This window comes from Diabrotica virgifera, chromosome 9 (assembly GCF_917563875.1).
Source record: "Diabrotica virgifera virgifera chromosome 9, PGI_DIABVI_V3a".
NCBI lineage: Eukaryota > Metazoa > Arthropoda > Insecta > Coleoptera > Chrysomelidae > Diabrotica > Diabrotica virgifera.
In genome coordinates, this window is record NC_065451.1 from 93,644,084 (window position 1) to 93,716,172 (window position 72,089).

Here is a 72,089-nt window from a genome sequence, read left to right on the forward strand (position 1 = left end):
AAGAGTAAAAAATGTAGGTTTTGCTTTTTTAAATATTTGGGATTTTTTGATTTTCTGGAAGACAAAACTTGGTTAAGATATGGCTGTTTAAAATTTGCATATACATACTCGTGACTAGTGATTCGTTCGAGCCCTTTCAACAAAACCCCTTTCAAAAATAAGCATTTTTAACCAATGCAACTTACAGATCATATACAGGGTGTCCCCGAAAATAGTGCGTTCCTTAAAGGTATAGATAGAAAGCACAATGTAGAGCAAAAAATTCTTATAATATTTTCAGCCGTTTAAAACTTTTATAGAACAAAATTTGCTTAGAATTAGAATTATTCAGTTTATCCACTCCCGGACTTATTTTGAACGTATGTTTTTTCACCCCCAAGAAGGGGTGAAAGTCACATCCAGGACAAGAGAACATATCGGCATAATCTCATTTTTTTCTTTGGCATTTTAGCTACGTGTGTGCCAAATTTCATGTCAATCCAAGCGGTTCTTTAAAATCTGGAGGTTTTGCGATATTTTACCGTGAGTGAATGGAATGATTGCCGTTGTCACTTTTAGATAAGAAGTCATTATCACAATGACATAGTCAGGTTAACTGAATTATATAATTATTGTTTTTATTATTAAATGTGAAAACCTAGAATTATCCATGTCTGTCCGTCAATAAACACAACTCCTCTGTTAGTAGGACAGAAAGAATGACAAATAAGGTGTCAAATGAAAGCCTATAACCAAAATATGATATTACATGTGAGAAGTTTGACCTCGGACTGGCGGTTCCAGAGTTGCAACCGAAAGTACTGTTTTAAATTCGTCGAAATAGTACATACTATTATTCAACGCGACTAAGAAAAAACAGAACAAATACATACTTCCGGTTTCATGCCTGTCTGTTCGTCCATGTCTGTCGGTGAACAAAATTCATCCGTCATATCAACTGACAAAAAGTTACACGAAGAGTTCAAATATCGACTGCCGGTTCAACTTCCGGTCACTTTGGGTGAAAAATTAGAACTTACGATGTCCAATTGCTTGTTACAATTTTTTTATAAGTGTTCTACTCTATCTATTCTGACTTTTTCTATAACTTACTTAGATCACATATAATTTAATACAGTTTTGATGTCAGGGGCTTCAAAATTTATGTGGTGAGTTCCGGTATGTGATGAATGAAAAACGACTCCATAAGCAGAAGAAAAAAGTGTTCTTTAAAGTGTTCTCAAGACCTAAGACAATACATCGACTCACAAGAGCGTTGTCACAGTAGCAAAAATTCGAGTTGGGGTTCGAATTACTTTCTCATGCGGCTTAGTCTCCTGACTTGGCCCCCTCCGATTATTAAGTGTTCCCAAATCTGAAGAAATGACTCGTAAATAAAAAAATCAGCTGAGATAATTGAAGAAAAAAATAACTATTTTTCAGAGCTTTCAGAATCGTATTATGCGCACGGCATCGACATAAAAAATTTGTAAAACCGTTAAAATCGCTGTATTGAACATATTGAATAAAATTAAAGAATTTTCATGAAAACATGTTTTTTATGAAAATATGTCTACTTTTATAGGACGCACTTCAGCAGTTCATAAAAAAAGCTTACAGACTTTCTAATGCTTTATGCTAAGTAGCAAAAATAACAAAAATTTTATTACTCATGAAGAAGATCAAGCAGCTAAATTTAAAGTAAAATCATTAGATGGCATATAAATAGATATGGAATAATGGAATAGAAGTTGATATCCACTTCTGAACCCACCTCAGAAGAAGTGGACGAAATAGAGTAATTGGGAGTCCTTCAAAGGCCACCTGAGCACTCAGAACCTAGTACCAGTGCATGCAGCTGCGATAATATTAAAGAGAAATCCGACAAAAGAATTGAGAGGGAACTCTGGACCAAATATTAAAAACCAGTGTAACCTAACACTTCCAGCTTCATATTAATAATAGAAAATCACCGAAAGACAAATATGTAATGTAAAGAATTAATATCTCAATATTCCGGTCTACTAAACAATAACGACTGGAAAAACATTAAAGTCTTTATTCAAGTCGTATATTCAAAAAATAAGACAAGTAGAGTAATAAATGGATAATTAAAAATTGCGCGAAACAGTGCAAGAAAATTATTTAATAGACCCGAAGAGAAAACAAAAATTAATGTGCTAAATAAAAGTATTGATTCGTTACTGCAGAACTAGAACTGTTATATGGAGCTATACTAGTCTGGATCGGTGTAAATTAAATGAGAAAGAAAATAATATAATAAACACACTTTAAGAGCAGATAGAGAAAATATATGGATTATCAGAAGGTTCAAACGGCAGAATTATCAACGATAAACAAGAAACAGTCAACGAGATAATGATTCTGGACCAACTGTTTTATTATAATTAGGGGTACGGAATTTTCGTTTTTACGAAATAGATGCGAATTTCGGCGAAATTTTGAACATAAATGCGATAAATGTGAAATATGGAGTTTTTGTTTATTTCTGCGAAATACCTGCAGGTGCCCAACTCGCCCGTAAATAAGTAGGTAGTTACGTAGTAAATAAGGCATGGAAAGATTTTACGGAAAGTTTTCTATTGTACATAATTTTTGAAAGGTTGTTTATTTTTCTAACACGTGTTGAAACAGAAGGAACTTTCATTGTTCATCATTAAATAGATAAAGATAAGATAAGGAATTGATATTTTTCAATGTTGATTCTTTGAGAAATATAAATAATCCGACTGTTGTTATCTGCATTTCGGTCTTTTGTATTGGTAAAAATCTAAGTAGGAATAAAAGTCGGCTAATTCTTATTTTCTAAACATATAAATTAGTCAAACAGGACAATCAGTGCTCATTCCGTCAATTTTTATTAAGAACATGGTCTATCAAAAAAGTTTTCATAGTAACATAAAGTTACTTAAAGTATCCCCTAAAATGGGACGCCCTAAAACAATTTTGAGTGATCGAGTCAAAGAATTTGCAACAGATGACCTATATCTGTGTGACACAAGACACAATTGCTACACAGTGCAGTTTTCCGTCATTTGCTAAAGCAGCATTACAGAGCATTTGGAGTCCAACGAACAGCGTAGACGCAGAACGATTCTTCAGCACATATAATATTGTAGTGACAGATCGAAAAACAGCTCTTAAAGAGTCGAATGTCGAAATTACAACGATGTTAGCTTTTAATTAATGTTTTCTGTTAAACTGTCTTTACCCGTAGTTAAAAATAAATGCGAAATTTTGTAATTATAAAAAAAGTAAATGCGAAATTCATGTTTTTGTTTGCGAAAATTCCGTACCCCTAATTATAATTAGTTATAAAATAGCTTCAATGGGGAAAAGCTGTAAGCTTAGACCAAACACCAGTAGGGGGCATCCAATTAATTGAGGAAACAAATTAAATGTATAACAATATTCACTTCATTTACTGAAAAGGCATTGTCCCGCAAGAATGGTTGAAATCACAATTAATAGCCCTACAAAAAGACAAGCGCTTAAAAGTGATAACACCATTGAACAATAAGCATGTAAGCTACCTTTTAAACACATTCTCAAAAATTATCCATAACACAAGGATTGTTAGGAAATTCTTTTATAGACTTCAGGCAACAAATTCTCCTGATCATGTTTAAAAAACGTACGGAATGTACTAAATAAAAAAATATATTTTTATCATTTAAAAATATATACCCTTATACTATAACATAATTCTAACGTTGAATATATAATGCTTTCCTGTGGAGTATACAAAGGATGGTCCTGTTTTTCCCGCACGCTGCCTTGTTTAGTCTTCTTTGTCGTTTCATTCGTTAAATTCTATCCTCTTATGTCACGGCTTCAGGAAGCAGTGGATATATGCAGTGAACGGGAGGCCTATGTCGAACAGTGACCGAACGGAGCCTTTTCGCGTTTATCATGGAGAGAAGTCACTTGTCAAAAACTGGACATATGTAATCGTATTCAATTTGTTAAATACTGTCACATAATATGTCATACACCTCTGTGCGTTTTGATTTGTCTACAGTCGCATTCTGCCCGTTAAATCCCATCGTTTGAGGCGCTGTACGTCACGATTGGATCAATTGTAGCGAAGCTGCATGACTAAGGCCCTTTTGACATGCTGCTGTATTTGATTTTTCTATGTCATTGTATTCTATTTGACAAATCCAGTTATTTGAGGTGCTGTACTCCACGATTGGACCAATAGGAGCGAAGATACGTAAATAAGGCCCTTTTAGCATGTTGCTGTAATTGATTATTCTGTGTCATTGTATTCTGTTCGTTTAACCCTATCATTTGAGTTGCTGTATGTCACGATTGGACCAATAGGACCGAAGATACATAACAAAGGCCCTTTTGACTTGTTGCTGTATTTGATTTGTTTGTGTCAAATTTGATTCTATTTATGAAGTCCTATTATTTAAGATGCTGTACGTCACGATTGGACTAATAGGACCGAAGATACGCTACTAAGGCCCTTTTGACATGCTGTTGTATTTGATTTTTCTATGTCATTGTATTCTGTTTGTCAAATCCTATCATTTGAGGTGCTATACATCACGATTGGACTAACAGGACCGAAGATGTTATGGCCTTTTTGACATGCTGCTGTGTTTTGATTTTTCTGTCATTGTCTTCTATGATGCCTAAGGCATGTCTATGATATGCCTTATTTTTAAACAAAACAAGTAATTGGACTTCGTAAGTCCTAGGTTTTTACCCAAAGTAATCGAAAGTAGAACTGGAAGACGATATTTGAATTTTACGTGTAACTTTGCGTGGATTGATATACGAATTTACTAATTTTGAGTCATTTTTACTAAACTTTGACATTTGTCACCTCATTTGTAATTCTACCCGGTATAATGGCGGAGGAGTTATATTGGCGGTCGTACGAACCGACAGAAATATTGCCTAGGTCAAATATCTCACCTTTAGTACCATCCTTGGATTATAAGCTTTCATTTGACACCTCATTTATCACTCTAGCTGGTATAATGATGGAGGAGTTATATTCGCGGTCGTACGAACCGACGGAAAGACAGCCTAGGTCAAATATCTCACCTTTAGTACCATCCTTGGATTATAAGCTTTCATTTGACACCTCATTTGTCATTCTACCTGGTATAATGATCGAGGAGTTATACTCGCGGTCGGACAGACCGACGGACAGACCGCCAAGGTCAAATATCTCACCTTTAGTACCATCCTTGGATTATCAGCTTTCATTTGACACCTTATTTGTCATTCTACCTGGTATAATGACGGAGGAGTTATATTCCCGGTCGTACGGACCGACGGAAGGACAGCCTGGGTCAAATATCTCACCTTTAGTACCATCGTTGGATTATAATCTTTTATTTGACACCTCATTTATCATTCAAGCTGGTATAATAATGAAGGAGTTATATTCGCGGTCGGAGGGGCCGACGCACAGACCGCCTAAGTCAAATATGTCACCTTTAGTACCATCCTTGGATTATAAGCTTTCATTTGACACCTCATTTGTAATTCTACCTGGTATAATGATCGAGGAGTTATATTCGCGGTCGGACAGACCGACGGACAGACCGCCAAGGTCAAATATCTCACCTTTAGTACCATCCTTGGATTATCAGCTTTCATTTGACACCTCATTTGTCATTCTACCTGGTATAATGACGGAGAAGTTATATTCGCGGTCGTACGGACCGACGGAAAGACAGCCTAGGTCAAATATCTCACCTTTAGTACCATCCTTGGATTATAATCTTTTATTTGACACCTCATTTATCATTCAAGCTGGTATAATAATGGAGGAGTTATATTCGTGGTCGGAGGGGCCGACGCACAGACCGCCTAAGTAAAATATGTCACCTTTAGTACCATCCTTGAATTATAAGCTTTCATTTGACACCTCATTTGTCATTCTACCTGGTATAATGATCGAGGAATTATATTCGCGGTCGGACAGACCGACGGAAAGACAGCCTAGGTCAAATATCTCACCTTTAGTACCATCCTTGGATTATAGTCTTTTATTTGACACCTCATTTATCATTCAAGCTGGTATAATAATGGAGGAGTTATATTCGGGTCGGAGGGGCCGACGCACAGACCGCCTAAGTAAAATATGCCACCTTTAGTACCATCCTTGAATTATAAGCTTTCATTTGACACCTCATTTGTCATTCTACCTGGTATAATGACGGAGGAGTTATATTCCCGGTCGTACGGACCGACGGACAGACCGCCTAGGTCAAATATCTCACCTTTAGTACCATCCTTGGATCATAAGCTTTCATCTGACACCTCATTTATCATTCAAGCTGGTATAATGATGGAGGAGTTACATTCGCGGTCGGACAGACTGACGGACAGACCGCCAAGGTCAAATATCTCACCTTTAGTACCATCCTTGGATTATCAGCTTTCATTTGACACCTCATTTGTCATTCTACCTGGTATAATGACAAAGAAGTTATATTCGCGGTCGTACGGACCGAAGGAAAGACAGCCTAGGTCAAATATCTCACCTTTAGTACCATCCTTGGATCATAAGCTTTCATCTGACACCTCATTTATCATTCAAGCTGGTATAATGATGGAGGAGTTATATTCGCGGTCGTACGAACCGACGGAAAGACAGCCTAGGTCAAATATCTCACCTTTAGTACCATCCTTGGATTATAAGCTTTCATTTGACACCTCATTTGTCATTCTACCTGGTATAATGATCGAGGAGTTATATTCGCGGTCGGACAGACCGACGGACAGACAGCCAAGGTCAAATATCTCACCTTTAGTACCATCCTTGGATTATCAGCTTTCATTTGACACCTCATTTGTCATTCTACCTGGTATAATGACGGAGGAATTATATTCCCGGTCGTACGGACCAACGGAAGGACAGCCTGGGTCAAATATCTCACCTTTAGTACCATCGTTGGATTATCAGCTTTCATTTGACACCTCATTTGTCATTCTATCTGGTATAATGACGGAGAAGTTATATTCGCGGTCGTACGGACCGACGGAAAGACAGCATAGGTCAAATATCTCACCTTTAGTACCATCCTTGGATTATAATCTTTTATTTGACACCTCATTTATCATTCAAGCTGGTAGTTATATTCGCGGTCGGTGGGGCCGTCGCACAGACCGCGTAAGTCAAATATGTCAACTTTAGTACCATCCTTGGATTATAAGCTTTCATTTGACACCTCATTTGTCATTCTACCTGGTATAATGACGGAGGAGTTATATTCGCGGTCGTACGGACCGACGGAAAGACAGCCTAGGTCAAATATCTCACCTTTAGTACGATCCTTGGATTATAAGCTTTCATTTGACACCTCATTTGTCATTCTACCTGGTATAATGACGGAGAAGTTATATTCGCGGTCGTACGGACCGACGGTAAGACAGCCTAGGTCAAATATCTCACCTTTAGTACCATCCTTGGATTATAAGCTTTTATTTGACACCTCATTTATCATTCAAGCTTGTATAATAATGGAGGAGTTATATTCGCGGTCGGAGGGACCGACGCACAGACCGCCTAAGTCAATTTAGTACCATCCTTGGATTATAAGCTTTCATTTGACACCGTATTTGTCATTCTACCTGGTATAATGACGAAGGAGTTATATTCGCGGTCGTACGGACCGACGGAAAGACAGCCTAGGTCAAATATCTCACCTTTAGTACCATCCTTGGATTATAAGCTTTCATTTGACACCTCATTTGTCATTCTACCTGGTATAATGATGGAGGAATTATATTCGCGGTCGGACAGACCGACAAACAGACCGCCAAGGTCAAATATCTCACCTTTAGTACCATACTTGGATTATCAGCCTTCAGTTGACACCTCATTTGTCATTCTAGCTGGTATGTTGACGGAGGAGTTGTGATTACAGACAGACGGACGGACAGACGGACGTGGATAATACAAAGTTTTCACATTTTTTCAAAATTGGGTGAAAACAACATGATGCCAGAATGATTTGTTGATGAAAATAATATATACATTCTCAAATTGCCTATTTTTCGGTGTGGATAATATTATATTCAACAGTGATGCCAAATTTCTGATGCCAAAATGATTGATAATGAAAGTGGGATATACGTTTTCATGTATATAGCGGCAGCGACAAAACGGTAAAACACTGAACTAAATGTATATAATATTTTCACTGTACCATCATTTTGGACTCAAACATTTTATGGAATAAACTTATATAACTTAGTAAGGGATAAACAAAGAAAGCTGATATATTAAAGTAACATCAAGAAATGAAATCTCTAACTACCGAGTTGATTAGACTTCTGGTAACAAGTGCAGAAAAAAAGTTATTAAGGTAGTGTAAAGTGGCATCGATATACAGATGCCACTTTGCAAGACGATGCCAAATCGATGGTAAATGCATAATGTATCGATGCCAAATTGATAGTAGGATATATATATATATATATATATATATATATATATATATATATATATATATATATATATATATATATATATATATATATATATATTTTGATATACCACACGCTCTTCTTAGATAATCCATTTCTACTACTTCCTTCCTTTTTTCTATCTTTTTTCGTGATTTTCCACACTTCTGTCCCATAAATCATAATAGGCTCTACCATACAGGAGATCTTAGAATATTTACCAACTTTTTTTTTTGCCGTGCTGCGTTCTGTTTTCGATGTCTCTTGTGACAGTGCCTTCTTTAGATATTAGAGATCCGAGATATTTATATTCTTTACATGTTTTTGTGGTTCTAATTTCTTTAGATAATCCATTTCTACTACTTCCTTCCTTTTTTCTATCTTCTTTCGTGATTTGCCACACTTCTGCCCCATAAATCATAATATCTCTACCACGGTACGCTAGATTGTCAATTTCATTTTCTTATATCTTTAGACCATACAGGAGAGCTTAGAATATTTACCGCTTTTTTTTTGTCCTGCTGCGTTCTGTTTTCGATGTCTCTTTTGGTAGTGCCTTCTTTACATATTAGAGATCCGAGATATTTATATTCTTTACATGTTTTTGTTGTTCTAATTTCTACATCTGGAACTTCTTCATCATCCTCTTAATCCCCTATCATAAAGATATTGATGCCGCTTATTTATGTCAAACATTTTTTTTTGTCTTATAATACCTTTAGACCATAGTAGAGAGCTTAGAATATTTACCGCTTTTTCTTTGCCCTGCTGCGTTCTGTTTTCGATGTCTCTTTTGGTAGTGCCTTCTTTACATATTAGAGATCCGAGATATTTATATTCTTTACATGTTTTTGTGGTTCTAATTTCTACATCTGGATCTTCTTAATTATCTCCTATCATAAAGATACTCTGTCTTTGACATATTCATATTGAGGTCTCATTTTTCATATTCTTTATGTATTTTTCTAAACATGTAGTCTGTCTTCTTCATCATTCGCTACGACTACCTGATCATCTGCGAAAAACAAGGTTGCTAGATATTTACCACCGCCTCTGTCTATTCCCATTCCGGATAATTGTTTCCTCCACTGCTCTAGCTATGATTGAATATATTTTGAATAAAGTCGGAGGCAGACAACATCCTTGTTTAAACTACTTTGTTATTGGAAATGATTCACATATACAGTTTCCTTCTTTAACGACATTTCTTGTGCATTTATTTACCTATTTTAATTGTAATGTATGAAAAATATTAGTATTTGTATATACGGGGTGGCTCACGAATTTACTCGTGAAATAGAAGTTATAAAATAAGGAAATTTTAAAAGTCCAGATTAGAAATTTTCGTTGGAATTACTCTAGTGTGTGAAAATATTAGTACTTGTATATACCGTGTTGATCAAAAATTACTTATAGACGAAAGAATGGAAGACTTCTGTATAATAGTGGACATTTGACTAGTTTATTTGAAAGAACAATAATAAGTAGGCTGGTGACGAGCAGTTGATGTTGGGCTTGCGTATTTGACACCTCATACGTCACAATCGAACCGATAATAGGTCACGTTTAATGTTTCACGTCAAATGTCACGTCCTTCGTCAACCGACACGTCCTACGTCAAATGTCACGTCATTCACGTCACGTCATTCACGTTCTGCGTCGAATTTCACGAAGGCACAGACGATCACAGAGCGGTATAAGGGGTCAGCAGAGTGTAGCAGAGCGAAGCAGAAGGTAATAGAGATTAGCAGACGGTAGCAGAAGATAGCAAGTCGAATGTCACGTCATTCACGTTCAAATGTCACGTCCTACGTCAAATGTCACGTCATTCACGTCACGTCATTCACGTTCTGCGTCGAATTTCACGTCATTCAGGTCACGTCATTCACGACACGTCATTCACGTCACGTCATTCACGTCACTCATTCACGTTCAAATGTCACGTTCTGCGTCGAATTTCACGTCATTCACGTCACGTCATTTACGTCCTACGTCACATGTCACGTCATTCACGTTCAAATGTCACGTTCTGCTTCGAATTTCACGTCATTCACATGTCACGTCATTCACGTCACGTCATTCACGTTCTGCGTCGAATTTCACGTCATTCACGTCCTACGTCGAATGTCACATATCTACGTCAAATGTCACGTTCTGCGTCGAATTTCACGTCATTCACGTCATATTTCACGCCAAATGCCACGTTCTGCGTCAAATGACGGACGGAAAACTGAACAATGTCATATAAATGTCACGTCATACGTCAAATGTCACGTGCTGTTAGGCACTATACGGAAAAGAAGAAGAATTAACAAACGAAAAGAAGAAGAATTGACAGTTGGCTTCTGTGTCGTTACCGCTTTCATTTGACACCCCATACGTCAAAATCGGACAAGTCGAATGTCACGTTCTGTTAGGCACTACACGGAAAAGAAGAAGAATTGACAAACGAAAAGAAGAAGAAGAATTGACAGTTGGCTTCTGTGTCACCACCGCTTTTATTTGACACCCCATACGTCAAAATCGGACCAATAGCAACAAAGATATGCTGTAATGCCGTTTTGGTACTGCCGCCATCTTTGTTTTTTGTCTCAACTTATTCGTTACCCCCTCCCCGTTCCGACGAGCCCTCTTACGTCAAAATCGGACCAATAGAAAAGAAGATATGACGTAATGCCCTTTTGGCACTGGCGCCATCTTTGTTTTTTGTCTCAACTTATTCGTTATCCCCTCCCCGTTCCGACGAGCCCTCTTACGCCACGATCGGACCAATAGAAACGAAGATATGACGTAATGCCCTTTTGGCATATTCCGATGCGCACGCCACATACTGCATTCAACCCCCTTTTTCATCCCCTTTCCAACGATACGTCACACGTCATCCTACGTTAAGCCGTTTGGCATTTATTAATATTTAAGGGTTGCGATTTAGGGGATGTGCCAGAACATACATAGCCCCTCTACTTGCATTTTAAGGTTAGCGTAGTCTAGTATGCATTGAAAGTTTGAAATAAAGTCTCTCCCAATGATTCCGTCGGTTGGAATAGGAAAGCTAGGTTCAACTAATTGAAAGATTTGCTCAAATCGAGATCCTTTTACTTCTAGTGTTGTTTTAACTTCTCCCATTGTTTGTAATTCTCCTTTAGTTACTCCTTTTATTTTCGCCTTTGTGTTTGGTTTCACATGTTCCTTCATAAAATCTTGTGAACATTTCAATACTGAAATATCAGCTCCTGTGTCTATGATAAATGTATTTGTATTTTCTAGGATTCATGTTTTCATTCGTACAAAATTCGTTAGGTTTAAGTCGAAGTTGTAAATATTTTATTCCACTTCTGACTGTGTACTTTCCTTGTTTCGTTCATTCAAAACCCCAACTGCTGGTTTTCTGGTTCCTCTTGGTTGTCCTCTAACTCCAGTAGCCTTATGTTTCTGTTACGTCCTCCTCTCTGGTTCCCTCTGTACGTTTGGTTGTTAAATTGTCTATATCCTCTGTTCGAATAATTCCGTTGGTTTTCTGTTGCTTCTCCTTCGTTCCGTTGTCCGAAGTTATTTCTTCTTCCTCTATCGTATTTGTTATGGTATCCTCTTCGGTATTGCTGCTGTCCTCTCCTATTTTCATAATTCGTCCTATAATTGAATACTCTTCCCTGTGTGTTCTCCTCTGTCCTATCAATCGATAAAAATTTAGATACTACTTCCTGCGGTGTTGTTAAATTACCTGCCTCCAGTATTAACTTAGCTCTATCCGTATTAACATTTCGTTTCATTGTTGCTACAACTGTTTCCGTTGTGTATTTTTTCGCTAATTCCAATGGCATTCCTTCCGCTATGTATGCTACCTTTAACTGTTCCGCTAGTTCCTCTACTTCAGATGCGTACACTGCTGCATCTTTGTTTCCTTGACTTTTCTTTGCTAACTTGTCTATTATCGTTTTCGGATTGTCGCTTCTTAATTCTTTCTTCAGTGCCGCGGCTATAAGTGGGATCGTATCCTCTGTAGTTATCAGGTTTCTAGCCTTATTGGTCAATCTTGTCTTTATTAATGTTATCGCTGGTTCTTCATGTCCTTCTGCTATTTTTCCCAGTAGTTCTAGTGCATCTAAAAATGGTTGTAGTTTCCCTGCGCTTCCATCAAACTCGTTGGGCAATACCTTGCTTGCAATATTCAAAAATTCGTTGATTGTCAGAGCCATGTTTAATATTTTTATATCTTGTTTTATGTCGCTTTTTCCCTCTTCAATTTCCTCGTCAATTTTTTCCTCTTCTATCTCCTCGTCACTTTTTTCGTCTTCTACTTCCTCGTCGCTTTGTTCTTCTATTTCCTTGTCGATAGGCTGGTGTATTGAACTTGGAACTACTGTTCCTAAGTTTACAGCTTGAAATGAGCGTATAACTTTGTCTTCCAAAAGAATCAGAGACTCGAAAGCATAAATTCGACAGTCTTTACGAGGTATAGTAAATATGTATATAAAATATTATGTCAAAAATAGTAAAAATATAGTAAATTGCAATAAAAATCATTATATCAATCAATATAAATCACCATAAAAATCAGTAGTCAAATCAAAATGTCATAAAAATCAGTAGGACAAACAATAATTGGATAAAAAGTCGGTAAAGATAAAAATATATGCTAATAAATATATAAAAATCATATAAAAATGTATCATTGCGTCCTATAAATAACCATGATATTTGTAAAAAAAAAAATAAAAATTCCCTATAATACCAATAAGGTAATTAAAATAGAATTGGTGGATAAAAATAGGTAAAACTTAGATTATGTGTATCTTAAATTACGATTATATTATTATTATATTGTGAATTACGACTATATCATGGAAATACCATAAGAACAGATAATATGGACTCACCACTTTAAACGTCAATGTTCGCTGTTGATCTCGCCAGTCCACGATGAATGTTCCTTTTGAGGTTCCTTCTGTGGGCCTTCCATAGTGACCATGCCAATCTAAGAATCAGAACAGCCGTAATTATGTAAAGCAGCACCTTCAGCTCCGTATCGGGTTTGACGTCCTTACTCTTGACGATAAAGTTGCTGTTCACTACTCCATTCTCCTGGAGTTCATCCTTGAACGACTTTCCTCCCATACTCGTTCCAAACTGCTAGTTCCCGTGTTCGTCCCTGGTCCTGTCACGGTCGCCTTATGCGGGTATGCATCCTCGGGTAACATCTTAGGGTAGTTGGGGGTAGTTACCCCCTACCAATAGGGGTTGCTGAATTAAACAATATGTATAACTGCTTATTTATTACCAACTATAAAGACCACAGTAAATAGTTGATGTGCTCGCGGTAAAACCATCTGCTAGAGCATCTGGATTAAGAATGTTCTTTTTTAATAATACGAATGAATTAGAATGAATCACCATACCTTCGTGTTTATACAGGGTGTTTCATTGGGAAACGGAAATACTTTAATGGTGAATAGAGGTCACCTAGCCGGTTCTAGATATAGTACATTTTTTGCCCTACCGACTTTTATAACTGAGTTACAGGGTGTTTTATCGATTTTGCCCATTTCTTTTCTAAGCCATAACTTTAGAACCACCCTGTATATTTTTTGATATTTGGTACACATATGTCTCATTCAAAACCCAAACGGCCGACATACTAACCATAAGAAAAATCCAGGTCCGGATTAACAAAAAATTATAAAGTAATTGTGACCTTAAAACAACACCTTGTATATTGAAATTTTGAAAATCTGTTTGCATATTTGAAAAGAGCACAAAAAAGTAAGTTTAATGGTTCGCTTCAATTTTTCGGCCAGACAATTTTATGACTTTAATTTTGAAATTACATTGAATTTTTTAAGAACTTTGACATTAAAAAGCAGATATTATTAACTTTTAGTTATAAATTATTAAAGTTAATGAATAAATACTCATTTTAAAAATAATCAATGCTTATTTACCACATTAGAACGACCCAATTACTAATGACAAGAAAAATCCAGGTCCGGATTAAGAAAAAAATACAAAGTAATTGTGACCTTTAACCAACACTCTGTATATTGAAATTTTAAAAATTTGTCTGCGCATTTTAAAAGAGCATGAAAAACTGTGATTAAAGGCTTATTTTAATTTTTTCGCCGTTGATTTAATTACATCAATTTGAAATTATATTGAAATTTTATAGAACTCTGAGATTAAATACCAGCTATTGTTAACTTTTAATAATATTAATGTTAATGAATCAACACTTATTTTAAAAATACTTAATACTTATTTACTACGCTGGCTTCATATATTCTCTGGATTTGTAGCTATTTGCACATCATTAAAAATTAGAATTGCGAGAATTGGGATATTTTAATGATTTGGTAAAGAATTAAAAAAACTGCTCTATCTAATAAAACAAAAATTCGTTACAATTTAACAATTTAACATAAATTAAAAATATTTGAACTATAACAGTTGCTCAAAATGTCCGCCATTTTGTTCGATGCATTTCCTTGCTCGTTTTAAAATATTTTGAATCGATTTTCTAAGTACATTGGGACTGTTCTTCATTTTTCTGGTAGCTTCTTATGACCTTGACAGAATTAATCAATATGATTTCAAAATTGCCGTAATTAAATTATCTGCGCAAAAAGTTGACATGCACCTTTTAACGCAGTTTTTTATGCTCTTTTAAAGACACAAACAAATTTTCAAAATTTCAATATGCAGGGTGTTGTTTCAAAGTCACAATTACTTTATATTTTTTTCTTAATCCGGACCTGGAATTTTTTGTCATTAGTAATTCGGTCGTTCCAATGTGGTAAATAAGTATTGAATATTTTTAAAATGAGTATTTATTCATTAACTTTAATAATTTATAACTAAAACTTAATAATATCTGCTTTTTAATCTCAAAGTTCTTAAAAAATTCAATATAATCTCAAAATGAAAGTCATAAAATTGTCTGGCCGAAAAATTGAAGCGAACCATTAAACTTACTTTTTTGTGCTCTTTTCAAATATGCAAACAGATTTTCAAAATTTCAATACACAGGGTGTTGTTTTAAGGTCACAATTGCTTTACAATTTTTTGTTAATTCGGACCTGGATTTTTCTTATGGTTAGTATGTCGGTCGTTTGGGTTTTGAATGAGACATATGTGTACGAAATATCAAAAAAATATACAAGGTGGTTCTAAAGTTATGGCTTGGGAAAGAAATGGGCAAAATCGATAAAACACCCTGTAACTCGGTTATAAAAGTCGGTAGGGCAAAAAATGTACTATATCTAGAACCGGCTCGGTGATCTCTACTCACCATTAAAGTATTTCCGTTTCCCAATAAAACACCCTGTATAAACAAACTTATAACATCTAGTTTGTTTATATTGTCGACTCAGCGTGGCCATGACATACGAAAATATGAATTAGTTGACTATGCAATATCGTCGACTGGTGCTTCTAACAAAACTAGGTGACCCAGTAAAAATGTAAACAAATGTGTATGTTTTGGTTTTCGTTTCTAGTACATTTAAGAATTAAATGAATATGTGTTGATCTCAATTTTGGATGTTGATAAACCCTTACACCTTGTATATTTAAATTTATATTTATAAAGCGCCCATTTAGATTTAAAAATTGACTTATCCCAGTATTTTTTATAATTTTATAAAATAAGGACACAAACGACTTTATTCCATAAAGTGGTTTCCATACTTTCAAAAGTAATATCAAAATTTTACTCTGTATTATTCATAATACACTACATATAGGGTGCTATATCGAACTATTATAGATCGTTGAAATCAGGTTGTTCCAGCTTTTAAAAATATAAAAATATACAGGATGCTCAATTAAAAATAAAGCTTATAGACTTTGCTAGACTAGCATGAATCATTTATACAGTACATTTAAATTTATGTTTAAAAAGTGCTCATTTATATATAAAAATCGACACAAGTCTCAGAGTTTTTTTATAATTTTTTGAAACAAGGACATAAATAATTTTATTTCATAAGTACCTTGCACACTGTATAATGTTTAATGCTACACCTTTTTACAGTAATATTTCCATTTTATTTTGACGTAAAAAATGTGACTTATTATATTCACACAGCTTATCAGATATTTATAATTTTAGAATTCCAAAGGTGGCGTGAAAATGAGGAAAAAATAATGTTAAATTCTACTTACCAGAGGAGTAAATAGAAATGGCAATTATGAAAATTTTGTCTTGAATTGCTCTAACTGGTAAAACTATTAATTTTTGTTTTTCTTTCATATTATAATACAAATAGTGATACATAAATGGTTAATATATAGAAATGTGATAGAAGCCCCCTGACTATCCAGAGTCAGCAATTCCCAATAGCCGAGCCTATAAAGAAGGAAGGAGGAAACCGGCAGCATTCATTCATTTTTTATTCTTAATAATTATAGTTGTAATTAGTATATTTTGTAATTGTATTTTAAATTTTGAAAATAAAATATTTTTTTGAGAAGTTCAAGTGCTTGTGACATATTTGGCGATGCGAACAGGATCAACTTCGTACAGAAACATAGAGTTTCCTGGCCAACTTTAGTTGCTTAACGAGACCGATCGAACCTTGGAGGAGAAAGAAAATTATACTGTGGAAATCAACGGTGATCATCCTCATGTAAGTTTTTCCTTTCTTTCCTAAAATTGTATGAGCAGTTTTAACAATATTTCTCAAAAGAGTGTTGAAAATTTGAATTTATTATTTGATAGTTTGAATTTAATTGATAATTTAAATATTAGTAATAACTCAGTAACTCAGAATCCGAGAACTCCCAGTTCTAAAAATAAAAAATCCGTATCGTCTAAGAAAATTTCCAAAATGCCTGTTACAAATAGTGATATTGCGAGCCTTTGCTGGACTTTGCCAGAATTCTCATCCAAAGAAGACATCTCCACATTCATAAAATCTGTAGACAACTTGTTAACATTCTTAGGTACACAAGAGCTTACAGAACCTCAGTTATTTATACTTAATACTCACATCGTATCTCGTATTAAGGGAGATCCGAGAAATTTTTTGAATTATTCTAATAAAACAGTCTGGACAGAGATTCGTCCAGCTTTATTATCTAAATATGGAGATAGAAGGTCAGAAGATATTTTGGTAACCCAGTTATCGACAACAGTTCAAAAACATAATGAGTCATATGATCAGTATCATCAAAGAATTTCTACTAATTTGAATGATTTACTTCAACATGTTACTTTAAATGATAATGCCGCTACAGTAAATTTTAAGACGCCTTATTTTAAAAACATTGCATTGAAAACTTTCTGTTCTGGTATAAATGAACCATATAACGAATATTTATCCCATTTTGAAATAAAATCAATTGAAGAAGCACTTCAAAAGTGTATTGCCTATGATAATCATAAGAACCAGCAACAATATATGAGCTTTTTAAAATCCCAACAAAATAGAACACCCTTGGCCAAGCAAAGACCACCTAATCAAAACCAATTGTCACACAACAATAATAGATACACAAGCTTACAACCTACACAACCAAATTTCGTGAGGTCCCCTCACAATGCACCTTTCCGCAACCCTGAACCAAACTTTAACTTCGCTTCACAGCCAAATTTTAATAATTTCCATCCTCAACAAAATTTCAATTCTCGAGAGGATAATTATCAAAGAAATTTCCCAAGAAATGCCCCTCAAGAAAATAATTACCCAAGAAATGTCCAGCATAGGCTAAACAAATATCGCAATCCTCGAAATCAACAAAATTATGCCCCTCCTATGAGTGGTGTCCAAACTATTTCCACCAAAAATCATCAACCCATGACAGTTACCACTAATGGCCATCATTTTAATATTGCTTCTAATCAAATCGATACTTCCGAAATTAACATCGAAAACTATGATTCCGAAAACTATGATACCGAACAAGCTACGGAAGAATATGTCGACACAAATTATCAGGATTTTCCCCTAGTACCTCCCAAAGAACAACCACCTCCTGTATAAATTTAAATAATTTACAAAAATCTCCCCGTCTACCTTATTTTGTTACGCCCATGACTCGTCTTAAAGTTCTTATAGATTCTGGAGGATCAGATACTGTGATCTCACCGAAAGCTTCCAAATTTTTCAATCCATCCCACATATACGAAAAACCTTTCACATTAACTTCTTTGAATCGTACAACAAAATTTTCCCAAAATATAAAAACCCCTTTATTATCTGAATATGGCATAAATGATCCTATTGACGCAAGAATCGCAGATTGGAGCAAAGATTTTGATATTTTGTTAGGGAATTACGATTTAGAACGCTTTAACTCTATACTAAATTATAAAACTAAAACCTTGACCTTAACCAGTCATAAAATTTTCATTCACTTTGAGACATTATATTACAAGATTCCTGTTAACGTCCTAGAAGGCGAAATATTAGTACCCAGCGTAGAATTGCAAAATTTTTCATTGCCAGAATCCATACACACAGCAAAAAACGGTTTCATTCATAATTTAACACTTCCTTTTTTTGGAAAAACTCACACTCCTTTTTTTAACTTCTGTATGGTTTTTCACACTCTTTTGTTACGTAAAATTTGTAGTTTTCGATATGGAACTGGAATTGAAAATCACTATATACACTGAGGCTGAAAGCATTTGAGTCGATCGCATTCACGGGAAAACTTTTAGAGAACTAATCGGTAGCAAATAGTTCTTAAGGATTTTCTGTCCGGAATATTTTGTGGGGATATTTTGTCTAAATAATTTGTGGAGATTACTTGCCCGGGATTTTTGTGGGGACTTTTTGTCCGAAGATTATTTGTCCGGGGATTTTTTGTCCGGGATTATTTGTCTGGAGATTTTTTGTCCAGGGATAATTTGTGGGGTTTTTTGTCCGAGATTATTTGTCCTAACGTTATGACGTCATAAAATCGACTTTCCGGCCATTAAATAGAAGCTAACCATCATAATAAAATTCCTCTGGTCTAGTGTGCCTCACCACCTGTTACTACCACGAGCCGCCCCTGCAATGAACGATTCTAAGTATAGATAATACCAGATTGTACAAGCCAGATAATTGTGACCAAAGAAATTTCGTAAAATAAATGCAAAATTTTATATTGTTCAACCCATTATGGCCATGGTGAGGAAATAAAACACATACGCATTTCCCAGCAGTGCAGGAATGAAATTGCACAAAAGCTTTTATAGGCGTTTCTGCAACTCGGTAAGTTCTCAAAGCAATATATCTCTAAAAACTTATAACTGGTATTTATATTTATTTATTTTACCAATTAATTAACACAGTTTGGATTTTCATGTGTTAATTGGAGTTACACCAAGTTATATTCAGCATAGGTAAGCAAATAAACTGTGGTGGTGGTCTTGTTTATTATAGGATTGTAAATTATATTTATTTATTTTTCCAATTGATTAACACACTGTTTTGATTTTATTGTGTTAATTGGAGTTACACCAAGTTATATTCAGCATAGGTAAGCAAATAAACTGTGGTGGTGGTCTTGTTTATTATAGGGGTAGTTGATTTATCTTAAAGAATATCTTATAACTTTGGCTTTGCTTATTTATCGTCTTGGTTTTTCAAAAATTAATATATTTTTACTTCAGAAGTAAAAAACGTTTATTTTTTTATTAAACGTTTATTAGTCCGAAAACGTTTGTGTGATGTACTTTGTGGTGTACCACCCAAACTTTTGTGTACGTTCCAATTAATTCATTATTGTGATACCATTAGTTAAATACAACGTTTTTAAAACTTTTTTGCCTCTTAGTATTTTTTCTATAAGCCAGTTTTTATCAAGATGCGGCTTCTATTTTAATATGTTTACATAAAATTTTTACAGGTTTTGTTCCTTTAAACCCCCCAAATGTTTGTGTACGTTCCAATTAAACTATCATTGTGGTACTATTAGTTAAACACAGTGTTTTTAAAACTTTTTTGCCTCTTAGTCTTTTTTTGATGTCACCTTTTATCGAGATGTGGCTTATTTTTCAAAATATACCTAATAATGTAAGTTATAAATAAATTTTCAGATTATTAACAGGTCTCTATAATCGTACTTAACCATACACAAATATGTGGTGTATTCGACAAATATTCAAAATATCTCGATAAACACTGGCTTATCGAAAAAGTACTAAGATGCAAAACAGTTTTAAAAATATTGTGTTTAACTAATGGTGCCACAATAATAATTTAGTTGGAACGCACACAAAAGATTGGGGGTTTAAGGGAACAAAACCCCCATAAATTTTTAATTTTTTATGGGGTGCACAAATTTCACTTTTTTTTAACATATTGCTGCCATAAGAATGCCACATGTCCATTTGCAATGTAAAATCTCGTGAGCGTTTTCGATATATGAAAAAAAATCGATTTTCATTTTGTAACTTCAAAGGGCTGTAACTTTTTTTGTGTGCACTATTGTATATAGGTAAGTGAGGTTCAATCAACCTATTTTTGACCCCAGAATATGTGGTATAATTTATGACCAATCTTTTCGGGACACCCTGTATATTACATATATGTAATACAGAGGAATATTTTTTACTTAAGTTATTTTTATTATGGTATACAGCCAATTAGAGGGATTCATTCCTTTTTAGGTTAATATATTTTTCTTTGCAGAGTGTTAGATTCTACCAGAAACACTATAAAATAAGGTTTAACCCGAAATGACATTCTCACTAGGAATGATATTAATAATATCAAAACATATTTTAATATTAACATTAATGAAGGTTGTAGACATTAAGATGATGCCACCAGTGTCTATCTTTGGGTCAAAGAGTGCATAAACAGTACTTATAACCCTATACTTTTTTTTTCAAAAAACAGGGAGAACTAACATCTGAGCGGAATTTAACTGCAAATGATTTTTGTTTAGTGTTAATGAATTCAACTCAAATTGAGGTATTCAAGAAATTTGGTACCAATATAATTTGTGTTCATGGTACCCATGGCATGAATGCGTACGATTTTGAATTAAGCACTGTATTGGTTTTGGATGAATTTGGGGCAGGATTTCCTGTCGCATTTCTTTTTTCCAATATAAAGGACACCTATATATATGAAATCTTTTATTCATATATAAAAAAGCAACTTCATCCGAGACCATGTACACATGCAACACATTTATGTCAGATGTGACAAATGTTTATTTTAATGCTTGGACAGCCATTATGGGACCAGCTAAAAAACAATTTTATTGCTCTTGGCATATAGATAGAGTTTGGCAACAAAATTTGTCAAGTGGCAAATCCAGAAAAAAGAAAAGGGGTGTATAAAACACTGAAATACATTCAAACTTGTTCAGAAGACGATATATTTGAGAAAGAATATAAAGCATTTTTGTCTAATTGATGCAATGAAATAGATACCAAAAATATGTATGATTATTTATTAAAACATTATTATAATAATAGATTTCAGTGGGCTTATTGTTACCGTAAACATTGTGGAATAAACACCAACATGCACCTAGAAAGTATGCATAGAATTATAAAATATGTCTATCTAGAGGAAAAGGAAATTAAATGTTTAGATAAATCCATTCATGCATTACAAAAATATTCTAGAGATAAAATTATAGATCTAATTATTATAATGAAGGTTGTAGACATTAAGATGATGCCACCAGTGTCTATCTTTGGGTCAGAGAGAGCATAAACAGTACTTATAACCCTATACTTTATTTCAAAAAACAGGGAGAACTAACATCTGAGAGGAATTTAACTGCAAATGATTTTTGTTTAGTGTTAATGAATTCAACTCAAATTGAGGTATTCAAGAAATTTGGTACCAATATAATTTGTATTGATGGTACCCATGGTAAGAATGCGTACGATTTTGAATTAAGCACTGTATTGGTTTTGGATGAATTTGGGGCAGAATTTCCTGTCGCATTACTTTTTTCCAATAGAAAGGACAAGTATATATATATATATATATATATATATATATATATATATATATATATATATATATATATATATATATATATATATATATATATATATATATATATATATATATAAAATCAAACAGATGAAACAGAGAATGTGGAAAAATCCCCTTACGAACAATTCACACATCCACCATTTCGGGTTGGGAAAAATTTTTTGAATAGAATCAAAGATCCAAACACCAGTTCTTTGAAATGTGTTTCGCCCTCTTCAACCTCTCTGGGCTTATCAATAAAGATGAGAGGTTGAATATCTTTAGACACATTCCAATCAAAAAACAACATTCGAGACCTAGACATAGAAGGTGCGTAAATCTACGGCAAGTCCGACAATGACATATATATATATATATATATATATATATATATATATATATATATATAAATAGGTATGAAAAAAGAAATCCGACAATGAATATATATATATATATATATAAATAGATATGAAAAAAGAAATCTTTGCTGGCAATAATAAAGTAAAAATTTAGTAATAATCATAAAGTCATTTATAGATTAGAAAGAGCCCTACAAGGACCCAAGGATGATATATTTTCAATTACAGGTGAACTAACTTTTACCAATTTTGAGTCCAAACAATTAAGACAATATAATAAACTTTTTCATAAAGTCAAATTAATTAACATAAATAAATTGAATGCATTAAAACATAACGATATTAAGAGTAAGATTGTTACCCAACCACAATGGGTTAAAAATATTACTGATATTGACATTCCTTGTGACATTTTTAGATATTCTAGCTTTAGGTCAAAAATTTAGTTTGGAACCAAAGTTGGTGAAGGATTTACCCATTAGAAATCTTCTTGCTGATATTGAAAATATAACTTCACTAATTTCCAATCCAGAAACTAAAAATAATACTATAGCGAGAGTTACTAATATAATAACTAACCATTATAATAATACAAAAATTGAAATCCTTTTTGGTAAGACAAAGTCTTTTCTTAAACAACATCCTGAAATTTTCATAACCACTGCTGACAAAGGCAATTTCACAGTTGTTATGAATAAAGAACAATATTTTGAACTATCTAATAAAATCATAATTGAAAGTGGATCATATTCACAAATTAATAAAGATCCTACTGAAACAATCCAAAGTAAAAGTAATGATTTAGTAAAATTACTTAAAACAAAAGGCTATGTCAATGAGACAAAAAAGAAATCTCTTACTCGCTATAATGGTGTAATTCCAAAGTTTTACACGTTACCAAAAGTACACAAACCCATTTTATCAGTAAGACCGATTGTTTCATGTATAGGTTCACCAACAGAATTCTTAGCAAACTATGTAACAGACATATTAACAAAAGCATATGATTATAACAACGATTATTTTATCAAAGACTCTTTTGAATTCTCAAACTCATTCAATAATAAACAACTACCAACAGGTTATATAATTGCAAGTCTTGATGTAGTATCTCTCTTTAGTAATGTTTATCTTGATGCAGCTCTAAGGGCCATTTCAATTAATTGGCAGAGAATTGGATCTTTTTGTGATATTGACATTGATACTTTCATTTTAATAATAACCTTTTTATTTAACAGTACATATTTTACTTTTAATAATAAGTTGTATAAACAGACTTTTGGAACTCCAATGGGAGCTAGTATATCTCCAATTATTGCAGCATATGTGATGGACAATATCCTTGATACAGTGATACCAGTACTACCTTCTAACTTATTTTTCCTTAAAAAATATGTCGATGACATATTTATTTCATTTTCAGCAGAAGGATTAGATGATATATTGTTTTATTTTAATAGTTGTGACACCTATATACAATTTACCATCGAAAAAGAGGACGGAGCTTACTCAGTCCCTTTCCTAGATACAAGAGTCATCAGAGAACCAATTAGTAATAAGTTGAAAATAGATTGGTACAGAAAATCATGTACCTCTGGTAGATATATAAATTTCCACTCGTACCATAAGTTTAGTATAAAAACAAATCTAATCAAACAAATGAAAACTAGGGTTTTAAAAATATCAGATCCTATTTTCCACCAAAAAAACCTCAACATCCTTAAAGAACTTTTCATACAAAATGGGTACCCAAAACAATTAGTTTCCAAAATCCTTTTTAACACTTTGGATACTATCACAGATGCAGCAATAAATGGGAATATTAATAATTATTTTAATAATAATAATAATAATATCTTAGAAATTATTAATTAGAGAGTAGAGATATCACAAAATATTCCAAATCAAACAAATTCCAACACCTCACAAGAAGAGTCATCTATTAACATTAAATATTTTTCATTACCTTATATAAGAGATATTACACCTAGTCTAACAAGGTTGCTAAGAATTAATAATAACATTAAAATCGCACATAAAAATGTTCTAACGTTGGGAAACTTATATAACAAACAAAAAGACTTAACACCTAAATTATTAAAATCAAATGTGATCTACATGATCTCTTGTGCAGATTGTGAGTTACACTACATTGGTGAAACCAGTAGAAAATTAAAGGATCGAATCACATCTCACAAGAGTGATTGTAGATTACAACCAGAGAGATGTGCACTTGCTACTCATGTAAACAACAAACAACATAATATGGATTGGGAATCAACCATCATTTTATCTAATGAACCTAATTTAACAAAAAGAAAGTTCTTAGAAATGACATATATTGCTCAAACTCCATCATGTATAAACAAAAAAACCGATATACAGCATCTTAGTGTTATTTATTCTAATTTATTATCTAAAGACAAACCACCTAGAAACTAACAAATTTTAACATCCTTGTCTCCCTTGAATTTAAATTGACCATCTACTATTAATATTTTATTAATATATTTAATTATTTACTATACTCAATAAATAACATCAATGGGTAAAGAAAACAATTGTATTATTAGCATCATTAAATCAATATTTAAATTAAATTATAAAAGACTTAAAAACTAATCTAAATGACTTGATTCCAATATCATAATACTTATTCAAACCTCACTACAATTTACTCAATACTTATTAAGAACAAGACCATGGCCTCTGTCTTATAGGACATATGTCATCAAAAATTAATTTAATATTTCTAACCTGTTATTCGTGTTATGATCCGATCTATCATAATATCTATTCTGTGATATTTTTGTTTTTTAAAATATTTATAATTTAAAAAACAATTGTAAGATCTATCCATCAATGTAAAAAAATTTTTTGAAAACATCATAATTTAGAACTTTATAAGATTTTTGACAAAAAAATTAACTTTTTTAACACCTTTTGTGAACAACCACAACTTACTGTAAGTAATATAAATTTTGTAAGGTCCTGTAACATAAAATTACCATCATATATTTTATATTGCAGTTTACCCTGACGATGAGAACAATTTATTAAAGTTTCCGAAAGCTTGGACAAGTAAAAAGTGTTTTCTTTCACCTAGAACTTGCTGAATTCCCCAATAATAAACCTTGTTATCATCATCATAGTCATTAACATCTTAGTAGATGTGTTGTGGTTCATAATTGGGCTTCAGCAGCTCGGACAGTTTGATTGATAATATTTCTCCACTGGTCGCGGTCATCAGTTACATGTATTGCCTCAGTATACTGTTTGTTGAGAAGCTTTTTAGTAATGTCCGCCCATCGCTGTGGAGATCTTCCGCGTTTTCGTATATATATATATATATATATATATATATATATATATATATATATATATATATATATAGAGAACTGGATTCGAAATCCGATGTATTTATCGACCGTGCAAGTATATTCTATAACACTATAAAACAGTGTTGAAATTATCGGGAATTGCGGTCTGTGGCTTAGATTGAAACTACATTTAATTCTGTTGAATTCGATATTTCGATGAGTATTTATTAATTTTTCATCTTCATCAGGAACAAACTACAAAATTAACTAACAGTTAGGTACAAACATAATATTACAATGATATAACTTACGAATTGTTGTAGGTATGTTATATAAAGCAATTTAACTTAAAGCTATGCATGTCGTTTCACGAGAACGTCGAGGGCGGCACTGAGTCAGGTATCTTTTCTCACATGTGTTAAGGGTCAAAAGTTCCAATATCGAGCCATCTGTTTAATATTCTGCTATTTTTCGAATTTTAAAATATATATATATATATATATATATATATATATATATATATATATATAAAACAGATGAAATAGAGAATGTGGAAAATCCCCTTACGAACAATTCACACATCCACCATTTCGGGCTGGGAAAAATTTTTTGAATAGAATCAAAGATCCAAACACCAGTTCTTAGAAATGTGTTTCGCCCTCTTCAACCCCTCTGGGCTCATCGGTAAAGATGGAGGTTGAATATCTTTAGACACATTCCAATCAAAAAACAACAATTCGAAATATTATATATATATTGTGTGTTTTGATCACTGAGTGTGTTTCAAAGATCTACATCTACATCTATATATATATATATATATATATATATATATATATATATATATATATATATATATATATATATATATATATATATATATATATATATATATATATCATAAAGGAGTACGACCGTCAATTCCAATATAACAAAGGAGCACTCGTAAGTGTAGGGTTTTATCGGTCAAGTGGGTGAAAAAAAGAGACAAAGAATTCAGCTACTTCATCTATTTATTGAAGACGTTTCGTCTACTGCTCAGTAGACATCATCAGTTCATCTACAAAAAGAGTGGTATAAGAAACAACATCCAAAAGAGAGGTAAAAAAGCACTAGCGTTACCTTAAAAAGACATGTAGCAAAAGATAAGATGTACATAGTAAAAAAAACCTTATCCATGAACCAACGTAATGTAAAAGTATATAACATTTAAGTGTATAGTTAATATTTAAAAAACTTTAGTACAGCCAAAGACAAGACCATGTGGTAACAGTCACATATAAAAAACAAGTGTAAAAAAGCCGGCTTGCTTTTTTAAAGTCAAGAATGAACCAAGAAAAAACCAGATTCACACTTCCAAAAACTTAGTAGTATTTAAGCATACTTCATTTGGACCGCGTTATGCATAACTCGACTAAGCGCCAAATTCAAGTTTTTTGGAATAATGCTGCCATCTATCAAGTAATGACGTTACCTATTTGGGAAAAAATCACCAAAGCCTAGAAATCTGTATTTTGGAAAATATTTTACTTTTAGCTAAACGCCAAATCGACTAAATGTCTGTAAACATTTGACAATACCCGACTAAGTGACTTAGATTTAGCATAATAAGACTATGCGACATAATATTGGCGCTTGGTCGCCTTATGCAAAAACGGAAATCGGCGGGATTTTGGCAGCATTGTTTCCGTCTTGTTAATGTGTTAATTCAGTTCAGTCTGTTGAGCAATATAAAAAGTGTCGCGTTATATTTTTTATAAAAGTTGTGTTTAAAAGTGTAAAAAAGCGTGTAAATATGTTGCAGAGGACTGCTCTAATTTTAAACCGTGCTCGAGAAATAACAAACGAGGAGAAGGTAAGTTATTTTGTATTGTAAAAATTACCAGACATTATTTTTGAGGTGTAAATTAAAAACTTAAATTTTTACAGTAGTTTTGTTTATCTTTATTTACTTTATTTATAGGAAGAAGGTATTCGGCAAGCAACAAGTTCTTATACCAGCAACAGATATTAGTGAGGTATGTTATTATAAGTTTTAATGTTTAACTAAGTTTTGTTAATTTTTGCTTATTGTTATTTATAGAAAGAAAGTACTCATACAGCAGCTGTTTCCCCAAAGACTTACAGCGATTTACAAACGGTTCGGGAAGTGGAATTTAATCTAAAATTACCAGACATAATTTATGAGGTATAAAAAACCAAATAAATAGCAGATTTCTAAATTTTTATTTACTTTATTTGTAGGAAGGAAGTAATTCGGATGGATATTCAAACAAGGAAAATGAAATAGGTGACGTAAGAGTAATGGATGATAATCAAAATCAAGAAGAAGACCGACAGTCGGGTCGGAAAGAATATCGTCAAGATTTAAATTTTGTCAACAGAGATATTAATGAAGATAACAATATAGTAGAGATGGAGCAATCCGATAAAGGAGAAAATGATGGGGAAAAGAATGGCGTAAAATCTAAAGAAAAAAAATATCAGGGCCGTCCAAAAAAAGGGAGAAAGAGAAAGTTCCCTAGTCAGAATAGAGAAATCCGCAAAAAACACTGCATTCAAAATAAATCATACTTTACACAAAAAGGAGAAATGAAACTAAAAAAAGAGTTTCGTCAGTATTTGTGCAAATGCGACTGTCTATCGAAAGTTGGCATTGAAAATGCTAAACAAGAATACGACAAATTTTATGAAGTAAGTTCGCATGATGCTCAACGTGCCTTAATTTGCGCCATGGTTCAAGAAGGTCCAATAAAAAGAAAAAGAAAACAAAATTCTACTAAAAAAATGCACTCCAGGGTGTACAATATTAATGGCCACGTAGTTTGCAAAACATTTCTGTTGCAAACCCTAAGAATTTCGAGTGCAAAAGTGGATAATGCCTTAAAATCAAAAAAAAAAGGATAGGAGTTAAAGACTTAAGAGGAAGAGCAGGCGGAAAAAATAAAATATCAGAAGAACGATTGCAAGAAATATTAGAACATATTGAACAATTTCCAAAATATAAGTCTCATTATGCAAGGGAAAAAACAAGTTCAATGTACTTACGAGCAGACACTACATTGCCCATTATGTACGATTTGTACAAGCAGCAAGTTAATAATTCACCTGTGTCGTTTTCGAAGTACAAAAACGTTTTTTTAACTCATTTTAATTTCAGAAGAAAACCACTGAAAAAAGACACTTGTAACCTTTGTGACAAATTAGAAATTCTAATAAACAACAGCGCCACAGAAGAACAAGTTAAATATAAAACTGAGAGAGATAACCACATCGATTCCGCTGAAGAAGCAAGACAAGCTTTAAATGCAGACAGAAAGCGTGCAAAATTTGACGAACAACTTGAAGTATTGTGTTTTGATATGGAAAAAACACTGCCTCTTCCCCGTATACCTACAAATGTAGTTTTTTACAAACGCCAACTTTGGCTTTATAATCTAGGTATACATACAGCTAAACATAATAAAGGCCATTGTTATGTGTGGTTAGAAGGCGAAGCCGGCAGAGGGGCCCAAGAAGTTGGCTCTTGTTTATTTAGACATGTGTTGAAAGCTAGAGATATGGAGGCATGTAAACATTTAATTTTGTGGTCGGACAGCTGTGGAGGGCAGAACCGAAACATTAAAATAGTTTTGATGTTAAATGCCATTTTTGATGTGCATCCTTTACTGGAAAGAATCACTTTACGTTTCCTTACATCTGGCCATAGTTTTTTGCCAAATGATACAGATTTTGGTGACATTGAATGCGCCTTAAAATTCCAACAAAGAATGTATTCACCGGTAGACTACATGAATGTAATGAGTTCGTGCCGAAAAAAAATCCTCTAATCGTTCACAAAATGAAGAAGGGACACTTTTTCGGTACTTGTAATTTGGAAAAAAGAGTCGTCAATAGAAAAGTGGATATCTTTAATAATAAAATTAATTGGCTTAAATTCAAAGAGATTGAACTCAGAAAAGAATGCCGCGAAAAACTTTTTGTTAAATATTCTTTCCACGAAGAAGCTCATGAGATAAGTCTACAAAAGAAACGAGGAAGACCATCATCAGAACTTTATCAAAATTTTAAAGAATCACTTGTGCTGCTATGGCCAGATGGGAAGCCAATACCAGATAAAAAACTTGAGGATCTAAAATTTTTGCTTAGCCTTATTCCAAAAGATGCCAAAGAGTTTTACAAAAAATTGACTGGTGATCCAAATATGGAAGATGATATAGATGGGTTAAATGGACCTCTTGATTTTGATCTTGAAGATGATGAACTTTAGTAAGGTCTTATACCAATTTTGTTTTTATATCAGACTACAGTTTTATAAGATAGTAACTATCTTATGATACAACACTGTTGTTATGTTTAGTTTTACAATGTAGTTTTGTCATAAAACAATTAAAATATTCTATAAACCACATGTTTTAATTCGCATAAACCTCCCAAGCGACAGTTTTGTTTAGTAAACGACTTATGCAAATTATTAAAATGTTAATAACGAAAAAAGCAATACGCGACCAAACGCCATTTTTGTCAATATCAGCTAAAATATAATTTTAAAACTTTAAATAATAATACAACAAAATTCATTTTACCGTTTTTAAAAATATATCTAAAAATCAAATTTTTAAAATGTTAAATAGATTTTTCAAAACGCCATAAACTTAAATTCATTTTTCTCAAAAAGGTAAAAGTGGCGCTTGGTCGAGTTATGCATAACGCGGTCCATTTTAACTTTAGGTAACATCATTAAATAAGTAGAATGCTAATATGCAACTTTGAAAATTTAAAGTTAAATAGTTACCAGCAGGTCATCCGAGCCCAACGGACACACAAAAGAAAATGGAGTTTGAATTATCAGGTGTAAACTGACATCTCGCCAAGAGGCAGGCAACCTTTAAAAGATTTATAACAAAGAGTGACTGACAACTGCAGTGCAGCGCGGTAAAATTTAAATTGATGTAATTAAAACAGTTATAAAAGTGTTTAAAAAGTGAAAGTAATATCAAGAAGTAATCAAGGGATGTACCTTATACCTCGTAGACAAGAATCACAGTTTATTTTAAACAAGTGAGGGCACTTCACACAATTATATGGAAAGGTGCCTACGTTAGTACTGGTAATCCAGTTAACTAACTAATATATTAGATAGTACAACAGTATAACTCCCATATATCGCAGCTCAAAAAGCTAGAAAAAATATGCAATAATTTAAGAAAATTTATAAATCAGTTTAGCAAATTGTAATTTATAATTAATATCAATAATGCAAAATGTTATCCTATGGAAAATTTTAAATTGTTCGATCTATTAAGTAAACTGTTATTATCAAAAAAAGTGGGAAAAGCTTGAAAAAACCACCAAAAACTTTTTTACAATAAAATAATTTAAGTGTAATAACATCGACTGATTCCGCAAGATCAATATTAAAGAAGTGGGAAAAGCCTGAAAACCACAAAACTTTTTTACAATATAATAATTTGATTGTAATAATACCAACTAATTCTGCAAAATCAATGCATGGTATATTTGACTCAAGTTACTGATGTCAGTTCTCTTGTTAAGTACATTAGAGGTTTTTAATATGAAACACATCTCTAAGAACTGTCTTTTCGACAGGTTGCGTTCATTGCAAAGGATCTTGGCTTCATCAAAGTCCACCTTATGTTTTGTATCTATTGCATGTTGGGCTAAGGCACAAGTTGGTTTTTTCAAATTGATATCACTACGGTGTGAAATTAAACGTGATTTTAAAGCTCGCTTTGTCTGCCCTACATAACATGCGTCACATTCAGCACAAGGTATGTGGTAGACCACATTAACTTGTTCCAAAGGGGACAAGGGTGTTTTAGTCTTAGAGAACAAATTTCTGACTGTTCTTGCGTTCTTAATTGCAATCTTAACAGGAATATTATTATTTTTATATAGTTTAATAAGTTTATCAGTAACATGAGGAAAATAAGGAAGTGAAGTAAACAGGGAAACAGGAGTCCCAAGATTAGTAGTAGGCAGAATTGTGATGTTAACAGTATTATTCGATATTGATCTAAGTTGGTCACCATTGGGTATGTCGTTCAGAGAAGAACCGTAGCTTTGGGAAAAAAGAAATTTATTGATAAGGGAGGAAGGGTAGGAATTATCTACCAATATACTTCTGAGTAGCAGAAGGGATTCCCTTCGATTAACCGGATGTGTCAACCTATGTAGCCTACAGCTTAAAGCTTTAATAAGATTTATTTTATATTTAAAAGGATGACAAGAATGGTAGTTGAGAAACCTATTAGAGGCCATTGGTTTCCTATACCAACTTGTACAAAGTGTGTTATCTCCACTTCTAGTGACACGCATGTCCAAGAAGGGGATACTATGGTTGTTGGGGTCCTCAAGTTCACATGTGAACTGCAACTGAGGATCAAACCCATTAAAGATGGACAAGGTGGCCTGAGTCTTGTCTGGTGGTAAGGCTAGTAATAGGTCGTCCACATAACGTTTAACAAAAGGAACTTGAAAATCTAAATAACCCAGACGGTCAGAAACTAAATCATCCAAAACATAATTCACTAGGATGGGTGAAATCGAGGAACCCATTGGTGTCCCAAAAATTTGTAAATAAAATTTGTCGTTGAAGACCAAAAATATCGTTTCCATATAATTGTGTGAAGTGCCCTCACTTGTTTAAAATAAACTGTGATTCTTGTCTACGAGGTATAAGGTACATCCCTTGATTACTTCTTGATATTACTTTCACTTTTTAAACACTTTTATAACTGTTTTAATTACATCAATTTAAATTTTACCGCGCTGCACTGCAGTTGTCAGTCACTCTTTGTTATAAATCTCTTAAAGGTTGCCTGCCTCTTGGCGAGATGTCAGTTTACACCTGATAATTCAAACTCCATTTTCTTTTGTGTGTCCGTTGGGCTCGGATGACCTGCTGGTAACTATTTAACTTTAAATTTTCAAAGTTGCATATTAGCATTCTACTTATTTAATGATGTTACCTAAAGTTAAAATGAAGTATGCTTAAATACTACTAAGTTTTTGGAAGTGTGAATCTGGTTTTTTCTTGGTTCATTCTTGACTTTAAAAAAGCAAGCCGGCTTTTTTACACTTGTTTTTTATATGTGACTGTTACCACATGGTCTTGTCTTTGGCTGTACTAAAGTTTTTTAAATATTAACTATACACTTAAATGTTATATACTTTTACATTACGTTGGTTCATGGATAAGGTTTTTTTTACTATGTACATCTTATCTTTTGCTACATGTCTTTTTAAGGTAACGCTAGTGCTTTTTTACCTCTCTTTTGGATGTTGTTTCTTATACCACTCTTTTTGTAGATGAACTGATGATGTCTACTGAGCAGTAGACGAAACGTCTTCAATAAATAGATGAAGTAGCTGAATTCTTTGTCTCTTTTTTTCACCCACTTGACCGATAAAACCCTACACTTACGAGTGCTCCTTTGTTATATTGGAATTGACGGTCGTACTCCTTTATGATGTCTTCTGTTACAGAGGGTTTTTACGCTAATACCAGGCGCATCCATGGGGAACTACCAGTGAAAAAGCTTAAGAGATGGACCAATCTGACCGAAAAACTAGCTACAGCTGATGAAAAATATTAAGATCATAGATCAAACTTTAGCTAAGTCATTACATAATTATGATGGTTATGCTCCAAGATTTTATTGTCTGCCCAAAATTCACAAGCCCACATTGAGCATGAGGCCTATTGTTTCCTCAATTAATTCACCTAACATACATATTGCAAAATTTTTGACTGATATCTTGTCAAAATCTTATAATTACAATAATGATTACAACATTGTTGACTCTTTTCAATTTAGTGAATTTATTAATGACTTTAAGCTACCACATGGTTATATTTTGGTGAGTTTTGATGTAGTTTCACTTTTTACTAACCTTCCCTTGGCTAGTGTCCTTACTTCACTAAGAAATCATTGGAATATTATCCAACCTAATTCTCCAGTTTCCTGGGAAGTGTTTGCAGATTTGCTCCAATTAGTGTTTGACACTAATTTTTTGGTCTTCAACGACAAATTTTATTTACAAATTTTTGGGACACCAATGGGTTCCTCGATTTCACCCATCCTAGTGAATTATGTTTTGGATGATTTAGTTTCTGACCGTCTGGGTTATTTAGATTTTCAAGTTCCTTTTGTTAAACGTTATGTGGACGACCTATTACTAGCCTTACCACCAGACAAGACTCAGGCCACCTTGTCCATCTTTAATGGGTTTGATCCTCATTTGCAGTTCACATGTGAACTCGAGGACCCCAACAACCACAGTATCCCCTTCTTGGACATGCGTGTCACTAGAAGTGGAGATAACACACTTTGTACAAGTTGGTATAGGAAACCAATGGCCTCTAATAGGTTTCTCAACTACCATTCTTGTCATCCTTTTAAATATAAAATAAATCTTATTAAAGCTTTAAGCTGTAGGCTACATAGGTTGACACATCCGGTTAATCGAAGGGAATCCCTTCTGCTACTCAGAAGTATATTGGTAGATAATTCCTACCCTTCCTCCCTTATCAATAAATTTCTTTTTTCCCAAAGCTACGGTTCTTCTCTGAACGACATACCCAATGGTGACCAACTTAGATTAATATCGAATAATACTGTTAACATCACAATTCTGCCTACTACTAATCTTGGGACTCCTGTTTCCTAGTTTTCTTCACTTCCTTATTTTCCTCATGTTACTGATAAACTTATTAAACTATATAAAAATAATAATATTCCTGTTAAGATTGCAATTAAGAACGCAAGAACAGTCAGAAATTTGTTCTCTAAGACTAAAACACCCTTGTCCCCTTTGGAACAAGTTAATGTGGTCTACCACATACCTTGTGCTGAATGTGACGCATGTTATGTAGGGCAGACAAAGCGAGCTTTAAAATCACGTTTAATTTCACACCGTAGTGATATCAATTTGAAAAAACCAACTTGTGCCTTAGCCCAACATGCAATAGATACAAAACATAAGGTGGACTTTGATGAAGCCAAGATCCTTTGCAATGAACGCAACCTGTCGAAAAGACAGTTCTTAGAGATGTGTTTCATATTAAAAACCTCTAATGTACTTAACAAGAGAACTGACATCAGTAACTTGAGTCAAATATACCATGCATTGATTTTGCAGAATTAGTTGGTATTATTACACTCAAATTATTATATTGTAAAAAAGTTTTGTGGTTTTCAGGCTTTTCCCACTTCTTTAATATTGATCTTGCGGAATCAGTCGATGTTATTACACTTAAATTATTTTATTGTAAAAAAGTTTTTGGTGGTTTTTTCAAGCTTTTCCCACTTTTTTTGATAATAACAGTTTACTTAATAGATTGAACAATTTAAAATTTTCCATAGGATAAAATTTTGCATTATTGATATTAATTATAAATTACAATTTGCTAAACTGATTTATAAATTTTCTTAAATTATTGCATATTTTTTCTAGCTTTTTGAGCTGCGATATATGGGAGTTATACTGTTGTACTATCTAATATATTAGTTAGTTAACTGGATTACCAGTACTAACGTAGGCACCTTTCCATATAATTGTGTGAAGTGCCCTCACTTGTTTAAAATAAACTGTGATTCTTGTCTACGAGGTATAAGGTACATCCCTTGATTACTTCTTGATATTACTTTCACTTTTTAAACACTTTTATAACTGTTTTAATTACATCAATTTAAATTTTACCGCGCTGCACTGCAGTTGTCAGTCACTCTGTGTTATAAATCTTTTAAAGGTTGCCTGCCTCTTGGCGAGATGTCAGTTTACACCTGATAATTCAAACTCCATTTTCTTTTGTGTGTCCGTTGGGCTCGGATGACCTGCTGGTAACTATTTAACTTTAAATTTTCAAAGTTGCATATTAGCATTCTACTTATTTAATGATGTTACCTAAAGTTAAAATGAAGTATGCTTAAATACTACTAAGTTTTTGGAAGTGTGAATCTGGTTTTTTCTTGGTTCATTCTTGACTTTAAAAAAGCAAGCCGGCTTTTTTACACTTGTTTTTTATATGTGACTGTTACCACATGGTATTGTCTTTGGCTGTACTAAAGTTTTTTAAATATTAACTATACACTTAAATGTTATATACTTTTACATTACGTTGGTTCATGGATAAGGTTTTTTTTACTATGTACATCTTATCTTTTGCTACATGTCTTTTTAAGGTAACGCTAGTGCTTTTTTACCTCTCTTTTGGATGTTGTTTCTTATACCACTCTTTTTGTAGATGAACTGATGATGTCTACTGAGCAGTAGACGAAACGTCTTCAATAAATAGATGAAGTAGCTGAATTCTTTGTCTCTTTTTTTCACCCACTTGACCGATAAAACCCTACACTTACGAGTGATCCTTTGTTATATATATATATATATATATATATATATATATATATATATACAGATTCGGCACTTTTTTAACTACCCTATGGGTTATTCAGTGTGTGGAACAAAGATAATACTTAATTGTTTGAATGCGAGTGAGACACAATCCACTCATGTTGTGGATCGTCTCCCCACTCCAGTCAAGTAACGAGTCTGACAATTCGACAGTGTTGCTATATTTCTGTTATATCATTCCTTCTAAAATATTAGTCGGATATTGAATGTAAAATAATATTTAAATCCGTTGCAGTTTACTGTCGAATGAAAATTAATATTGTCCCAACAAAACTTAAATGAAGTAGTCATGTAATTGTTATTTTTTAAACGATTCCATCAATTACTTGATTAATTAACACAGAACACTCACTTTACAAATTGATGAGTGACAACAGCGCAACTTTACTAGACAGACAGCAATATTCCCCTCATTTCCCTAAAAGGCTAGGCGGGGCTTATGATTTGCTTCTATTTTTCGTATTTTCGCGTTCAACAGGTCGAATTTCAGATTTCAGGTTCTATTGTTTACATTTACAAGCTGTTGTCACATAAGGTTGAAAATTAAAAAATAATTAACATGCCAAACTTTTATAAACGAGAAAAAAAGATCAAAATGATAAAATGGTATTATGTGGGACATTCTAATCTGACAATAATACATTTATTTATTGGTGATTTTGAAAATCGCCCAATTCCAACAAAAAAAAAACAGTTCGGTCAATAATTAAAAATTTCGAAAATTTTGGTTGCATAAATAACTGTAGAAAATGTCGTCCTGCGAATCAACCACGACCGAAAAGAATTTCTGTCGAACGCGAAGCTCGCGAAATGCAAGTCTGCTTAGCTGCTGAAGAAAAGCCTTGTTCGAGCAGACAAATTGCGGACGAAGTTGACCTAAAGGAGAGCACTGTGAGGAACATTTTAAAGCAAAATGGATACAAGTGCTATAAAGTGCAAACCACACAAGAACTTTTCCCAGACGATCATTTTAAACGTAGGTATGCAATTTTGTCAAGCTATGATTGAGAAGTCGAATGTCGACAATAACTTTTTAAAAAATATTGTGTTTGCCGATGAATCTTCATTCACCATCCACAGACGTCATAATCCATCTCTCGTCCGCTATTGGTCTAGGAAAAATAAACGATTGAGTATTGCTGTGCGAACACAATACCCAAAAAAATTAAATGTGTGGACTGGACTTTATAGCGATCATATAATTGGTCCATTTTTTATTATGGGAAATCTGAATGGACGTAAGTACCTAGAATTATTGCAAAATCAGATTATTCCCGCAATTCTAAACGTCGCGCCCAACTTCGACGATGTCTGGTTTCAACAGGATGGTTGCCCAGCACACAATTCAGCCGCAGTCAGAAATTATTTGGAACAAACATTCCCGGGACGATTAATTTCTACTCGAGGGACAATAGAATGGCCCCCTAGATCACCAGACTTAGCACCTTTAGATTTTTATTTCTGGGGTATGCTAAAATCCAAAATATATCAGCATGAATTTGAACGAGCGACCACTTTAGCAGAATTACAACAAAAAATTGTTCAGCTCTGCAGTGAGGTAGAGCCAGATCAGCTGAATGCAATGAGATCGTCATTGTATGATCGATTCGGTTTTTGTTCACTGCAAGAGAGTGGTTTGTTCGAACATTTACTTGTTTAGAATTGTTTTTGCCTTTAATTTTAATTTAATTATTTAGAATAAATTTTTCAGTTGGTTTTCTTATAAAAAAATATTTTTTTAAAATGACTTTAATTTTAATTTCATTATTTAGAATAAATTTTTCAGTTGGTTTTCTTATAAAAAATATTTTTTAAAATGACTTTAATTTTAATTTAATTATTTAGAATTGTTATTGTTATGTTGGTTATATTTTTATAAAAAAAGTACTTATTTTGTTATTTAGGTTAAAAATTTTTTTTTGGGGATAAAGGGGTAGAATGCGAAAACATGGAGTTGATTCCAGTTTACTCCAATTAGCCTTTTCTACTCAAATCCGACTCTCACCTTCACGTTGGTGTCCCCTCTTAACCGAACAACCCAACCTAGAGATCCGGTATCCAAGCCCGGGTGGAAAGTTGGGTCGGGAACTGACGAGAGCGGGTGAAATGGCCCTCCGAAAAGGGAGTTTGGCGTTGGGTTAACTACCCAACCCCGTAAAAATCCATAGTTACGAAATCTAAAGTTGAAAATGCTAGACGGAAATCTCGACGATGACCTATATGCAACGAAATAAGGACAAATATTAAATTATATGAAGCCATGGATGAATTCCACATCCCTGATAAACTGATAATATTGGTTAAGGCTACAATGCGTAAAGTTGTAAAGTCGAAATACAGGGCGAACAATGGCGTTTGGAACGCATGTTGGGCTGCGACCGGAAGATGCGCTGGTGTGTCTCATTTTCAACATAGCTCTGGAAAAGTCGTATGAAATGCCCGAATAGACAACAGAGGAAATATTTTTAATAAATCATCTCAAATTTTGGCATATGTAGATGACGTGGACCTAGTTTCCCGACAACACGCAAGCTAGAAGAAATGTCACCTTCTCAAATGCTTCAAAAAATATAGGGCTGCAAGTAAACGAGGAGAAAACTAAGACGATGGCATCAACACCCAACAATAGAGCCAGAAACATCGGTCACCAATTCACTGTTGATAACTCTACCTTTAAAGCGGTGGACAATTCACATACTTAGGCACCCTGATCGCCAAAGAAAACGTCATGACGGAAGCAATCAAGCGAAGGATACCTACAACATTTTTGTTCAATTTATTAGATAATATTTTGTATTTTGACAACGACATTCGAAGTAGGAGTTTTTTAAGTTAAATTGTGGCTTATTTCCCATTTAGAATAATAAATTACATAAGTAAATGCCACAAAAAATAGAAGCTTTTTATTAGATAGAACAATAGAAGAAATAGAACAATGTTTTAGGCGAAATATGTTTTAAATACGTATCCATAAACTTATAAAAATAAGAATCCATTCGTAAATACCGCGTAGATATGCATAGAAAGCTGCAATCGTGCAAGTAGTTAGTTTCATTCGGTTCCCTTGGCGCGATGCAGACCCTTAAGTCACATATCTCACCGGCAGAGGATATCGGACTGAACTGAAGTTTAATTTTGGCAGGCGGGCGTGGCTTATTTTGCTACGAATTGAGGGGAATAACGCGTAGTTGCCACGCATCAATTCCCTTAAGTCAATGTTCTTTGTTAACTAATTAAGTAATTAATAGAATCGCTTAGAAAATAACTATTACATTGCTACTTTATTTAAGTTTTTTTTGTGACAATATTAATTTTAATTTTACAATGAACTCTAGTGAAATTAAATATTATTTTACTCTTATGTATCTCACTAATATTTTAGAAGGAAAGATGTAACAGAAATGTAGCAACACTGTTTCAAGATCAAACCCACTCATTCGAGATCGTGACTGCATCTCACTTGTATTCACACAATTAAATATTATCTTTATTCCACACACTGAATAACCCATAGGGTAGTTAAAAAAGTGCCGAATCTATATATATATATATATATATATATATATATATATATATATATATATATATATATATATATATATGAAATATTTTTTTCATATATAAAAAAGCAACTTCATCCGAGACCATGTACACATGCAACACATTTATGTCAGATGTGACAAATGTTTATTTTAATGCTTGGACAGCCATTATGGGACCACCTAAAAAACAATTGTATTGCTCTTTGCATATAGATAGAGCTTGGCAACAAAATTTGTCAAGTGGCAAATCCAGAAAAAAGAAAATGGGTGTATAAAACACTAAAATCCCTTCAAACTTGTTCAGAAGAAGATATATTTGAGAAAGAGTATAAAGCATTTTTGTCTAATTGATGCAGTGAAATAGATACCAAAAATATGTATGATTATTTATTAAAACACTATTATAATAATAGATTTCAGGGGGCTTATTGTTACCGTAAACATTGTGGAATAAACACCAACATGCACCTAGAAAGTATGCATAGAATTATAAAATATGTCTACGTAGAGGAAAAGAAAATTAAACGTTTAGATAAATCCATTCATGTATTACAAAAATATTCTAGAGATAAAATTATAGATCGAATTATTAAATTAACTAAGGGAAAATGTAACGAGCATCTAAATAAAATAAAAAATCGACATAGAGTAGCAGTTTTCAGGCTTTTAATTTTTCTATACTTGAAGATAATATTTTTGAAATAAATGATGATAATGATTTAACCAAGTATGTTGTAAGGAAAGTGTCAGCCAATATTTGTTGTGCATTAATTTGCAATTATTGTAATATATGTGTACATACCTTCGAAAGTACTTGTTTAGATTATATAATCAAAGCAACAATTTGTCAACATATTCGTTTTATAGATTTAAACGTTAACATAAGTGATAATATAAACAATCAACAAATTTCAGGTAACAATAGTATCGAAGTAACCGAGTTAGTAAATAGTTTAGCTACAGAGTCTATTCCCAAAAATTCCCCAAAAGAATGGGAAAATAAAATACAAACGGAACTTTCGCGGTTAGAAAAAAATTTAGTTTCTTGAAATTATGCACCTGAAGAATACGAACATGCATATAAAACTTTAAGACGTTTAAATAATGTTGATTCTGAATCGACACCTATTAAAGACGCATCAAGTGTAAAATTCTTGTCCAACAGCATGTTATCAGTACCTGCTAATAAAAAAATTGAGAAACAAAAAATTTCGTCCAGGCAGAAAAAGAGATAAGTAAAAAAAATTTACAAAACCAAATTCTACAGAGAAACAAATTATCAAAGGAACTTTGGCTCAATCAGTTTTTATTTCAGATACCTCAAAACATGACCATTTATACATAAAAAAATAGATAGCTGATTTTTTTTATTTTTAACTTCTTTCTGTACCTAGCTAGATCTAATAATCTATTTTACGCCGATATTTCTATCGAAACTGATTAGCTTACTAGTGGGCATGTATACCGTATCTTCGACCAAAAATAAGTAAGGTGACAGTCAACTGTAGAAAAAATATATATTTTTGTTTACAAAAATACTTCTTTTTCTTCTATAATTAATTAAGCGTGCCTTCTGATGTATTAGCTATTACAATTCCACGCAGTGTGTCAGCTGTAAAAAGGAGGTATATTCCAAAGTTCACTTTATATACAGAGTGAGTCTGTAATTTGGAATAAATTAAATAGTTCAAATAATTGTATTTCTGAAAAATGCTCAGACTTGTCGATTAATATTTCATTTCTAATTTTTTTGCATACAATAATAATGTATACAGGGTGTCCCAATTTAGAGATATGACGTCATCGTTCATTTTCTTAAATGGCAACACTGTTATTTTTATAGCTATTTTGATAGGGTGTGTAAAGTTATATATAACTGCAAAATACCAAATTTTTATTCCCTACTATTTACAAGATAATAAAAAATAACAAAGTCATGTCTATAATTTAGAATAAATTCATTAGTTCAAATACATCATAACATCTCAGATCACTCTATTGTTTATTGTAAGGTAAATGTAGGTGGTACATCGCAACAATCTAAAATGTGTACATATAGAAGCTTTAAAAATTTTAATCATGAATCCTTTCAGGCTGATTTGTTTAATACTTCATTTTTCAGAATATATGACCAGGAAAATATTGATGCAAAAATATCGTACTTAGTTAATTGCTTAAATAATTTATTTGATAGACATATTCCCATAGTTACCTCTAGAGTCACTAAAGCCAGAGCACCATGGATGACATATGTCATCAAAATTATGATGAACGGGAGGGACAAAGCTTTAAGCAAATTTAAAAGGACTAGATTACAGAGACATTTAGATTTTTATAGACAAATGCGTAACTTTACTAATCGGGCTATTGAGAGAGAAAAAAAGGCATACTTTATACATCAATTCAATAATAATTCATCAAAAGAAATGTGGAAGACACTAAAGTTGAATAAATTTCTTCCCGATAAAAATAAAAATATTCCAGAGGATTTAAAAAAGCCTAACGATCTAAATAATTTTTTTATAAAATCTGTTCCTAATAAAAAACCACCCCAACATATTTTAAATTTTTATAATAATAATAGATTACTCAATGAAAACTTTAAATTTAAGGAAATTAATGACTTGTTTGTTTTTAAGACCATATCAGATATAAAAACGAATGCGAGAGGGTGTGATGGTATAAATATTAAATTAATTAAACTTTGTTGTCCTCATATCGTACCTTACATTACACATATTATAAATTATTGTTTAACAGAGAATGTCTGTCCGGCGATGTGGAAGAGGGCAGTTGTGAGGGTATTGCCGAAGAAACAAAATCCAAAAGAAATGAAAGACTTGCGAGGTATCAGTATTTTACCTACTTTATCCAAAGTATTGGAAAGAGCTATGGAAATTCAAATAAAGGAATATATACAAAAATTTTCTCTTTTACCTGATGTTCAATCTGGATTTCGCAAAGGCTTTAGTTGCACAACTGCACTTTTGCATATTGTCGATGACATACTTACGGCTATAGATGACAGAAAATGTACTATATTGATTTTATTAGATTTTAGCAGAGCTTTTGACACTATTAACCATGAATTAATGATAAGCATTTTAAAGTATTTAGGATTTTCCTATGATGCGTTGTTACTTATAATAAGCTATTTGGAAGGGCGACAACAGCATGTTAATATAGAAGGTCAAAATTCAAACTCTTTGAATATTAATTCAGGAGTTCCACAAGGCTCAATATTGGGTCCTTTATTATTTTCTCTATATACTTCTAATCTTCTCTCTAAGCTTCAGTCATGCCAAGCTCATTTATATGCTGATGACACTCAGCTCTACTACAGTTTCCCAATCGAAAATTTAAAAAACGCTAATGATCTGATTAATGCCGATTTAAAAAGATTTGTAGAAGCTGCTTTAAACCATTGCCTATGCATCAATTCCAGTAAATCAAACATATTAATATTTGGGCCAAAAAATCAAAGGGAATTAGTTTTACCATCAATCCAAATCCAAATTCAGGATTCAATTCTTGATGTTGTTGATGTGGCAAAGAATTTGGGTGTATTAATGGATTCAGAGTTAAGATTCGAAAAACATATAAATAAATTGATACAGCGTGCCTACGCTTCAATTAAGATTATATACGGTAATCGACATTTTCTACCATTTAATGTTAAGAAAATTTTGTGTGAATCTCTTGTACTTTCAAATTTTAATTATGCTGACGCTCTTTACGGTCCTAATTTAGCCACTCACTACAAGAATAAAATTCAAAAAGTTCAAAATTCCTGTCTAAGACTCATATTTGGCATTCGCAGAAGACAAAGAGTTTCACATAAAATTAAGGAAATTGAGTGGCTGAATATGGAAAATAGAAGGGTACATCATACAGTCTGTCTTTATCATAAAATAATTCTAACAAAAAAACCGTCTTATCTTCATCGTAAAATCAGGTATCGAACGGACATACACAACTTAAATATTAGATATAAAGGTTTGCTTGCAATACCGAAATTTAAAACAGAGATATTTAGAAGGTCTTTTAGGTATCAGGTATGTCATTTGTATAATTCATTACCATCAACAATAAAAGTATTAAACATTGTGCAGTTTAAATCCAAATCTAGAGACTATTTGTTTATTTCTCAATCATAATTTTGGTTCTGGACGAACATAATGCTCGAGCTCGAATAAATTGGTAAATGAAACGAAATTATTGTTGTTTTTATAATGGCACTATATAGATAAGTTTTTTTTTCTTTTTCGGGTTAAGTGGAAGAAAATTTTCTGTAAATGGCGACATTTCAGAAAATGAACTTCGCCCTTTATTTCTGAAAATAATATATTATGTTTTATATAAAAATGTACATTTCTATATTGAAGAAATAATAAAGACGATATTATTATTATTATTATTATTAAATACTTATTGTTTTTTTGAAAAATACTTACACTTGTCGATTACTATTTCAAATCGAAATTTTTCACAAACAATAATAATCTATACAGGGTGTCCCAATTTAGAGATATGACGTCGTCGTTGATTTTATTAAATGGCAACACTGTCATTTTGATAGCTATTTTGATAGGGTGTGTGAAGTTATACATAACTGCAAAATATCAAATTTTTATTGTGTTACATTTAAGAAAGTTTACGATTACGTCATATCTGTAAATTGGGACACCTTGTATACAATATTATTGTATGTAAAATATTTAGATTTGAGAAACTAATCGACAGGTATGAGCATTTTTCAAAAAACAATTAGTATTTGAACTATCGAATTTATTCCAAATTATAGACATAACTTTGGTTATTTTTTATTATCTTGTAAAAGGTAGGGAATAAAAATTTGATATTTTGCAGTTATGTATAACTTTATTCGATTGACTGTCGAAAGAGAAGCACGTGAATGTGACTCTGTTCTGTAGTGAAACGAAATCAGCATAAAAGCGGTAAGCCGTTCTTTTATTTGAATATAATTTATTAGTATCTGCAATTAGTATACAATAGAAAAACAATAACAACAAAAGTTGAGAGCAGGTCTTGTCTCCGCAGAGTGGGACTGGACAGGCCTGCTATCGCTATGTATGTTTTTATCGTTTTTATCGCATGTGTTATAAATAAAAATAAAATAGGCCAGTCCTTCAAACAATAATTACTAAATTAGTCAAATTGTTTATTTATATGAATTATTGTAAATATGGCTTACAACCAGCAGCCTGTGCTTGACACACAGGAACCAATGGCAGCAGCCAACCAAAATATGATTATGCAAGTGAACCAGGCGCTTTTTGAAGAAAATTATAAAAGGTCGCAAAACGAACAGACTCTATTTAATGCTTGGAAAGCTGCCGAGAGCCACAAAACCAAATTGTGTGATACAGTAAGCATACTTGAAAGAGAACTAGCACAGTTAAAATCTCAATATACAGAGTTGGCAGCAAAAGTTAATTTAACTGAAAAAGAAAATGAAATAGAATATTTAACAGATGAAGAAGAGCTCGCTAAGGAGACAGAGTGGATTAGGGTTCAATCAAGAGCCAGTAAGAAACGTAAGATGGATACTTCACCATACATCTCACCACAAAAACATAGCTCCAAAGAAACTGCAGTTAGGAAAGCCAAAATGCCTCCACCTGTGGTAGTGGAAGGCTTCAAAGAATATGAAGTCCTATATAACTTCCTTAAATCGAAGATAACAAACTTTACTACTAAACTGGTGAATAGTGAAGTGATAAAAGTTAATGTACAAGACGGTGAAGAGTACAGAAAATTAATAAAAGCTTTAAGAGAGGAAAATATCCAATATCACTCATACGAAAACAAACAAGAAAGACCGATAAAAGTTATAGTAAAGAGATTACATCACACTTGCTCGTCCCAAAAAATTGTTGAAGATCTGCAAAAAAGAGGCTATAAAGCCATAGACGCAGTTAAAAAGCTAAAGTGGCAAACCAAAAAGCCATTAGACATGTTTATGTTAACCTTCAGACCAGACGAAGATATCAACAAAATATATGGGATAACGGACATCCTAGGAACAAAAGTTGAAATTCAGCCTTTTAAAAATTCCAAACTAATACCGCAATGCAAACGATGTCAAGCATATGGTCACACATGGAAGTTCTGTGCTAGATGGCCAAGGTGTGTTAAATGCACAAAGAAACATCTTACTAAAGATTGCGACAAACCTGAAAATGTTAAACCAAAATGTGTCCATTGTGGCGAAAACCATCCTGCCAACTACCGAGGATGTATCGTCGCAAAGGAAATGCAGAAAATAAAAAACAGAGGTCTGAAAAAGACGAATTTGCCACACCCTCCAGACAGAAGGTCAACTGAAACCAAGTCAAATGCTGGTGAAAGAAAACAAGCACAGAAAGTTACTAGTAATAAGACGTATAGTGCGGTAACAAAAGGTCACAATGAAAATTATCAGAATGATAAATACCAAAAAACAACAGAGATTGAAAAAGAAACAGAACAAACCCTACAAATGATATTACAGGAGTTGAAAAAATTAAATGAAAGGGTCACTTCCTTGGAATATAGAGCTCAAGGTGCTATTCCAAAGGTAAGAAATGGCTAGTGATCTTAGAATTGTCGCATGGAATGCCAACGGGTTGCTTAATCATCAACAAGAACTACAAGCAATCCTTGACATCGAAAAAATTGATTTGTTTCTTGTCTCTGAAACGCATTTCACAAATCAATCCTACATCAAATTTAAAGGATATAAGGTATATCATACAATACACCCTGACAATGCGGCCAAAGGAGGCAGTGCAATCATCATAAAGGATAATATATGTCATCATGAAGAGTTGGAATATAAAACTGAACATATTCAAGCCACTACAGTACACATAAAAACTAAAACTTTTAAAATAAATATAAGTTCAATATACTGCCCACCTAAACATTCCATTAAAAAAGAGCAGTATAATGAATTCTTGAAAAGATTAGGGGAAAGGTTCATTATTGGAGGTGACTTCAATGCAAAGAACACACACTGGGGCTCTAGAATCACTACTACTAAGGGAAAGGAGCTTTTGTTAGCCATTAAAGAACAGAGGTGTGAAGCACTATCAACTGGTAGACCAACCTACTGGCCTACGGATAGAAACAAGACCCCTGATTTAATAGACTTCTTTATTATTAAGAATATTTCAACTAATTTCATAGACATTGATGACTGTTGGGACTTAAATTCTGATCATTCCCCTATAGTACTAACCATGAGTGACAGGATTATTAAAAAACAAAGTAACCCCACATTAACAAATAAATGGACGGATTGGGATAGTTTTAAGCTAAGCCTTGAAGAGAGAATAAATCTAAGTGTACCAATACAAAACGCAGAGCAATTAGATAAAGAAGCAGAATTGTTGGTGAACAATATCCAGCAAGCAGCATGGGAAAACACTCCTACGCTGAAACCTAGGGTAAAAGGAAATAATTATCCAAAGGAAATAAGGAACATGATAATTGAAAAAAGAAAACTGAGAAGAATCTGGCAACAAACAAGGTCTCCTCAAGATAAGACTAAACTAAATCGTGCAAGTCAACAACTCAAAAGAACTATCCTACAATTAAAGAATGACTCGATTAATTCTTACTTACAGGAGCTAACAGATGACGGTAGTACAGATTATTCCTTATGGAAAGCTACTAAAAGACTGAAAAGACCTATTATGCACTCTCCTCCTATTAAACTAGAAAATGGTAACTGGGCCAGAAGTGGTGCACAAAAAGCAGAGCTATTTGCCATACATCTTGAAAATACATTCAAACCAAATGAACCTCAAGGGGATGAAGAAAGATGGGAGGAACCTGTTCAATTAGAGGAAGAAATTCGGCTAACTACACCAAAAGAAGTACTTGAAGAAATAAGGGAAAATATTAATCCGAAGAAAGCTCCGGGCTATGATCTAATTACGGGTGAGCTGTTGAAAAATCTTCCCCGAAGAGCTATCGTAAAATTAACAAACCTCTTTAACGGTGCATTCAGATTAAAATATGTACCAATGATATGGAAGATGGCGGAAGTCATTATGATTCCTAAACCGGGAAAACCAGCACATGAGGTTTCGTCATACAGACCGATATCTCTGCTTCCTGTAATATCGAAGCTGTTTGAGAAACTGCTCCTTAAGCGAATAAAACCAATTATTGAAGCAAGGAATTTGATACCGACACATCAATTCGGATTTAGAAATAAGCATTCAACAATTGACCAGGTGCACAGAATCACAAATATTATCGAAAGATCCCTAGAAGAAAAGAAAGTCTGTTCAACTGTATTTCTTGATGCTGCACAGGCTTTTGATAAAGTCTGGCATGAAGGTTTAACATACAAACTAAAATGTTTTTTACCTATACAGTACTCAAAACTTTTACAGTCATACATAAAAGGACGACATTTTAGAATTAAGCAAGAAGACTGTTTTTCAGACTTAAAAGAAATTAGAGCAGGTGTACCACAAGGCAGTGTGTTGGGTCCGGTCCTATACCTACTATACACGTGTGATATACCTGTACTGGAAAACAACACAGTTGCCACCTTTGCTGATGATACAGCTATTCAAGCAGTAGGGACGACAAGTGAAGAGGCGACCAACAAGGTCCAAATAGCAGTTAACCAAATATATAAGTGGACACAAAAATGGAGAATCAGGCTAAATGAAGCTAAATCTGTCCATGTTAATTTCACCAACAAAAAAATACAATATATACCAGTTATAATCAGCAATATCCAAGTACCATATGCAGATACTGCTAAGTATTTGGGTATAACATTAGATGCAAAACTACGCTGGAAGGTGCACGTTAAGAAAAAAAGGGAAGAACTAAATATAAAATATAAAAAAATGTATTGGCTAATTGGAAGAAACTCCACACTGTCGATGCATAATAAGTTACTAATTTACAAACAAATATTGAGACCTGTATGGACTTATGGATGCCCACTATGGGGGTGTACTAGACCAAGTAATATAACAGTAATACAAAGATTCCAGAACAAAATACTAAGAAATATTGTAGATGCTCCTTGGTATGTTACAAACAGTGATCTCCATAAGGACCTAGGAATGGAAACTGTGGAAATAATCATCAAGAAGATGGCAGGAAGTCACGAGCAACGACTTCACATGCACGAGAATATTGAGGCAATCCAGCTCCTCGATACTACTGGGCAAGTTAGAAGACTGAAGAGGACAAAACCTTATGAACTAGTTTAAGTGATAGGTGATAGTGAAAAGCAGAGCATAGTGCTTGTGCGCGTTATTGTGTATGCTAGAATAGTGCACTATCTTGTTAGGTTAGATAAGAGACGCTATAGGGCAAGCTCTTAATTTTAAGGAACAGTAATAATTTAGGTTAGATTAAAATTGCTCATTGGTCAAGTATGACCAGATTGTAATTGTAACAATCATCATCGTAGTGATGATTATGGGAAAAAAAAATGTATAACTTTACACACCCTATCAAAATAGCTATCAAAATTACAGTGTTGCCATTTAAGAAAATCAACGATGACGTCATATCTCTAAATTGGGAGAACCTGTATACATTATTATTATATGTAAAAAATTTCGATTTGAAATACTTATCGACAGGTCTGAGCATTTTTCGAAAAAACCGTTAGTATTTGAACTATTGAATTCATTCCAAATTACAGGCTCACTCTGTATAAATAGGAGTACTGATATGAGTAGAAAAAAATGTTAACATATCCGTAAATGGAAACGATTTTTGAATCGATCTAAACATTTATAGCGACAAAGTATATCGTTAACGTAATTCCTTCCTGAAGTAACTTAGTGTAGGAAGTAGTAACAACGTGCGTTAAATTTCTATGTGTTAGGGAAGACCTCGTAAGAATAAATATACCTGTAAAATGAGGATTATTCTAATCTGTATAAACATCGAATTCATAATTGTCATAAAAATAATAAATCTTTATTTCACATTATTTAGACTTATTTACATTAGCCAATTAGCCTGAAATTTCATTGCATTTACAGTGACCGTAGTCAAAAACCTACCCTAGTCAACGGCGGTATACTGTCTTTTGCAGATGTAATATCTGGTTTGATAAAATATTGCTAAATAAATTGTGAAAAGTAACTTTTCACAAAATAGACAGACTTTCTAACTATTTTGTTTGAATAATAGTTATTGCTCATAGTATAAGAGCTGTGAGACATTTTTGAGTAGGTATTTTAGGCAACCTGAAAATTTTTTAGGTGACTCTTCCATGATAGCCTAATACAAAAATGCCGGTCTGGCTGGAGGGTAGCGGTTATTTTCCCCAAAAATCCCCCCCAAAGTTAAAAAAAGGGTAAAAATTGTTATTACAAAAAATATCATTGACGTGACTTTAAAGTAAATTTAAATATTCAAATATAAAGAAAATAAACAGGCCAGGCGATTTGAGGGCGATTTTTAACTCTGCAAGATACTTGCATGGGCGCCCCAGGATTATTTTCAGGGGATGCATCTGAACTTCAGAAGATTTCATCTGAATCTGTACATACTATTAACGAGTATAAAATATACAACTATACATGAAAAGCTATGTACATTCCTTCCGGACAGGGAAGTACAATTATTATTTTGACAGGGTATTTTTTAATATTAAAAATAATTATTCTAAAAAGACAGGTTTTTTTTGGTGAAATTTTCCAACTGCCATGTGATCGAACAAATTACGCGTGCATATAAATGAAAAGCGCTATAGGTAAGCAGGAGTGTGAGAAAGAGCGTATACCGATAGCTGTTTGCGTCCTCTGTTGTACCTGAGCGAGTCCGTTCACTCGAGAAAAATCACGTGACCTGGCGATCCCATGTTGTTGTGCCTCGAAACGTCAGAGTAACTATTATATATTATAGTTTTTTAAGTAACTTTTTCTTAATTAAAGGAAAATAATAGGTACTATACAATAGATTTTGCAAATATGATAGAAAAAGACAGATATATTATTATAAAGATATAGGTAGAAAAGTATAAAAGTATAAAGTAAATTAATTCTGTGTGCGAATCTTGTACTTCTTCTTCAAACTCCTCATCTGAGCTTAAATATTCACTGTCTTCTTCTTCGTCAAACTCCCCTCGAAACTCAGATTCCTCTTCTACATGATCTGTAAATAGTTGTAATATGTATTTATAATTAATTAAAAATTAATTACTGATTAATTAATTGAGTTGCTACGTATTCTCTGTCCTTTTATACGAAGTCGAAGCCTGGACAATCACGGGCGCATCTGAAGATAGACTTGCCATTGTTGAGATGTGGTGTTATCGAATAATGTAAAAAAATATCATGGACGCAACACGCAACAAACACGGAAACATTAAGAAAGATAAAAAAAGGCAAAACAAACACTCAACACCATGAAAGAAAGAAAAATGAGCTACTTTATAATATAAGGAAAAGTATTAAGTATTAGTTATATAAGTAAGAATACGTAGCAACTCAATTAATTAATCACTAATTAATTTTTAATTAATTCTAAATACATATTTACAACTATTTACAGATCAGGTAGAAGAGGAATCTGAGTCTCGAGGGGAGACGAACGAAGAAGAAGAGAATGAATATTTATTTTGGCTCATTTTTCTTTCCTTTATAGTGTTGAGTATTTCTTTTGCCTTTTTCATCTTTCTTAATGTTTCCGTGTTTGTTACGTGTTGTGTTCATGATATTTTTTACATTATTCAATAACAGCACATCTTAACAATGGCAAGTCTTTCTTCAGATGCGCCCGTGATTGTCCAGGCTTCGACTCCGTATAAAAGGACAGAGAATACGTAGTAATTTAATTAAATTGTCGTTAATTAATTTTTAATTAATTATAAATACATATTACAACTATTTACAGATCATGTAGAAGAGGAATCTGAGTCTCGAGGGGAGTCTGACGAAGAAGAAGACAGTGAATATTTAAGCTCAGATGAGGAGTTTGAAGATGAAGTACAAGATTCGGACACAGAATTAATTTAGTTTATACTTTTATACTTTTCTACCTATATATTTATAATAATAAATCTGTCTTTTTCTATCATATTTGCAAAATCTATTGTATAGTACGTATTATTTTCCTTTGATTAAGAAAAAGTTACTTAAAAAACTATAATATATAATAATTACTCTAAAGTTTCGAGGCACAACAACATGGGATCGCCAGGTCACGTGATTTTTCTCGAGCGAACGGACTCGCTCAGGTACAACAGAGAACGCAAACAGCTATCGGTATAAGCTCTTTCTCACACTGCTGCTTATCTATAGCGCTTTTCATATATATGTACGCGTAATTTGTTCGATCACATGGCAGTTGGAAAATTTCACCAAAAAAAAACCTGTCTTTTTTAGAATATTTATTTTTAATATTAAAAAATACCCTGTCAAAATAATAATTGTACTTCCCTGTCCGGAAGGAATGTACATAGATTTGCATGTAAAGTTGCATATTTTATACTCGTTAATAGTATGTGCAGATTCAGATGAAATCTTCTGAAGTTCAGATGCATCCCCTGAAAATAATCCTGGGGCGCCCATGCAAGTATCTTGCAGAGTTAAAATCGCCCTCAAATCGCCTGGCCTGTTTATTTTCTTTATATTTGAATATTTAAATTTACTTTAAAGTCACGTCAATGATATTTTTTGTAATAACAATTTTTACCCCTTTTTTTAACTTTTGGGGGGATTTTTGGGGAAAATAACCGCTACCCTCCAGCCAGACCGGCATTTTTGTATTAGGCTATCATGGAAGAGTCACCTGGAAAATTTTCAGGTTGCCTAAAATACCTACTCAAAAATGTCTCACAGCTCTTGGACCATCACATATGTAGGCATTGAACTTTCTTCGCAATAGTAAATCATTGGTGACATTCTTCCTAAACTATACACACATATTAACTTTTCCCAGTGGGTTGTGAACGTTACTAATTAACTAATTAACATTTTGAGTATACCTATATATAAATATTTTTTACGTACACTGGTAATAACGTACTATATTTTGTTTTAGTATTTAAAATTTCTTTGCATAATTTAAACTGACAATGACTAAGTACCTACTATTGATTTTGAATGTTTATGGAAATATATAATATGGAAATAAAATATACAATACAATTATTGGTTTATTTTCATTTTAAATGTTATACTGCCAATGAGTATTAAAACCTATTTGCTGTTAAGAATATAAAAATATCTTATTTTTATAATGAACAACATTAAATTCACTACTTGCGGGAGTAGAAAAAAGTTATAGTACCTAGTAAATTTAATATTTTTAACTCGTTTAGATTTTGACGAAATATTTGCCATATATTTTAGAAGGCACGATTAAAGAATAAATACTTTATAGTTGATAAAGTATAAAATTTTGAAACTAATTTATTAAAAACAATATTTACCTTCACTCTTTTATTGTGTCAATATTTTAAATCCCACATTTAGACTCTCCACCAATTTATCCATTAAAAAATAATGTTAAATTTTTGCTCAGGTGGATCGAAACCACAAAAGAAAATGGATGAATTTTACATTAGTTTTACATACAAGCAGTAATAATTTGTAAATTAAATTACCATTAAAGGGCCCCCAAAGGTATTTACATATATTCATCTTAATTGGATGAATTTTAGTTTTGAATTTTTTATTTTTTTGTTTTACATTATTTTTATTTTAGTTTTGTAATACTTTTCAAAACAATAAAAATTATAATTATCTGCACTGTTTTTCTTTATCCAACTTCTTTTGTTTTTGAAAAAAATGTCTATGAATCCATATATTTAAATTATAATATAAATTTTATCGGTAGAATTTAAACAAAACATGAATTTTAGATCAGTTTATCCTGATGTTCCAGAATGTTCAATGATGATAGGCGGTAACCTCTTATTGAATTTGCCTGATAGAATATACTGGATCATAGTGGCCACTGTACTGTATGCCAACTCATGTGTGGCAAATGTAGTAGTAGTTGTAGTAGCAGAACTATTTTTTGTCACTACAGACATGAGGAGGTTTCTATTTTCTATTTTATTCAACTCTTGTAAGAAATAAAATTTGCAAGTATAGTACTGTGTTTTATTTCGTTTCGAAATTTGGCAATGTAGTTATCAATACACAGATGTTTTTGTTCCATAAACTAGCAGAGCGGACTCAGATATACCTAAATGTCAATATAAAAGTTACGTTTTAATTTTTTTTATAAAATTTATATATTTTTAAAAATTGTAGCTTACATACAGACCAAATAAATTGCAAAATATTTTTTTTACTAACCTAACTTAGTTTTACCAAGCTTAGGGTTAAAGTGTATTCATATCCGTAGTCAGATACTATAATTATTGTAAAGAAACTTACAATTATTCTTTAAAAATTTCAAAAATAATGTAACAGTTTACAAACTGTTACCAATAATTAATTAGAATTCACTTAAAAATACCGTTAAGAAATTCCTTTCTGAAACGCCTATGAACCGGTAAATTGGACGAATCGAGTAAAACCGCTGTCTACGCAGCAAAGGAGCGTAGCAATGACAATGGTTTCAGTTTACGGCTAGAACTGAAAGAGTGTGTATTAAATTTCTTTCTTCGTGGTGGACCTGAGTTAAATTTAACCGAAAATACTTTAAATGTACTAGAAACATCAAAGAACATCGTCTACCATAATATCATAAGATTTAAAATTTAAATCAACAGGAACATCAAATAACAGCATTTAAATATTAAACCACGCAAAATAACTACCACATGGCTCTGGTGGGGTACACACACTCTGAACTCAGGTATGTTAAGAGACAAACAATTATTTATTTTTGATAAAATCCAGTGTTTTATATCCGTATTACTTATATCGATATTTTATTTATTGTAAAGAAACATAGTAAAATCATAGTTTTATGTCTTACTATCATTATCTTCCATATTTTTTATGACAGCCGGTAAGTTTTTGTCCCCTTTTATTACGTACCGTAAAAAGTCCGAGCTTTATGCAAAAGTTTATTTACGCGCAGATTATAGAGCGAGAGAGAGGGCAGGGAACTTGGATTGACAGCGGTGCATCATAAATTTTAACATAACCTAATATTATTTGTTTTTGATAAAAGTAAAATAAACAAACTGAATAACTTTTAAACTAATTGATCAATCAATCTGAAATTTTAATTGCACGTTTATCTCTATACGAACAAACTTTTCGTGCAACATCGTCATAATTTTATTTTTAATTTTGTTCTTCTTCTTCAAGTGCCGTCTCCTAATCGGAGGTTGGATATCATCATCACTATCTTTACTCTATCCACCGCTGCTCTAAAGAGTTCTATAGAACTGCATCTAAACCAGTCCCTTAAATTCTTTAACCATGACACTCTCCTTCTTCCTATACTCCTTCCGCCTCTTATCTTTCCCTGTATTATCAGTCTTAGCATTTCATATCGCGGTCCCCTCATTACGTGTCCCAGATATTGTAACTTTCTTATTTTTATTGTGTTTATTATTTCGCATTCTTTACCCATTTCTCGCAGTACTTCCGTGTTCGTTTTCCTCTGTGTCCATGCTATTCTAAGCATTCTTCTGTAACACCACATTTCAAATGACTGTAGCTTATTTATGTGTTCTTGCTTTAATGTCCAGCTTTCAAGTCCATATTGTAGTATCGAGAACACGTAGCATCTCAAAGCTCTTGCTCTCAGTTCTAAGCTAAGGTCTTTGTTGCAGAGAACTGTTTTCATTTTTACAAACGCATTTCTTGCTATTTCTATCCTGGTCCTTATTTCTGTTGTTTGATCATTTTTCTCTGAAATCCAGGTTCCTAGGTATTTGTATTTATCAACCCTTTCTATGGGTACATTTCCCAAATGTATGCTTGTTTGTATGTTTGTTTTCTTAGTTATTATCATGTATTTGGTCTTTTTTATATTCATTTTTAGTCCATATTCTTTACAGAAATTGTTTGTTTTGTTCAGTAGTAGTTGGAGTTGTTCAGCAGAGCTTGCTATAATCACGGTGTCATCTGCATATCTTATGTTGTTAATAGATCTTCCGTTAATTATTATTCCTTCACTTTGTGATAGCAATGCTTCTTCAAAAATGGCTTCACTATATGCATTAAAGAGTAATGGAGACATAATACATCCCTGCCGAACTCCTCTCCTGATTTCAATTTCTGGACTGGGTTCGTTATCTATTACAATTTGTGCTCTTTGATTCCAGTAAAGGTTTGTTATTATTCGTAAGTCCCTTTTGTCTATGTTTTTTGTCTTTAGAATTTGGACTAATTTTTCATGTCTTACTTTGTCAAAAGCCTTCTCAAAATCAACGTAACAAACATGCACATCAACATTCATGTCCATGCATCTTTGAGCTAACACATTAAAAGCAAATAACGCCTCTCTGGTTCCTAGTCCGTTTCTGAACCCAAACTGACTATCATCTATTCCTTCTTCTAGTTTTTTGTTTATACGACCATGTATTATTTTCAAGAATAATTTGAGAATGTGACTTATTAATGATATTGTTCTGTATTTACTGCAATCTTTAGCGTTTGTATTTTTAGGGATAGCACAAAAGGTTGAGAGTAATAATTTTGTTAAACTAATCTAATTCTATCTACTTTTGTTAAACTTCGAAGGCCGTTCGTCCATCTTACCTGTGGTCTTCCTGTTTTTCTTTTCTGTTCCCATGGTCGCCAGTGTAGAATTCGCTTATTCCATATTTCATCTTTTTGCCGCAGAGTGTGGCCGGCGAAATTCCAGTTAAGTTTTACAACCTGTCTTGAAACATTGTTCACCTTTGTTTTTCTCTGATACATGAGTTTCTTTCCCTGTTTTTAAGACCGATACCCAGCATCTGTCTTTCCATTGCTCTTTGTGTTTTGGATATCCTGTCGATGTTTTCCTTTGTGAAAGTCCATGTTTGTGAGCCATGTGATAACTGGTAATATGCACTGGTTGAATACTTCCGTTCGCATATATTGAGAGTACTTTTTATTATTTTAGATATATCATAGTTTTATATTTTGAATATAATTTAATGCATTTTAAATACAGAACTTAAATTGTCTTTCTTTCTTTATTGTGCAGACAGTTGCTTTTTTTTCAGTTGTGCAAATATTAATATTGTTGTAGAGAATGCCGCATTGGGAATTCTTGAGCTAGTGGATTTAAAACAAAATATATGCAGTAAGCATTTCGATGAAATTTATCTAAACGCGAAATATTTGTCCGCTACTGCCGTACAAAAAAAATACAGTGAGGAAGAAAGGGAATTTGTTCTGACACCACGCGTTTTGCATACGTAGTCGACAACAAAATAACCATCAACCAGTGCCGATACAGTTTCCCACAGTGATAATTCTGAACTTGTTAATGAGCTTATAGATATGCCGCTATCACCTTTGGTCTAGAAAAAAAATTGATATTTATCATACATTTGAAAGGAAATTAACTTCATCTCGAAAACGGATTAATCTTCTGAAAACTCGTATAACATCACTAAAAAAGAGTCTGGTTAAGATTAGGACACAATCTGTACAAACTGCACCAAATACACAAACTCAGTTTTCTGCTGTGTTGCTGAAAATTCAGTTGCATAAGAATAACCAAAAGTGGTCGCCAATAGAAAAAAAAACTGCTATTAAAATATTTTATAAAGGAACTAGCACGTATAAATTTCTTCGTCGGAAACGAGTTGCTTTACCAGCGGTTTCAACACTAAAAACATGGATTGTAAACTTTACCTATAACCCCTCTTGCTATAAAAAATATTTTATAAAATAAAAACTAGAGCAGAAAGCATGTCTCCTATAGAGAGAAAATGAATTTTAAACAAAAATGAAAATAATTGGTTTCTTTGTCGACATTTACTTCACTCAAAATGAATTTTATTATTCGATGAGATGACCATTGCGAGGACGATAGAGTATAATAGAAAACTTAATATTATTGAAGGCTTTAAGGTCATTGGTAACAACAGAAAAAAAATCACAATTTGGTGCTAATGATTCGAGGTATTTTTAGCAATTGGAAAGTACCTATAGCTTATTTCTTAACAAAAAATGACATAGGAGCTACAACACTACAAGAAATAATTATTGATTGCCTCAAAAGATATTCCTATTCCGATTTAGAACCTTTGGGAATAGTTTGTGATTTATCGGAGATAAATCAAAAATTATATAAATCATTAAATATAACAATTGAAAAGCCTTACTTCGTTGCAGACACGCACAAGTGTTTTGCATTTTATGATGTAATAAAATGTATAAGAAATAATTTTATTAGAAATGATTTTATTTTTGATGACAAATTTATAACATTTGATAATATTAAAAAAGTGTATGATGACAGAAAAGTGTATGAACAGACAAACATTTAAATCCAAACTAATTTTTAAAAAATGAATGTTAAACTTGCTACTCAATTACGAAGTAAGTCATTCTGCAGCTGCAGCTATTAAAACTGCAGTACAAACACAAGAATTGGCTTCACCAACTGCTCAAAAGACGGCTTATTTTGTTGAAACTATGAACAATTTGTTTGATGCCATGAATAGTAAAAGTAAGTACAGTCCTAAACCTTGTAATCGTCCCTATTGCAATCAAAACAAAGATGTAATTAGTGCTGTTATTGAAAAATATGTGGAAAGAGACAAGTAAAGGCTTAAAAAGACCCACTTCTTTCGACTGCTTTCTTCTCACCATAAACGCAATAAGACAATTTTACAATGATTTGACAACATTAAACTCTTGTTATATATTAACCGGAAGATTAATTCAAGACTGCTTAGAAAATCAATTTTTTTACAGACAGAAAGGTGGTTACAGTAGAAACCCCACTGTAAGAAACTTTAAAGCTGCTTTTAAAATAAATATTGTATAAACCCAGGCCTGGCGACAAGGGGGGACCGGGGTGTTTCCTCCCGGGCCCGGAGTTTTCAAAGGGGCACGGTTTTTTTAATCCATTAAGTTTGATATCTTAAGTGCTAGCAATAATGCCATTCAGATACTATGAGCGGGCGAGCGGACAGGCGAGAGCGATAGAGAGAAAGAGACACCTAATGCCTGCCTTGCCTGCCGGTCGCTTGCTTCTTTCTTTCTTCGATCAGACTCTCGCACGAATAGACGTACCTGTAAGTGTTCCTTTCCACTGTTGCACGCAGGAGCGGCTTAATAATTTTCTTCTTGGCGTAGAGCTCATTAATTCGGTAAAATAATAATATGTATTATTATTTTTGTGTGTATGTGGTTAGCCCAATATTTCGTATATATGTTAATGAGTGCAAGCAATAAATAAAAGAATCCGAAAGCTCGTTTCTATATATTGCGATGCATGTCTACTAGTACTAGTCGAAATAAAAATAGGTATACGGGGAAAATTAAGATTACCCCAGGCTGTGGGTGAAAAAACGTGATATAATTCAGGAATTTTTGAAACCTATCAGGTGTTGTAAAGGACGATGCCAGGAATAACTTCTACTAAAATGTAACCAAAAATATTGTGCGCTTTTTTTTAATTGCGATTTTCATTTGTTAAATTTGCAATTTTTATTGATTTTTAATTTTGTAGCTTAGGATATTGATTTTAGAGAAAAACTTTTTAATAGAAAGTTGTAGTAAATTAAAAAACCTACAATTTGAGGTGCGGTAAGTTTAATTTGGTTAATTGGTTTTTGCAAAACAGCCTGCGAAAGGTCCAAAATGGCCGTTTTTTACAATTGCATATTTATTGTACAAATAATTTTTTTTATTTTTTAAAGCATTATAATGAAGATCTTTCGATTCCAAACATAAAAAAAATTGTAGAGCCAGATTAACGAATTTGTTGCTTAGATATTATAAATTGTTTATCCCAAGAGGTCAAATGTCAAAGGCTATAACTTTTTGAAAAAAAATCGTAGAAAGTTGGTGAAACATCCAATCTCCTTCGAAAGAGTTATATTTTCATATTCTGATGTAAATAAATGCGTAAAACATTTTTAAAACTCTAATTTTTGGATTTGAAAATAAGGGGGAAAATTTCGTTATAATCATTTAGAGCTGAAGCGGCCCTGTACATCCCATGAGTTTTTAACTTACATATTATTGTTGCCGAAGATGAAACGAAGATTTATAAAGAAATAAAAAATTTCTACGACCAACTGAAGCCGAGATCATTTTTGGGTTTGAAAATAAGGGGGCAAATTTCGTTATAAACATTTAGAGCTGAAGCGACCCTGTATATCCTATGAGTTTCTAACTTACAGATTATTGTTGCTAAAGACGAAACGAAGATTTATAAAAACATTAAAATTTTCTACAACCAACTGAAGCCGAGATAATTGTTTTTTTTTCTTAAATCATAGTGCCTTTATTTACAACAATTAAGAAATTATTTTACAGTTATTGACTAAAGAAAGACTATTATCTTAAAATAAAAATTATTATAAAATATAATTACATTTAATTATTAAAAATTATTTTTTAAATCGGTGCTTTTGCAAGCGGCCGAATTTTGAAAATCGCCCGGCTCGCTTCAAATCCGCGCGCTCGGAAAATTTTTACGTAACTTGTATTAAATTTTGACAGAAAACAATTTAGTAATATTACCATTATAATATACAGTCTATTTACCACTGTATTTGTTTTTCTTGATAAACTTTTATATGTGCAATCCAAAAAGAATAGTCACTACAAAAAAAAGTTTTATATTGTATATTATAGTAAGAAGTAACATTATTATTATTATATTTATATAACAATGAAAAAATTAAAAATATAGTTATATATTTCATATATATGTATCATTGTTTAATATTATTTCTATAAAAGTTTATCAAGAAAAACAAATACAGTGGTAAATATACTGTATATTATAATGGTAATATTATTAAATTGTTTTCTGTCAAAATTTAATACAAGTTACGTAAAAATTTTCCGACCGCACGGATTTTAAGCGACCCGGGCGATTTGCAAAATTCGGCCTCTCGCAAAACCACCGACTATAAAAATAACTTTTAATAATTAAATGTAATTATATTTTATAATAATTTTTATTTTAAGATAATGACTGTAAAATAATTTCTTAATTGTTATAAAGGCACTACGAATTAAGAAAAAAAAACAATTATCTCGGCTTCAGTTGGTTGTAAAATTTTTTATTTTTTTATAAATCTTCGTTTTGTCTTCAGCAACAATAATCTGTAAGTTAGAAACTCATAGGATGTGCAGGGCCGCTTCAGCTCGAAATGTTTATAACGAAATTTGCCCGCTTATTTTCAAACCTAAAAATTATCTCGGCTTCAGTTGGTCGTAGAAATTTTTTATTTTTTTATAAATCTTTGTTTCATCTTTAGCAACAATAATCTGTAAGTTAAAAACTCATAGGATGTACAGGGCCGCTTCAGCTCTAAATGTTTATAACGAAATTTGCCCCCTTATTTTCAAACGCAAAAATTAGAGGTTTAAAAATGTTTTACGCATTTATTTACAACAGAATATGAAAATACAACTCTTTAGAAGGAGATTAGATGTTTCACCAACTTAAAGCTTTAAAAAATAAAAAAAAAATATTTGTACAATAAATAATGCAATTGTAAAAAACGGCCATTTTGAACCTTTCGCAGGCTGTTTTGCAATAACCAATTAACCAAATTAAACTTACCGTACCTCAAATTGTAGGTTTTCTAATTTACTACAACTTTATTTTAAAAAGTTTTTCTCTAAAATCAATATCCTAAGCTGCAAAATTAAAAATCCTTAAAAATTGCAAATTTAACAAATGAAAATCGCAATAAAAAAAAGCGCACGGTATTTACATTTTAGTAGAAGTTATTCCTGGCATCGTCCTTTACAACACCTGATAGGTTTCAAAAATTCCTAAATTATATCCTGAAATCGACCTATTTTTTACCCACAGCCTGGGGTAGATGTACAATTAAAAGTATAGCTACAGTTGAAATTTAATGCCGTGTAATTCTTTCAAAAAGTGATAATGAACAAGACTTTTGTAATAATTAATCTCGAAGATTAGTTAATGTTGGCGTTAGATGCCATTTTGCTATTTTACGACGAGATATTTTTATGTAATCTTGTGCATTGTTTATAATAGGAGCTTAGTTCAGAAATATCAATTCTAGAGAAATCTATTGAAATCCTATTCATTAAGTTCATAACTGTAATAAATTAATTGTTTGATATAATCGGTATTTTTGGGCAAGACGAAAATTCAATAATTATAGTTACACACTAACTACACTTGGTCATAGAAGTAGATGTTGAGCAGATCGGCTATTGCCGAAGAGCGTCGATTGCAACAACTCTTTGTTTGGCACCTAAATTCATCTATATCACTGAAGATAGGTAACCCATTCGTTCTTCACATTTTTTTTTGTTTGTTTTTAGATTAGCAATGTATCATCATAAATCTGGTGCACAAAAACGCAAGCAACGTGTCGAACGTGATCAAAAACGAATAAATTCACAAAAAGGACAAGGTAAACTCTCCAATTTTAATTTCGTACCAAAAATCATTTCTGTACCAAACAACAAAACCGATCCTGAGCAACCCAGTACATCTTACGCTTCTCCCACAAATACTCCACTCTGTAAACAATCTGAGGAACCCCCAGAGTCTGCGGAGAAAACTGAGGAATTATTCAATGACAGCGTCAATGCGCTTTTGACACCTCCAAAGCCCGTGTTGAATGAACAGTCGAAATCTCAAAATAATAAAAAGCTTAACAATTACGATATTGGCACCGCAACCACAGAATTCATAAGTTCTCAATTAGTTGAAGAAATAATTCACCGAGGTCATGAAGAACTGCCAGAAGTTTTTCCGCGTGATAAGTTAAATGAGCCCTTTCCTAATTCACTGTTGCACAAGATTTTACCAAATGGCGAAAAGGTTAAACGTGACTGGATAGTCTGGAGCCGTAGTATGTGTTCCTTTCATTGTCTGCCATGTCGTTTATTTAGTACTACTTCCTTAAATCGTTCGCATCTTTGTGAACCAGGTGGATATTCGAAAAACCAAGCGTGGAAAAAGTTGTACGAAAAGTTAAAACTACATGAAAATAGCAAAGACCATATGCAGTGTTACGTTAAGTGGCGTGAGGTACAAATGCGGAGTCACAGTGAGTCTACCATCAATCACCTTTTGTGCGAACAAATTAGTGCTGAAAGTTCAAAATGGCGCGAAATTCTAACTAGAATATTAGATACTATATTGTTTTTTGGGGAAAGAGGTCTCGCTTTAAGGGGAGAAAGCCATCTCATTGGTGACCGAAACAATGGCAATTTTCTAGGAATTCTAGAACTTATAAGACACTACGATCCACTACTACGTGGACATTTAGAAAGAGTGAAACTTTCCCAAAATCAACATAAACGTCTTCAGGTTCACTATCTTTCACCCGACATTCAGAATGAATTTATTCAATTGTGCGCTGATCATGTACGATTAGTTATCTTAAAAGAGCGAGAGAAAGCTAAATATTACACGATAATTGTTGACGCAACACCCGATTCATCTCACGTTGAACAAACCACTTTTATTTTAAGATACCTCGACTTTGACATTGAGAAGAAAGCATTCAAAATACAAGAGCGTTTTTTGAATTTTGTTGATTGTAATCAAAAAACAGGCGAAGCAATCGCGAAGTTGATCTGTGAAACGTTAAGAAAATGTGAAATTCCCCCATCAGAGTGTCGGGGACAAGGTTATGATAATGGTAAAAATATGAGTGGCGAATATAAAGGAGCGCAAAGTCATATACTTCGTGAGAATCCTCAGGCCGCCTATTCACCCTGCGGAGCTCATAGTTTGAACTTGTGTGGAGTAGATTCAGCTCAGTGTTGTCCTAAAGCGATTACATTTTTTGGTGTGATACAAAAATGTTTCAATATTTTTAGTAGTAGCCCACAGCGTTGGGAAATTCTAAAAAGTAAAATACCCTGCTCACTCCATCGTTTATCGTAGACAAGGTGGTCTGCTAGAATTGAGGCTGTAAAACCTTTTGCACATCATATATCCGGAATAACAGAGGCATTGAAAAATTACGTTAAATTTGACTGCAGAAACTAGGAGGGACGTAGATGGCATTTTAAAATACATCAGCGGTTTCGAATGTGTTTTGATGTCTTCAATATGGTCAAAGATCTTGAGTTCGATTAATGAAGTAAACCTTGTTCTTCAGTACAGAGATGCTACAATTGATGTCGAAGTAGACAATCTATCTAGTTTGCTCACCGATTTGCAGTTCTTACGCGATCGATGGAGTATAATTTTAGAAGAATGCAGGCTAGTTGCAGGCGGATTAGAGAACACTTCGTCAACATTGCCGTTAGGTAGACACAAGAAAAGGTTAAGAAGATTGACAGACGACGAAACACAAGGAATTTTTCAAACTGACGAAGAAACAGAATTCAAAATAAATACATTTTACGTTATCCTAGATTCTGTAATAGCGGGCATCAACAATCGATTTATAGCTGTGAAAAAGTTGAACGAGACTTTCTCTTTCTTTTGGAAATTTCCACTGTTAGATGAAGACCACATACGAAAAAGTGCAAAAAATTTTTTGCAGCAATATCCGACTGACGTAGCTGACGAGTTGTCAAATGAATTTATCTGTCTCACATTCATGGAGCGAATTTCAAAGGCCATACCATGCCTTTCGTTTTGTTAAATGAAATTTATGTTAAGAATCTGGATGTACTCTTTCCTAACATTTGCGTTGCGTTGCGAATATTTTGTACTTTGCCAGTATCCGTCGCCAGTGCTGAGCGTTCTTTCAGCGTTCTTTCAAGAGTAAAACATTTTCATCGCTCTTGTTCTTCACAAATGCGTGTTGCAGGACTCGCAATGCTTTGTCTAGAATCTGAATTAGCGAGAAAAGTTAATTTCAGTGAAATCATAAATTCGTTCGCTTTAGTAAAAGCACGCAGAGCGTTACTAGAATAAGGTTATAAAATAATGTATATACTTTACTTTACATTGTAATAAAGAATTAATACACGACAAACTGTTTTATCAATTCATTTGGCTCCATTTTATTCGATATCCCACTGTGACAATATGGTTTCATAATTTTAATGGTACATACAGTAAGTTAATAAAATAAATGTCAATTTTTAAGTTATGTAGTAGAACTAAGTGATTGAGAAAATAGGGCCATTTTTACTCAATACAGGCAGAGGCCCTCGAGTCACTTCCCCCGGGCCCGATTTTTCTGTCCAAGGCCCTGTATAAACCATTATGAAACCGCCTACGACATCAAACTTTGGGACCAACTATGACGAAGGTACAAGATTTTGGAATCATCTCAGAAAATGTGTCTACAAATATTGCAACAAACAAATTTACATTGATTTAGATACATTGGCTTCAAGTTTAGAAAAATGATCAGTATATTATTTTGCAGGGTACATATTTAAAAGTAGGTGAAAATTGTAAAATATATTAGAGGACACAAAAGATATAGAAAATAAGCAACAAATATCACTGTTTTATAAAGAATATGCAATAAGTGATACAACTTGTCAATTAAAATATGTTACCGATTTGATGGACACATTCACAAAAATATGTCTTCAAAAATGTTTTCTACCATATTTGATGGATGCTGTCTAAGACAGGGATGCTGCCTGTCCCCTACCCTCTTCAAAATTTATATAAACATGGCTCTCATGAAATGGTTCAGATAATGTAAAAAAAAATGAGAGTACGAATAGAAGAGGGTAATCTGACTATTTCGTTATTTGTTGACGATCAGGTGGTTTTAGCAGATGACGCTGCTCATATGGTTCGAAAACTGGTGGAGGAGTATGAAGAGTGAGGTCTGGAAATAAATGAAGACAAAACAGAATACATGACAATAGGCTACACACGCGAAGACCTAGACTTAGAAGGAAAAATAATACAAAAACACTAAAGAATATAGATACGTGGGAGTCACTTTGATGAAAGATGGAAACGACGAAACAGATATACAGTAGAGGAAGAGCCTTCACAAGTCAAATAAACTCATTGCTATAGAGTAAAGATATACGAGAAAATACATAAAACAACTATATAAAACACTGATTGAAAGTACAGTTACATCTGGCTCAGAAGAAATGGACAATAAGTAAGAAAATGCAGAATCGAATAAACTCCGCCGAGAACAATGTTTGGTGAAGATGCTGTAGATTAACATTACAAGATCATGTAAGAACAGATAGAATAAAAGAAATGATGAAGGTAGAGATAACATTAACGGATACGATAGAGAGAAAACAACTTTTCCGGTACGGACACATGAGAAGAATAAAGGATGAGATTACGGATAAAAACCTGGAAATAGGCCACAAAAAGAAGAAGAAAAAAAGGAAGACCAAAGAAGTCTTGAAAAAAAAAAAGGATCAATATACCCATGAACAGTAGAAATATAGAAATAGATTCATGGCAAAACAGCAAACAATGGCGTTCGAATTGCGATAATCCTAGCATGCTATAAAACAGTCTGTACTGTATACAGCGTGGGCCAAATAAAAGGAGCCACCCCGATATTTGGCAGTATTTATTGGATTTTAAGAAAATAAAAAAACAGGTCAATTTTTGATCTAAGGGGGACACATTTTTACGGTACAAACATCTGTCATTTGTCAACTCCCTCCCTTGCACTTCCCCCACCCCTTATTTTTAAATAGGGAATAGGGGGCGTGTGCTAGCTCATTTGAAAGGTTATTCAATTCTCTATTCAGTAATATCAACGTTGACATAAAAATTTATACAGGGTATCCAAGAAAAATTATTTTAAATTAAATTAATTCACACAAAAAGAAGAATGTATGTAATTTATTTAACTCAGAATACATTCTACTGCTGATAAAAAACAGAAAACAATGTTTATTTGATAAATAAACACTGTTTGTTGCTTAAATTCAATATTCAACCTACCAAGAGGCAGATGGGTGGAAGCTTGAACATTAAAATTAAGCAAAAAGCAGTGTCTATTTATCAAAAAACATTTTTTTCTGCTTTCTGTCAGCAGTAGAATGTGTTCTGAGTTAAATAAATTACATACATTCTTCTTTTTGTGTCAATTAATTTAATTCAAAATAATTTTTCTTGGACACCCTGTATACATTTTTAAGTCGATGTTGATATTACTGAATAGAGAATTGAATAACCTTTCAAATGAGCTAGCACACGACCCCTATTCCCTATTTAAAAATAAGGGGTGGGGGAAGTGGAAGGGAGGGAGTTGACAAATGACAGATGTTTGTATCGTAAAAATGTGTCCCCCTTAGATCAAAAATTGACCTGTTTTTTTATTTTCTTAAAATCTAATAAATACTGCCAAATATCGGGGTGGCTCCTTTTATTTGGCCCACTCTGTATATGTGGGCCATTCCATTTCAAATCACTCAATTTTGGAGCAAAAAAAATTTTGGACCTCCGATTTGTCTGAAAATTGGTATATAGCTTCTACGGAACGTAAAAATAAGATATTTAAGGTTAAAAAATTTTCTTCTTTTTTTTTTCTCAAAATGTTATTTTATGCGATTTTACAGTGATTTGGTGTTTATTTATACAAATTTGTTCGTTCTATTTTCTATCGTAAAGTATCAATGGAAAACATAATATTTTAATAGAAGGGACTCAAAAATGTCATTATATGGCATTATAACAAGTTACTTTGATTCAAAACAAGCTTTTGATCAAATTTTATAGTGTAGAAAACGTTAAAATACCGTTTTTTACATTTTTCTCCATTCCCAAAATACATCATAATCGATTTAGCTGAAAATTTGCCCACAGATAGATAAAACATAGGACTTTAAGTGGTGAGAAGGATTTGAATTATATTACAATACCAAAAAAGTTACATGCAATATTATAGTCAAAAATATAGGCGTCTACTGTAAGTACAATTAACTCGAAAATATCGACCTCACGACAAAAATTGTTAAAAAGAAATTGTAATAATTGTAAATACGATTTATTTGGAACAATTTCAGTTGCTACCATTTTTGTCGAAAATTTAAAAATGGCGGAGATATTGAGCAAAACAGGTTCTCCTTTAAAATCGAGATGGCTGCTAACGTAACGGAGGAATTCATTCAATTCTAAAGATCAGAAAAATAAAATTTTGGGCAGCTCGGTCAAATGCTATCCCGACTGGACTAATATATACTTTTGAGTCTGATATTACTGCATGTAACTTTTTTGGTATTGTAATATAATTCAAATCCTTCTAACCACTTAAGGTCCTATCTTTTGGCTATCTGTGGGCAAATTTTCAGCCAAATCGACGATAATGTATTTTGGGAATGGAGGAAAATGCAAAAAACGGTATTTTAACGTTTTTTACACTAAAAAATTTGATCAAAAACTTGTTTTGATTCCAAATAACTTGTTATAATGCCATATAATGACATTTTTGAGTCCTTTCTATTAAAATATTATGTTTTTCATCGATACTTTACGACAGAAAATGCAAATTTGTTTAAATAAACACCAAATCACTGTAAAATCGCATAAAATATCATTTTGAGAAAAAAAGAAGAAGATTTTTTGACCTTAAATATCGTATTTTTACGTCCCGCAAAAGCTATATACCAATTTTCAGACAAATCGGAGATCCAAAATTTTTTGCCTGAGTGATTTGACATGGAATGTACCATGTATATATAATTAAATTGTGGCTTATTTCTCAATAAAATAGTAAATTGTATAATATACCACAAAGAAACAACTTCAAAACAATGTCCGAAAAATATTTGTTAAGTGGACCAAGCATCTTCACAGTTGCTTACAAAAAAAAATAACTTTTGGAACATTGCAACAACTTCAGAAGACCAGTACAAAATTATTCTGGACTATACGGAAATTCCGATAGACCGAAGCAATGACACTATTATACAACACTATTATAAATCAAAGAAAAGCGTGGCGCGTCTTCATTGAAGAAACGGTTTTCGCCCCACGCTTTTCTTTAACGAATGTGTTAGATTTTTCAATTTTTTTTATTTTTTGCTTTTTAGTTGATTTCTTTATATTTTTAATTTTAGTCACTCGTGACTAAAGAAAAGCGTTTCTTAAAATATTTTTTTTTCGTTTTTTTTTTATTTTTTACTTTTTAGTCAATTTTTAAACATTAAAATATATCGTCATGTTTATTAAAACGTGTATAAAACATGATGTACTGACATGAAAAGTAGTCGGAACTGGCAAAAAAATTGAAACTATATTGTTTATTTATGAAGCATAACGTAAACAATTAACGTAAAAAGTGAAATTATGCATGGTTCATATAATTAGCTACAATTTGTAAAAGTTTCAAGTTTCTTCATTGTAAAAAACAAAAGAATTTAAGCATTTTCCATTAAAATCGTTTTATTGAAACAATTAATAAACATAAAAAAACAAAAAAAAAACATAAAAAGGCAATCAAATTAAAGTCTAAAGATTTGATGCAAACTATTGAAGTACGGAAAAGCGTTTAATAAAAATGAAATTTAGGATTATGACTTTTAGGGTTGGTTTTTCAGTGCTGGGTTTACCTATTTATTTTTCAGTCACCAAAATTTTTATGATTAATCAGTTTTTCAGTACTAGGTTATCGCTTAAACCCGTTTAAGTTGACCGTTTAACTCCGAAATTTGTGGTTACGCTTGCGTATGGTTACGCTTGCAGGTGCAGTGTGCATCAGATGTCCATGTTTACAATTGAAGCGTGCCATATGCAAAACGTTGTAAGTGCCACTTTTTCACAAATGCGTATTATAAGCTAAATAGGTAGTATGTGCCATGCTTTACTTGCACAATAAAATTTATATCGATGGCGCTTTGCCCATCGGCGACATAAGGAATTAAATATCAAAACGTAGTAAGTGCCAACGAACAGTTGCTTATTTAACATAACCTAGCAAAGATTTTGGAGCGGTGTTTGGGTGTACTGTTTTCGAAAAAAAAAAAAAGGATATTCCTGGAGATATACGTGTCAATAAAAAAATTTTGGTTAACTTTGGTAACTTTGGCTATTATACAAAGAAGATTCGAGATACTTAGCGATTACTCACCTCCGGCATTCTGTTCAAGACAGACCAGGTGGTAAACGTCCTTCCAGAAACAAAACCATATGGAAACAAAAAATTATTGATTTTATTGCGTCAATTCCTAGCAGAGAAAGCCATTACAGTCGCGAAAAAGTTACAAACCGAAGATACCTGTCTGAAGATTTGAATGTTCGTAAGCTTATATAATGCCTTTGTTGAAAAACATCGGTTTGATACAAAGCCCCCAGTCTCCCGGCAATGGTTTAATGAAATGTTCAACAAAGAATTGAGTTTAGCCTTCGGAACCCCAAGAGTGGACACCTGTCCTACTTGTGACCAGTACAAAATTTCTATAGCTGCTCTCTTGGAAAAAAATGAATTCGAACTAAAGCGAGACTTACATCAACGTAAAGCAGAGAGCTCTCAAAAAATGATGTCCTAAAACATAGTAGATTGCAAAAGTTCTCAGTCTGATGTATGTGTGCTGTCTTACGATTTACAAAAGCAGCTATATATTCCAGCATTGTTTATTGCATATTGTTTATTTGTATTAATCTGGGAATACATTTTGAAGATAAAGGGAAAGGTTTTATGTACCTATGGGATGAAACAGCTGGAAAACGAGGTTGTAACGAAATCGGTAGTTGTTTGTATGGTTACGTTACAGCTCAGCTTAACACTACAAAGCGAAAATTGGTTCTATGGTTCGATAATTGCGGAGGGCAGAATAAAAACCAGGGTATTTCGGCTGTTTATATTACCCTGGTAGCCAAAGGGTATTTCGACGAGATAGTGCATAAGTTTCCACAAAGTGGCCACACATTCCAATCATGTGATCGGGACTTTGGCTGCATTGAAAAAGCCAAAAAAGGTCTTAAGCCTGAAGTACCTATGGATTTGGTGTGTACAATGGAAAGTGCGCGTTTAAAAAATCCATTTGTAATTAAATGCACTACTAGATTTTCTAACTGAATGGAAATTGCAAAAACTACCCTAATAACCTCCACCCTGGGCATCTCCCAAGCTGTTATGCAGAAAATATCTAAGGACAACTTACAGCATATTGAAGGTTAAAACGTCGTACTCGGAGGTCGCACCATGGCGCAAAGTGCGTGTGTTTAATTAAGGGGGGGCTATGGTTTGAAATCAACAAATCAAGCACATTTTTGTGAATTTTTTTCGAAGTTATGGTAAAATTATTTTATTTTTAAATTAAATAAGCATATTAAGTACAATTCAAAAAATATTTAGAATAAAATTCAATCCAAAATATTGAAAAATAAGCCATTGGTGACAAATTTTGACAGGCAGCTCACAAAAAAATGGATTTTGCGGTGGACATCAGAACTCGACACTTGATCATACGAAACAAAAAATTCAAAAAGATTTAATTAGCTTATGAATTTCACGAGGTCACAACGTCGAGTTTTTTTAATTTTAATGATTTTTGAATTTTTGGTATCACTCAGAAATAAAAAAAATGAAATTTTTGGTAAAAATTTTGTGAAAATCAACAGATTTATTATTGTTGAACAAAAAATAAGCAAAAAAATAAAAACATCTCGACGTTGTTACCTCATGAAATGTCTAAAGAAAATCTGTGCAAAATATCAGGTAGATCGGCAGAGTAGTTTTTCAGTTACAATGTCCACCGCATTTGAAAAAGCAGTTTTGAGAAAAATGCGTTTAAAGTTTTGACAACTGCATCTTCATCTTCTTATTTGTCTGCCAAATCGTAAAGTGATGCACATTGGAATATGTTTTTTGAATCGAGGAGTAATCTACAAAAGAGAAGGCGAACAGTTATTTAACGTTTCTCACTACGCTCAAGCGTGCTGGCGCGAAATCGCGGCAAAGCGAGTCGAAGGTAGGGATATTCAACACCCTGTATCTGTAGTAATTTAACTCCGATTATTTTGAAATTTTCAGAGTGTATTCTTGAAAGTATGCACTTTTATTTGAAATAATAAAAAAAATTTAATATTTCAAAACATACCCCCCCCCCCCTTAAACCA

At 32.8% G+C, this 72,089-nt stretch overlaps 2 protein-coding genes across 2 annotated transcripts; both read left to right on the forward strand.

The window, feature by feature from the left end:
- The first annotated feature begins 17,261 nt into the window (after positions 1-17,261).
- On the forward strand, positions 17,262-18,416 carry LOC126891125 (asparagine-rich protein-like). Its single transcript, XM_050660306.1, has one exon. The coding sequence runs from the start codon at positions 17,262-17,264 to the stop codon at positions 18,414-18,416; it is 1,155 nt and encodes a 384-aa protein (XP_050516263.1).
- Positions 18,417-18,466: 50 nt separating this feature from the next.
- LOC126891126 (uncharacterized) lies at positions 18,467-28,953 on the forward strand. Its single transcript, XM_050660307.1, has 5 exons — positions 18,467-18,590; positions 24,150-24,300; positions 28,010-28,064; positions 28,130-28,234; positions 28,291-28,953. The coding sequence occupies exons 1-5, from the start codon at positions 18,467-18,469 to the stop codon at positions 28,951-28,953; spliced, it is 1,098 nt and encodes a 365-aa protein (XP_050516264.1).
- The last annotated feature ends 43,136 nt before the right edge of the window (positions 28,954-72,089 follow it).

Coding starts and splice junctions, on each gene's coding strand:
- LOC126891125 (XM_050660306.1), top strand. CDS start 17,262: ATGCCTGTTACAAATAGTGATATTGCGAGCCTTTGCTGGACTTTGCCA.
- LOC126891126 (XM_050660307.1), top strand. CDS start 18,467: ATGACTCGTCTTAAAGTTCTTATAGATTCTGGAGGATCAGATACTGTG. Junction 18,591..24,149: donor CACATTAACTTCTTTGAATC/GTACAACAAAAT, acceptor TTTCATTTTCAG/CAGAAGGATTAGATGATATA. Junction 24,301..28,009: donor AATAAGTTGAAAATAGATTG/GTACAGAAAATC, acceptor CTTTATTTATAG/GAAGAAGGTATTCGGCAAGC.